This window comes from Haliotis cracherodii, unplaced genomic scaffold (genome assembly GCF_022045235.1).
Source record: "Haliotis cracherodii isolate W230 unplaced genomic scaffold, xgHalCrac1.p SCAF_4, whole genome shotgun sequence".
In the NCBI taxonomy this organism is placed as follows: Eukaryota; Metazoa; Mollusca; class Gastropoda; order Lepetellida; family Haliotidae; genus Haliotis; species Haliotis cracherodii.
Window position 1 is genome coordinate 14,690,001 of NW_027266297.1, and position 67,290 is coordinate 14,757,290.

General features: G+C 39.0%; 6 protein-coding genes across 6 annotated transcripts in view; 5 read left to right on the forward strand and 1 right to left on the reverse strand.

The window, feature by feature from the left end:
- The window catches only part of LOC139480390 (uncharacterized), a 1,768-nt gene extending 1,546 nt beyond the window's left edge, over window positions 1-222 (forward strand). The window contains exon 3 of the mRNA XM_071263455.1: window positions 1-222. This exon is cut by the window's left edge and continues 39 nt beyond it. Within this exon, the coding sequence (XP_071119556.1) occupies window positions 1-222 (222 nt within the window).
- A 3,155-nt stretch (window positions 223-3,377) lies between these two features.
- On the forward strand, window positions 3,378-5,169 carry LOC139479294 (uncharacterized). Its single transcript, XM_071262155.1, has 3 exons — window positions 3,378-3,402; window positions 4,222-4,283; window positions 4,885-5,169. The coding sequence occupies exons 1-3, from the start codon at window positions 3,378-3,380 to the stop codon at window positions 5,167-5,169; spliced, it is 372 nt and encodes a 123-aa protein (XP_071118256.1).
- A 3,311-nt stretch (window positions 5,170-8,480) lies between these two features.
- LOC139479833 (protein toll-like) lies at window positions 8,481-11,033 on the forward strand. Its single transcript, XM_071262727.1, has one exon. It carries the CDS (start codon window positions 8,625-8,627, stop codon window positions 10,710-10,712), a length of 2,088 nt encoding a protein of 695 aa, XP_071118828.1. The 5' UTR covers window positions 8,481-8,624; the 3' UTR covers window positions 10,713-11,033.
- A 7,913-nt stretch (window positions 11,034-18,946) lies between these two features.
- Window positions 18,947-21,412, forward strand: LOC139480380 (uncharacterized). The gene is made up of 3 exons (XM_071263444.1): window positions 18,947-18,971; window positions 20,328-20,389; window positions 21,152-21,412. Exons 1-3 carry the CDS (start codon window positions 18,947-18,949, stop codon window positions 21,410-21,412), a joined length of 348 nt encoding a protein of 115 aa, XP_071119545.1.
- A 5,400-nt stretch (window positions 21,413-26,812) lies between these two features.
- On the forward strand, window positions 26,813-51,903 carry LOC139478173 (protein shortage in chiasmata 1 ortholog-like). Its single transcript, XM_071260524.1, has 29 exons — window positions 26,813-26,848; window positions 27,466-27,607; window positions 28,586-28,697; window positions 28,941-29,119; window positions 29,791-29,947; window positions 30,534-30,636; window positions 31,183-31,321; window positions 31,593-31,706; window positions 32,213-32,360; window positions 32,594-32,688; window positions 34,022-34,276; window positions 34,697-34,777; window positions 35,114-35,335; window positions 35,785-35,913; window positions 37,831-38,001; window positions 38,912-39,049; window positions 39,440-39,585; window positions 39,815-39,936; window positions 40,607-40,791; window positions 41,140-41,251; window positions 42,109-42,327; window positions 43,030-43,129; window positions 43,460-43,591; window positions 44,897-44,940; window positions 45,140-45,242; window positions 45,624-46,803; window positions 47,723-47,838; window positions 48,274-48,325; window positions 51,794-51,903. The coding sequence occupies exons 1-29, from the start codon at window positions 26,813-26,815 to the stop codon at window positions 51,901-51,903; spliced, it is 4,842 nt and encodes a 1,613-aa protein (XP_071116625.1).
- A 482-nt stretch (window positions 51,904-52,385) lies between these two features.
- On the reverse strand, window positions 52,386-58,157 carry LOC139479705 (ribosome production factor 1-like). Its single transcript, XM_071262549.1, has 9 exons — window positions 57,977-58,157; window positions 57,696-57,752; window positions 56,860-56,940; window positions 56,305-56,400; window positions 55,820-55,973; window positions 55,097-55,179; window positions 54,181-54,359; window positions 52,853-52,979; window positions 52,386-52,573 (listed from the first exon to the last, which is right to left on the reverse strand). Exons 1-9 carry the CDS (start codon window positions 58,127-58,129, stop codon window positions 52,532-52,534), a joined length of 972 nt encoding a protein of 323 aa, XP_071118650.1. The 5' UTR covers window positions 58,130-58,157; the 3' UTR covers window positions 52,386-52,531.
- Between the last annotated feature and the right edge of the window lie 9,133 nt (window positions 58,158-67,290).

The window sequence follows — 67,290 nt, forward strand, 5'->3', positions numbered from 1 at the left end:
TCCCACCTGCCCGTCCCACAGACCCTTCGCCCCAGCACTGTCCCCTCTGTGTCCCTCACTATCGCTGGTCAGTACATCGTGGACGACACTGACTTTGTTGAAGTAGATCTCATGGATGAGGAGATCGTCCAGCCAACCCACTCCTTCCTGAAGGCCTTGCTATCCAGGGTGGCCAACTTCTTCAGAAGAGTCAAGAGTGTGTTTAAGAAGAAGGATGATTAGGCAGTGAATTCTGAACACAAAAATATATACTTATACAAAACATTTATGAACCATTTTTGGGAGTGTTGAGGCATTTGTTACAATATTTGGGAAATACATAAATTTTACCTTTATTTGTTTTATTGTTTTCTTTTTAGTAATAAAACACGTTATTTGTTACAAATTTTGGTTGTGTTTTCATTTGCTCATTTGGTCTGCTAGTTTATGGCGATGTTCTGGACTAAGTCATGGTGATCAAACATGTAGCTCATAAGCAGCTGCCACATTGGGGAAGACACGCTGGTGCACCATATAAACAAGTGTTCGATTAGGGTCAACCCACCTTATTCTGGAATGAAATTGGTGTTTTGTCCACACTGACAAACCTAGAAATATAAGTAGGGCGAATCCGGCATTCAAACACACGGTCTTTGGTTGCTGGCATGCTTAAGGGACGCAACTCTGCACAGTGACCTGAGGCGCCTAAGACTGGTCCCATGTAAAACCCGCTAAGGATTCTTGAAGAAGGATGATTAGGCAATGAACTATGAACACATATGTATATACTTACATACAAAACATTTATGAATCATTCTTGGACTGTTGAGGCATTTGTTATAATATACGGGTGGCTCAGTCGTGTACTTAGGCGCCGCGATTCGATGTGCAGAGTTGCGTCCCTTGGGAAATTAACATTCCAAACGTCACATCCACTCACATACTAAGTAGTTTACATGTACATTACTTAATCTTCACACAAGTGTTTTTAGGATAATAAATATGTGAAACTCATGAATATGTGAGTGAGTCCTCCTTTAGGACTCTTGACGCATTTGTAACAATATTTAGGAAATATATTACTTGCAAAATGTTTGGTAATAATCAAATCATTAAGTAGAAAGTTGTACCACGAACAATACATACCTTCTGACCACCATGGGAAATTAATGCATGGAGTGTGGCAGACGTTGTACCACAAATCATTTTGTCGAGTTCTTTCCGACACTGGAATAATGACATGGCACCACAGCATTGTGTTTTCAAGGCCCCAAACAATTTTTACACGCACGCACGCACGCACGCACGCACGCACGCACGCATGCACACACACACTGTACCATGAACAAACAGAGTGACGAAGATGTATACATCCTCTGGTTGCAACATTTCTTGTTGACGAAATGGTCTACATGTTGGTACAGTTGCAATGTTTCATCTTTGACAACCAGGCTGTTCCTGGTAGGCCCATGATACAAATCAAACATTTAAAATGAATTTAAAACGAATGAGTGAGTACGGTGCCGTTTTTAGCAATATTCCACGAATATCAGTGCGGGGGACACAAGAATTGCGCTTCACACATGTACTCATGTAGGCAATTGAACCTTGGTCTTCGGCATGAGCTAACCCTTTCACCAATAGGCTACCCACCGCCCCCCTGTTGAGAAGGAAAGTATCCATCTCTGGCGGTCTGGCTGGGTTCATGTTTCAGTGTGGACAATAATATTTTGGAGGCTTGGGAACATTTTGTCATAACATCATGACATTGATTGGAATAGATGCAAGTACTCGGCTAAATGGTTATGATGCAACGCCTATCATATTTCATCCATACATTTCAACATGGATATCACCTTGGTGAGGTGAGGTGAATGGGTTTAACGTCAAGCATAGAGCGATGTTCATGCACGTGTGTGTGTGCGTGCGTGGCTGAGGGGGCGGGGCCAAATAGGGGTAATTTGGCTATATTGCTTCAGACGACTTCCTCTCTGATACTAAGAGATAGTTATCAACCATATTTGGATGGAAGCATTCTCCAATGGTGGGGATTCATATTGGAGAAATGGAGGGGCTGACCCCAACCCCTACCCCCGGGGACTAAGGGGCGGGGCTAAAAAGAGTTTATAACTTGGACACAGTTAAGATCCCCATCGTATAACCATATGTACAATTGAGAGTATAATGAGAGGAATGCACATATGCTACAAGGACTGGCCCTTCTGTTCATCTGTCCGGCACTCCCAAAGGAGTTAGAATCTTGACCATAACTTGCAACCGATATTATCCCCACCCTATAATAAACAGATACATGTTATGTTTGTTTGTTTGTTATGAAGAGAATAATACCTTTAATATGATTTATCCTGGATCATAACATAGAAACGGTTCAGATCTTTATGCCACATTTGTATCTAGATAAATACACGTTCATTCTGTCAGATTTGCCATCCACCCATATTAAATGCTGACAGAATCCAAATGACGAAATATTTGGTGTATTATATACATGTACAATGCAAATGTATATTTTGTCATGATTGCGTCAATATCCAGGTGAGCGATACAGGCCCTCTGGGCCTCGTGTTCTAATTACAGTCCGTTTGACTCCAAATGAGAACGATGAATTGCAAAATAACTCGAAATCAAGAAAAGTGTATGAAACATCAATATGGTACTTGACCATGAATACCCTGTACCCAACAAAATCTGAATTTTAAGACCCATGACGGATGAAGTTCTTTAAGAAACTATCATGTAATTTTGTATAGAAATGTGTACATGACACGTGGGGGGACAAACCGTGGAAGGAACAGCACAAGCACGCATGCACTGCACGTTCTGTGGTAGAGGAAATGACAGAGCGTTAGAGGGGCCTTCTCATGATAATTTCAGTCGCAATCTGACTCGCTCATGCCATAGATCTCGTCGTCTGAACTGCTGGTGCCTGAAACTAGTGAACGAACCATGCAGGGTCTGCTGATTGCTGGTTGTGAAAATAGTCATAGTATGGTTATAGTCACTATCGTACCTTAAATTTGACGGACCCTTACAAGCTGCCGGTTGAATAGTAACTAGTAACACCCAGAATCGTGACTGAAGGAATTAATTCAGCTCATAATAAAATTTGCTCCATTTATATGATGGCGCGACTTAACTTCTCTCCTTAAAATACAGCCGAATTCCGTCTCTTACACCCCAGTGCAAGCGCAAATAAAGTCGGGAGCCAGTTTAACTTATTTTGTAATATCGCGTGATTTTACGAGACTTCATGATTTCCTTGACGACGGTTGTCACTTTGATGTTACATCGACGCCATTTTTGATGCTACATCTGCACTTTGCTGTTCTGAAAGCGTTGTTTTCCTATCATTTATTGCAATTTCGGAACCTGTCACCATGAATGCGAGCACTTATGTTCAAGGTACAATTCTAATTACGCTTCATTAGATTCCGTACCTACACGTTGGTATATATTAGTGTGATGAGGCAGTGTGTATCATCATGTTCATGATCTGTCATGGCTCCTGTACTGAACCACAAACACTTTGATACTTTGGGGGCTTAAGATGTTGAATGCAGGGCCCTTTGTGTACTTTGAACTTTATTTGAAAATGTGGGTTCTTGTGTCTTTTACATCTCAATGACATTCTTTATGCGCCTTTCCTACCATGGTAACATGTTGATTTGGTTGTAAAATGAATTCCGTAAATTTATTTACAGTGGTTTACATGAAGTGTTTGTGAGTCTTGGGAAGGGTTTTGGGTGAGAACTGCCCGTACTTGAGTTACAAATAGCCCAAGTGGAACACACCCCAGCCCCCAGGCCCTTTTTATAAACCTGGATCTGCCCATGATTTCTTATAAACTCTCAGAACTGACACAGCAGTCTGTTTGTATGGTTAGGCTGAATCCCTTGTATTGTATCAAATAGAATTAGTTTAGCAGTGAAAGGTAAACTGTAACTTATTATCCCATATTTTGTCTGAAGGGATCAAGTTGTAAAGTAACAAGGAGAAATACGTTGTAGTGTCTAGGCAACTTTATCCAACATAAAACTGGAACATTTTGGAAAAGGGGAACCCCTAAAAGCTTAGCGATATATGACCTATCTGTTAGCACAAATAATTTATTAACTGCAAAATGATATATTATTTACTAGTCACCAGCCAAAGGTTAGTGACCAGCAACATACATTCTGGGCGTTTAATACCCTGTATGTTTATTTTTCTGTTTCCCCACAGTTGATCGGATGATCTGGTTCCTCCAGCCTCTGTCCCAACTGACTTATCCTGCCCCTTGCCATGTAGGTGTCATAAAGGCTTGTCTATAGCAATGCCTGTTTAGCACTTCCATGAGTTTTCACCGATATGTGGAACACTTCTGTGTACTGGTCCCTGTTTTTATAAAGCTGTAACTGAATGTTTATACTGTTTTCCTACCTTAGAAACTAACAGTATGCAATTAACAAAGTCCTATTATGAATGTTGAGAGTACTTTGGTTCAAAGACTTCAGTAATTCTGTAAAGTTTTACATTTGTATTTCAAAGAATATCCTTCATATCATCATCTTTACGATCAATGCTCATGATGTCAATCACTGAATTGTCTGGTCAACTCGATTATTTACAGACAGCCATCATATAGCTGGAATATTGCTGAGTGAGGCATCAAACAGCAAGCAAACAAACAAACAATCTACCTTCCCTTTGCATCATCTACGTTTCAGTATTTACTATTCAATATATATCATCTTTATTTACCTTCTTTCTTGTTTCACACCTTTTCTGTCTTTACCACCATAATGTTTTATTTGCTACAATAAAATTCAAAGATTGAATAACTATTTCCCTCTAATAATATTCTTTCCTCACATTCCATTCTTTCCACTACCTCCCTATCTATAGCAACCCACTTCAAAGTCCCTGACCATCCCTGCCTACTTGTCCCACCTGCCCGTCCCACAGACCCTTCGCCCCAGCACTGTCCCCTCTGTGTCCCTCACTATCGCTGGTCAGTACATCGTGGACGACACTGACTTTGTTGAAGTAGATCTCATGGATGAGGAGATCGTCCAGCCAACCCACTCCTTCCTGAAGGCCTTGCTATCCAGGGTGGCCAACTTCTTCAGAAGAGTCAAGAGTGTGTTTAAGAAGAAGGATGATAAGGCAGTGAACTCTGAACACATATAAATACTTCTATACAAAACATTTATGAATCATTTTAGGACTGTTGAGGCATTTGTTACAATAAAGGAAATACATAAATTTTATCTTTATTTGTCTTATTGTTTTCTTTTTGGTAATAAAACACGTTACAAATTGTGGTTTTGTTTTCATTTGCTCATTTGGTCTGCTAGTTTATGGCGATGTACTGGACTAAGGCATGGTGATCAAACATGTAGTTCATAAGCAGCTGCCACATCTGGGAAGACACGCTGGTGCACCATATAAACAAGTGTTCGATTAGGGTCAACCCACCTTATTCTGGAATGGAATTAGGATTCCAAACAGGGTTATGGTAAGATAGACACAATTTTTTTTATGGATAACAACTTCTTTAATACTGTAAAAGGCGACGTTTCGGTATAGATCCTTATACCGTTGTCAAGCAATTACCGTTGTCAGTCTTGCTTGACAACGGTATAAGGATCTATACCGAAACGTCGCCTTTTACAGTATTAAAGAAGTTGTTATCCATAAAAAATTGTGTCTATCTTGTCATCCGTCAACTTCTAAGTAATGCCTATCAAACAGGGTTATGGTGTTTTGTCCACGCTGACAAACCTAGAAATATAAGAGCGAATCCAGCATTCAAACTCACGGTAATAGGATGCTGGCATGCCTATGTAAACTCGCGAAGGATTCTTGAGGGGATATGTTCTGATTTCACAGAAGGCTTGATCTGGTTCACACGTTGTATCAAATAGTATATTTAACTTTCTCATATGTTTTTTCTACACATTTACACTTTCCGCAAATGTTCTTTTTCTTAATCTTCTTCCTAAAACTTGTGTCTCAATTGCGTGGATCGATGCTCATGATATAAATAACTGTATTGTCTGGTCGAGACTTAATTATTTACAGACCGCCGTCATATAGCTTGGAATATTGCTGAGTGTGGCGTTAAACAACAAACCAAACAACTAACAAAACTAACATTTTGATTTTTTTTGGTATCTATTTTATCATTGACAGGGTGCTTTTCAAAATGTGTCACTAAATTACCTACTGTACCAAAACCTATGGCTGTAAAAAGTAGTTGTAAAGTTACATAAAGTTGTCTAATAAGGTACTGCCCTTGAAACTTGAAATCTAAAAAGTAATATTGTGCCTTTTCACTGGCATTACGCGAGTATATTTTTATAGAGCGAGTTATAGAGCTGTTACTATTTGTCAAGAGATAAATATCAAAGTTTTCAACTATTCTTTGAACACAAGTGTTAATATGTAGTAAAAATGGCATTTCCTTTGGTAATCTCATGTCAGTAAAAGAAAAATCAAATGCACAAATAATTTCTTTTGCTGTGAATCCCCGTCTTATGATATTATTTGTGTTATTATTTTTATGATAACACCTCCACCCCTTTTTACCTGATGACAAACGACAAGGTTTAGGTTGAGTTTCAGCAGGGAGTTTATAATCTTATATAAACTGCCGGGGAAAAGAAAGTATCCCACAATGTTTGATGAGTTTGTTTGATTTAAAATGAAACAAACACGAAATGGTTATTTGATGGTGATGTATGTTATACGTATCGTAGTTGTGTTTTTGGACGGTTACTTTGCTGTGTTTCGGTGAATGCCTTCAGCCTAATAACGTTTGGATAACGTTTGTAATGTTTTGGTCACATCCAATTTTCAAGTGTATACTTTCTTTTGTCCGGCAGTTTATATACCCTGGTTACATGGAAGTGACCCAACAACATTCAGTCAATGCCTCCCAAGGAGTGTGTGTGAGTGAGTTGGACTTGACACCGCTTTCAGCTATATTCCAGCAATATCACGTCGGAGGACATCAGAAATGGGCTTCACACATTGTACCCATGTGGGTGAGTGAGTTGGGTTTATCGCTGTTTTGAACAGTATTCCAGTTATATCACGGTGTGTCAGCTTAATGTGAGAGGAAAGCCCGAAGTGATACAAGTCTTAGACATTTACCACTTTGGTGAATCCCCAGAGCACGGGTATGGTACTGACAAACCTAGAAACATAATCGGGCGAACCGGAATTCGAACAACACGATCATAGGATCCTGGCGCGTCGTGTGTTGGAATCCTAGATTCGCACTGATTTCTAAGTATCTTAGCACCATACCTGTGATCGTGAGTTCCACCAAAATGGTAAACGGGTGAGACCTGCACAGAGGCTTACATACAGCTTGAATATTGCTCAGTGCGGCGTTAAACAACAAACAAACCAAACAAACATTGATGGAAGTTATGGTGTGTTTTTTTTAAAGCAACTGAAAACCTTCTCATCATATGAACCTTGACAATCATTGTCACGGTCATAATATACTCTCCGAAAACAAATAGAGTATCATGGAAGTATAAATGTTATGACCGTCAGAAGAAAGATCAGAAAGATTCGGAACCAAAACTTAACACACCCGATACTTTGCAAATGGAACATGCAATTCCTCCGTGCACGTGGATAGGATGTCGTTCTTGATTTCGACACACGTGTGTTTGTGTGGCTGGTTGTACTAGCTGGTTGTACTTCATTCTCCACGAACTGTGCACATGACATGAAAAAGAGTGAGTGAGTATGGTTTTACGCCGCTTTTAGCAATATTCCACGAATATCACTTCGGGTGACACCGGAAAATGGGCTTCACACATTGTACCCATGTCGGGAATCGAACACGAGTCTTCGGCGTGACGAGCCGACGCTTTAACCACTAGGCTACCACCGCCCTAAACATAGCTGCCAACCCCTGAATGTCTGAATGAGTGAGAAGTCAGGGTGCAGGGGCTGCGAGCCCCGCTGGGTCCAGGGCTGTTGGGGGTCGCAGGGGGAGTGTGTGTGTGGGGGGGGGGGGGGGTTTGCGTGAGAGTTGACAGGTATGTAGAACTGTTGCTGAATGCAATAAACAGGACGGTGTTATACATATAGTCTATAGTTGAATGGTTTCTTTGTTACATTCACTCATGTCAAATGCTATCGATCGCGACACATACAGCTGTTGGTAAGAATACACGTGACACAATGACATAATCAGCATGTGATCACGTTTCTGAACGCCAATCGTAGACTGCCTCACTGCTGTTGGAAATATTGTCTGTTTATGTGCGCAGTGAGGTGCGACTTTTGACCTTTGAACTTCTACATTACTACACTCAGCCAATGGACGCTGAGCATACGCACTGAAATGCTCTGACAAAGATTCGTGGAGTTAAAATATAAAAATCAGGAAGTGGGCGATTCAGAGTGTTTGTTTTGCGAGGTGAGTCAAATGATAATTCAGCGCCACTTTTAGCAGACGGCAGTATTATCGGAGTCGAGTTGGCCTTGATCAATGTCAGTATCTTCGAGCAGACGACACAGGTTTGAGAGAAACTCGTGTTCGTCTTTCAGCAGACAGATTTGAAAGACATACAAACGAGTGTCCATCTTTTAACAGACAATTTTGGAAGACACAAATAATGCTGTTTTCTCTGTCACTACGTTTGGTTTTCCTCATCGCGATTGTCTTGATCAGTGTCTCTGTCGGAACCAGTGTCACCGTGGAGGACGTCCTTCAGTGTTCTGTAGATGACATGATATGTTGCATTAACATGAGAGAGGACAGATTGCCGAACCTCATCTTGAATTACGACTGCAGTCAGCCTGATAACGTCACCCTTCTCCTACCACCCGGTACCAACAAAACATCCCCATTCCGACTCTTCTTCTCAAACCTGTGCATCACACGTCTCCCTGAGGATATATGTGATTATCCCAACATTGCAAGTATACGTGCGGTGACAGGTAAAATCGAAACAATTCCCAGGCTTAGCTGTCTGAAGAATTTGATAGCTCTCGTACTTTTCGACGAGGAAATTAAATCTGTTGAGACGGGTGTGTTCTTTGGTTTGGAAAGGTTGAGATACATCAACCTTGCTTATAACAAAATACATACTATTGAGCCAGGAGTGTTCAGTGAAGACTTACATGGATTGATGAGGGTTCATCTTGACTACAACGAGCTGACAGCGTCTGAGGCCTGGCCGATAAGGATTACCCATGAATTCTGTGTTTTCGGCCTTAGTCACAATAAGATATCCCATTTGTCAAACGAAGAAAACTGGTTAGTGGATGAATCCAAACACTATGGACCCGGTATGGTAGGCTTTTCTCACAATTTGTTTACGACATGGGTTTTAGAGGAATTGAAGATCTATGGAATTCGTGATCGGAAAATTAGTGGGACATTTGATAATTGGGGGTTTGACTTCAGACATAATAAGTGGATCTGTGATTGCAATTTTCATGAATTTCTCCACCTGTCATCGAATTTATATATGGTAATATGGAGGTACTACTTCAATGTTCTCTGCGACAGTCCAGCTCATCTGAAAGGAAAGCAAGCGCTACGTCTACCACTGGATGCGTTTGTGTGTAACGTCACGAACAAATGTCCTCAAGATTGTTTATGTCAGGATCAGCCGGAGAAAAAACAGATGTTGGTTGACTGCCGTGGTAGAAACTTGACACGTTTACCGTCCACGGTTCCCGACGGTAATTTAAAACTGCTGTTTGGCGATAATTCCATTACCTACTTGGAAGCAGTAGGTTATTTGCAAAGAACAAAATATCTTGACGTATCTAGAAATAATATCAAAATTATTGCACCTTCAGCAATTGACCTTTTGCAAAATGGGGTTGCATTTCTGGGCCTATCGGACAATCGTCTTGAGTTTTTACCGAAAAAAATCCAGAACATCCATTATTCTAAACTAGACATCAACAGAAACCCATTTGTGTGCTGCTGTTCCTCCACGTGGATGTCACTGTGGCTCAGATACCAACCTCGGAACTACAACGTCACCGACATCACTTGCTTGATGCCAGCGGGCAATACGGTACAGCTTGTACGAGCAGACAAAACGTTACTTAACTGTCAGATTCGCAGTCCTTTTCCTAAGATATTCAGCGCCCTGTTTGGAACATTTGCAGTCATATTTGTGCTTTTGGTGGCCCTTGTTGTGGTGTTTCGGTATGAATTGATGCACCTTCTTCATACGGGTGCAAAAAAGCTGAAGCGAACTAGCGATGACGACTCGGAGTACGATTTGTTTGTGTCGGTGGATGGAGAGAGTGAGTCTGACCGAGTCTGGTCCAAGAAACTGCTTAATGAACTGGAGCAGAATCACAACCTCAGACTGTACTTCCCGCTCCGGGACATGGACCCGGGGACAGTGATCACTGATGAAGTCATCAAGACGCTCCAGAGAAGCCGCGCAGCTGTCATTGTGCTGTCTAGTAGCTATGTGGACAATCCCTCCAAGATGTTCGAGTTCACGGAGACCTACAATATCATGGTCAAACAGCGTCGCGGCCGTGTGATTGTCGCCAGGCTCGACAACGTCACCAAAGCCACCAATGGCTACCTGAACGCTTTTCTAAGACTCAAGAAGTATATAGATGCTGACAACTGCGACTTGTTCGAAAAGATCGCGCATGAGGTTCAGGAGGGGAAATCTCAAAATTCTCGATCTCGATCTGTGAGCCAAGTTGAAATAATGGCTTAAAAGTAGTGCCTGTCTTGTGATACAAACTTGAGTTTCATCAATACATCAATGCCGGTTATAGTGATTCCTACTGATGTAGGTAATGGTTCAGTTGCACTCAACCAATAAACTACATCATGTCGTCAAATACATACTATACGTAATATATACATTCTTAAGTCCATTCCGTGAATCAGCGAAGATTCCAGAGCAGAATAAGCCCAAATATCCATGTTCCTCGCAAGAGACGATTAAGATATTGACCTGTGACTTCTGACTGGTTTCTTGGCTGCCATCGAACCGACGCCTTTGTCTGATCTAGGCTTCAATACTTACAGGTCATTGGGATGAAGATTCAATATTATTGGCCTAAAGCTTAAATACTTACAGGTCAATGGGATGAAGATTCAATATTATTGGCCTAAGGCTTCGATACTTACAGGTCATTGGGATGAAGCTTCAATATTATTGGCCTAAAGCTTCAATACTTACAGGTCATCGTTATGAGGATTCAATATCATTGGCCTAAAGCTTCAATACTTACAGGTCATCGTTATGAGGATTCAATATCATTGGCCTAAAGCTTCAATACTTACAGGTCATTGGGATGAAGCTTCAATATAATTGACTGTAGGCTTCAATAACTGTTTTAATTGTTATACATACATGTAGGGACACTGCTTGGCGTTAAGCGGCTATTAATTATACCCTGTCAGGCTTTGAATACTAATGTTGTTCCCATTTCTTGCCATAATAATTTCATCTTGGTACTCAGTATTCTGTATAATTATTCTGTTTTAAAGGTCTGTACTCCTTGTCAGATTATGTGTATAACCAATGAGAGATTTTGCTGTGTTGCAATATAAAAGACATTGACTAAAGTATTTAACCGGAGGACTCATTACACTTTCCACGTGGATGTGGTAAAATCGTCCATGACACTGGTGGTGTACGGTGCCGCATGTCGCTGTGTGGAGATACGTACCCTCACCCTACATGATCCATTAATCGAGTGCTCGAATTCCGCACGTAAACGTTGATCTGTCAAACCACCGCCATGTTCGCTGTACCAACATTCAGAAGACCCAGGGGATAAAACTGAAAGTCGTAACGCAGCAGTGTTACGTCAATTCGTTTGTCCAAGTCTACATTATTTGTTTGTTTGTTTGTTTGTTTAACGCCGCAGTCAACAATAATCCAGCAATATGACGGCGGTCTGTAAATAATCGAGTCTGAACCAGAAAATCCAGTGATTGGGATAGAATGGTATGCATCAGCAGGCCGGACTACCCGATCCAGTTAGTCGCCACTTACGACAAGCATAGGTTGCTGAAGACCTATATCCTAACCCGGATCTTCACGGGGCCCAAGTCTACTTGATGTTAGGATGCACCGAGGCACATATCCTTGTCAGAGGCATTGGAATTTTCTAGAATTTTGTAAGAGATATTTGTTTTCATGTTCATTATACAATTGTACTTGTTATTCTTGCCCCAATGTAGGTAGACGGTGGCCATGCTGCATGGCCTGATGAATATATATTGTCTGTGGAATTATGAAACAGTTTCAGTCGATGTTAAGTGTTTTTGTACACGTCGATAAATAAAATCATTAATAATAATGATTATGTTTTGTTGGTTTCGCCGTAGATTCTCTTGTTTGCTAGTCATATCAACCTTTCAAACGGCCAGTTTATGTGTTCGCATATTCCAGTGGCATGTCACTTTAGTGGGCGGCTAGCACTATGAAACCGGCATATAGTCACGCACGCACACAATGGCACACTCACAAATGCACACACACATGTACACAAACATGCACACACATACATACACACATGGTCACTGTTCAATAGACCGCCCCCGTGGTCTGGCCCGAGAGAGGAAAGTCGGTGCTTCGATCCCCGGCCGCGTTATACGAAAAAACTTCAAAAGATGGATCTTGTTGTTACCCTGCCTAAAGCTTGCATTAAGGGGGCTAAAACAAGGATTGGTTGACTTAAACTACGGCATGGTATCTCAGTGGCCAAGAACTATTCAACCGGCATTAGTCCGGACTAGTACAAGCAGCCACATACGCCTGCATGCATGTCGCTATTCAAGTACAATGATCTTGTATGCGACGTTAAACCCCATTTAACACCACTGCCCAACGCCGTAATGTTCCCGTACTGTGCTGCCTCTTGCATTCAGTACTGTGGTGTACTGTTCTGTCGATCTAAACACGAAATAATAATTATTTGATTTGAATGGTGTTATCCCATATGCTATATCATCCATATGCTTACTTCTCGGTATAGTTATAGTGTTGCCCTGCTTAAATTATTTACAAGTTCAACATGTATGCTAGACTAACAACATTTAGTCTATGAAATCTTATAATACACAATATCCTTCTTGACTCTAAATAAAAATTCCCTATGCTGATTTCATATGTGGAATAGAGCTTTTAGAGCTGGCTAGACTTGCTTTTGCATACATTTCTAGATTGTGTTTTTTTTTCCATAAAATAAATATATTCCACAGTCATGGTGCAGGACTACAGGTATGCGTTAAAATTGAATTGAACAACATGGCAGTTTGAATAACTATTTCCATGAACATGCATGTCATGGTTGTATTCAAATCACATCCTAAAACATCTTTACAGAGCCTAAACAGCTGAGGACAAGTTACTTGATGCTTGTACATTATTTAACAGTCGTGTAGGTCAAAGTGACCCCAAACAACGATGCATTGTCAACAGTCATCAAGAACATGAAATAGAGCCAATATCGCTGCACAACCCGGGTGTTTCATTTCATGTTTGTTTACGTGAGACGGGGAAGTGGGTCAGGGGGAGGGGATAATGAGGGTTGAGGTCTCCGCGGATGACGGATCCTTCAGTCGGCCGACACTTCCTTGTTACGACTCACGGGGATTTTCCTTCAATTCTATTTATCAGTCAAACCTTACTATGACTATGTTTTTTCGTCGTTGCTGGAGAGATATATATCCTTCCTTCAGTTTGTTTGTTTGTTTGTTTGTTGTTTAACGCCGCACTCAGCAATATTCCAGCTACATGACGTCGGTCTGTAAATAATCGAGTCTGGACCAGACAATCCAGTGGTTGACATCATGAGCATCGATCCACGCAATTGGGATACGATAACATACATCAACCAGTTCAGCGAGACTGACCACCCGATCCCGTTAGTCGCCTTTTACGACAAGCATAGTCGCCGTTTACGGCAAGCATGGGTTGCTGAAGACCTATTCTACCCCGGATCTTCACAGATCGCTTCCTTCAGTAGATACGAACATTGGAGTGTTCACGAATAACGTTTAGAGCGAGTCCTCGCTTATGAACATCACAGATATGTTGTTGTTTTATAGTTCTTTACCACTAAGATATCATGCCGCACCTTAACTCGTCCAGTTCTTGTTTTATCCCCTGAATGCCAACCTCCAGGCAGGGTAACAACAAGCACATATTTTGTAAAAAAAAATATTGGTATAACGCGGCCGGGGATGGAAGCACCGACTTTCCACTCTCCGGCCACGGCCTATTGAGCAGTGACTGTTGACTATGATGATTGCTATTATTTAAAGTCAAAACAGTATTCATAACATTAATCATTGTCATTGCGTGGTCGTGGCTCTGTGGTTCATAAACACATGCTCGGGACATAGTTGGAATTGAACAATCGACTCTTTTTTTGACAGAGATTTCTTATGAATATGGAAACTTAGGGGTTCGTCGCATTTATTTTCATAAACAACTGTAGTAAGTATTTTAAGGCAAAACAGTATTCATAACATTAAACATTGTCATTGCGTGGATCGTTATACATTTACCAAGATGGTCAACGGCTTCAATCTGCGTCTGGTAGGGCATACGTCCCACAGTATAGAGGGTAAGGTCGATGGTTGGATCCCGGCCGTGTTATACGGCATATGGGAAGTATCTGCTAGGAACATTAAAAAATTCATAACCTGCCTCTCTGGACTTAAACTGCCACATTATGTTGATTTAACAAATGTGTGTCTGTCTTCCGTGTCTCTTGAGAACTGATTGAGGTTACAAATAACAGAATAGCTAAAAGAAACGGCTAAAAGAAACTTTGTATGCAATAATGATCATGTTTTATAGTGTGAACCTCACATAGGCCCAAAAGCACATAGATCGCGTATGGCAGTCATCATGGACAGATCAACTGACAGCAACTGTATTCTTGTGCAACATTTGTTCAGAGATAGTTCACTGGTATCAGTCCCGTGAAGATCCGGGGTAGAATAGGTCTTAAGCAACCCATAGTATGTCATAGTATGTCAAGGATAACTTAAGGTGCAACCTAGACGTCCATTATGTCAAGGATAACCCACGGTGCAACCTAGACGTCCATTATGTCAAGGATAACCCACGGTGCAACCTAGACGTCCATTATGTCAAGGTTAACCCACGGTGCAACCTAGACGTCCATCATGTCAAGGATAACCCACGGTGCAACCTAGACGTCCATTGTGTCAAGGATAACCCACGGTGCAACCTAGGCGTGCAGTGTGCCAAAGATAACCCACGGTGCAACCTAGGCGTCCAGTGTATCAAGGATAACCTACGCTGCAACCTAGACGTTCATTATGTGTCAAAGATAACCCACGATGCAACCTAGACGTTCATATTGTGTCAAAGATAACCCAAGTTGCAACCTAGACTTTCATAATGTGTCAAGGATAACCCACGGTGCAACCTAGACTTTCAAAGTGTGTCAAGGATAACCCACGGTGCAACCTAGACCTTTACAGTGTGTCAAGGATAACCCACTGTGCAACCAACACTTTAATAGTGTGTCAAGGATAACCCACAGTGCAACCTAGACTTTCATAGTGTGTCAAAGATAACCCACTGTGCAACCTAGACTTTCATAGTGTGTCAAAGATAACCCACTGTGCAACCTAGACTTTCATAGTGTGTCAAAGATAACCGATGGTGTGCAACCAACACTTTAATAGTGTGTCAAGGTTAATATGTATTTAATGATCACATCACCGCAGAGAAAAAATGTATTTGAAAGCACTAGTTTTCTTTCAAAAGCGCGACCCTGTAGGCAACTTCAAACATTGAAGTATACTGAATACGATTGGAAATACCGTGTTGTGGATCCTAGACTAGTCCTTGAGATGTTCGACAGAAAACCAGACAAACAACGAAATTAATGTCATTCCTGACGACTCAGTTACGTCCTATGATAGAAGCCATCCACATCCTCCCCATAGCCGTTCCAAACAACAACCACCCATCCACTGCCTGACTCTAAGTTAGCCTTCCACGCTTGGAATCTCGATCGATCTTGTGTACGCGAAACAGAACCATACTCGAATGAATAAGAATAACTAGATTTGTTTTTTTCTTTCAATTATCAATTTTTGACGAAGTGATCGGTTATGGCGCACTGTGTTCTACGCTTAAAATACAAAGAATATTTCGTTAACGATATGGAATGAGCACTGAGAAATGTACTGCGCGGCTTCTGTCCCCACGACCCCGGTCTACTGCATATATTGTTGTAATCCTCATACGTTGACGCAGACATTCGACAGTGGTAGCGCTAAGATCGGTTTGTGAACGTGTTTCATGAAAAAATGTTACGTTTTTGTTGGCGGGCATGAAAAAATCATACATATAATTGGGGGCAGAAACATATGAAACAGTTTTAACACCTATCTCAACACCCCACACCCACACCCACAACCATAATAAATGACCGGTCCCTTAAAATTCTCTCTTACATCATGCTTCAAAAATGGGAGGCGAAAACTGGTTTTGAATGATTTTAAGACCACTTTAATGGCCTTAGAGAGCATGTATTTTGAAAAATTATATTTTTATCTACATTTTATATGAATGCGTGAGAATTTCCCAACCTTGCGTGTGGGCGTGACATAGGTGATAAATGCGTGAGACTCACGCGAGATGCGTGAGAGTTGACAGGTATGCTTACATCAAAAAGATTTATTGAATAACTGACGAGGTAGAAAATCCAAGGGACGTAACTCTAACCACGCAACCAAAGAGTCCATTGGCGAAGGGTTCACTACCAAGTAGAGCTGGCTGAGGTTTTTTAGTATGGTATCTACATAACTGCGCGACTTAAATCACGTTGCAGCATTAAAAAGTATATATTAAGTAGCCAGCTCTACATGGTAGTGAACCCTTTACACTTGAATTGCCATAAAAAAAACCTTTACAAACTTATTTGGTAGTACTTATTTTGAAGTTTTTAACATTGTAAATGTTAACATATGTAAACGACCCACTACCAAATTTAGCGCTAAAAGCTGCTGCATAGTGTTTTATGACGCGTAGTTTTGCTATTTATTACTTATTTCATCAATTGAATAATTCATTAAGGGAGCGATGACAAAATGGATAATTGATATCACAAGTTCGATTTTGTTAAATATCCAGAATTCACTTTATGATATCATATGTAATCGAATTTGTGATGTCATTGACTGGTAGCTTACTGTAGTGTGACATCAAGGAAGAATTCGTTCTTTCATGAACCAGGAAGTGAATTATTGATGTCACAAGTTAAGTTTTTAAATATCACAATTTCATTTATTGATATACAAACATACATATATTTTATCGATATCCGGAAGTCTATTTTGTGTTATCAATTAATGAATTACTGATATCAACAAATCAGGAATAAATATTAAACAGCGCCTCGTACAGTTTACATCCACATGACTGCACGAGTCAAGTCATATTGATGCACAGGAATTTGTTATTGGTCAATAAATATAATGTATACCCCCTATTTGTAAGTAGATAGGGTTTATATTTTTATTTACTGACCAATAACGAGTTCCTGTGTATTGATCTCACAGCATATAACGGACCCGTGAAGATCCGGGTTAGAATACATCTTCAGAAACCCATGCTTGCCGTAAGAGACGACTTTGCTTGTCGTAAAAGGCGACTGACGGGATCGGGTGGTCAGGCTCGCTGACTTGGTTGATGCTAGGACTGGGAAGAACCCAAATTTACTATCCGGATACCCGACCCCCTATTACCCGACCCTACCCAGATACCCACTGAAGGTCTCAAGAGACACACCCATTAAACGATCTGGTCATGCATACACTAAAGTTGACTGAAGCTGTATCATTACTCAAAACGTATTAAAGTCAGAAGAAATGTGCCTATAGTCAGAAAGATATCCAAACATTAACGATTTGTAGGTAACCATGGAGTTATAGTAGTGTGGGTACCCGGGTCCTCTACTCAGTACACACCCGACCCGAGTATCCGAGCTACCCGTCCCAGCCCTAGCTGATGCATGTCATCGTATCCCATTTGCGTAGATCCATGTTCATGATGTCCATCACTGGATTGTCTAGTCCAGACTTGATTATTTACAGACTGCGTCATATAGCTGGAACATTGCTGAGTGCGGCATTAAACAACAAACAAACAAAACATTTCTGGCATAAATTTCTAAACGCATATCAGAATACATATATACTTTCAATACCTAGTTAGTTATATCATAAAAGTGCTTTATTCACGACTGAATCAATAAATGAAACTTGGAGGCTACTAACCCGAGTTCCGCATATCATGGGGTTCAGTAAGTATGGGTCACTTTGGTCAAATTACCATGACCTTAGTGAATTAACATGTACTAACCTTGGTCAACAAACACAACTTGCGATTTCTACCCAACGTGGCTGCATACATAAATACGTAATGCCATATCTGTAAATGGCCTCTACTAGTATTATTGCGGTCACCCGATTATAATAGGGGCCTCAATGACTTTGAACTCAAAGGTAGATAGACCATTTCATGCACTTTGTTAATTACGATTTATATTTTTTCGAATAAAGTATGAAGCCTCTGTATGTGCTCCTCAAAATAAATCATATCCTTTTATAACTCTTAACAAATTCCAATAAAATATTCTTTGGTGTCTCCCACAAATTCATTTAAAAATAAATTTCCCCTCTGACTTGACGTTTTTTCGCAACATCATTTTTATATACAAACTGAGCTCAGTCTTTATAGAATTATTGAAAGCGCAAAGGAAGCCGGGAACCAGTTAACACTTTTTTTTAATCTCGCGTGACTGTTACTTTGAGTGTCGTCCTTGACGACCGTTGTCACTTTGATATCACATCGACGCCATTGTTGTTGTTACATCTGCACTTTGCTGTTCTGAAAGCGTTATCTTGCTATCCTTGTTTGCATTTCTTGAACCTGTCACCATGAATGCGAGCACGTATGTTCAAGGTACAATTCTGACTTTGTTTCCATGTCTTTATGATCCTGTAACATTATTAGACAATGTGAAGTGACAGTATCTAATTTTGCCAATCTTAGGTACATTTCTGTATACGTAAATATACCTGGGGTACAGTTGTCCAGTACCTGTGCCGACAATGACCCCAACATCGACCGTAGACCTATAGGCCGAGCCTACCCCAGTGATTTCTTCCCCAGGGTTTCGATTTTGTATTGAAAAAAATACTTGGGAATAGCCCAAAAATTTCGAGCGAGTTTGAGAGATTAGCCGCCTGTCTTTTCAAGGCTTCATGTCTATTTAAATACATTTACATATTACATATAAAGGATGAGGCCTACCTCAACCCACACTGGAAATTAACTAGACCGATTTCTTTGATGTTAGCCATAAACTGATCCAAAAAACACACGTTTACAGCGATAGAAATTGGCACTAGTCCGTGCCAAACTGCCCAATAGTTAAGGTATCATAAGGACTAGTAGAAATTCGCCATTTTTAAGGGATTTGCTATGTGTTATCATTATAAGGACTAGTAGACTAAAACTGTTAGTTTCTACCGCTGGTTTAAAAAAACTTGGAGGTGCAAAGAAAGGAGCTCGTGCATATCTGTTACAAAATGGCCTAAGGTATCGGTTTATACTGCAATCTTGCCAATGACGTGTACGGAGACACACATGTAGTTTGTTTGTCCCTTCGCTTGACGAAGACCCTTTTAGACCCTCAACACAACACGTTACGGTCAGTCTCATATACATCTCGGCCATTGGTCAGTTGCCAAATTCCCAACAACTGGTGCCTTCAGTCCATAATCATACAGCATAGGGTAGACTTTTAAAAAAATACATTTGGCCTCACATTCTACCCCATGTTTTACATGAACTCACCTGTGCCTGTTTGTGTCGAAATGGTAACATAGTCACATGACCAGCTGGACTGCAATGTGTCTTAAGCATGAGTCCAGTCTCCTAAATAAGCATCCCTGAGTTTGAAATGAAATTAGACATTTTACAATGATAGACATTATGTTCTCATAGGTTAGTATATGTACGAGGGTAAATCGAAACGTTCTGGTCACATAGATATTACTTTGTCTAATGGGAGGTTTCACAGAAGGTGTATGAAGATCCTCTCTTAGACTATGACACATCAAGCTACAAACAAATAATTGTATCTGGTTTCAAGAAAGCATCATTGGACCAAGTGTATTAAAGGAAATTTACATTGGAAAAATACTGTGTGGACAATTTTAATTCTGAACGATTTTCTATGTGAGGCAACAAACATTTCGATTTACCCACTGAAGTGGCTTGTACTCAGTGTCTTACCCTTCCATTCCCTCACAGTTGATCGGATGATCTGGTTCCCCCTGCCTCTGTCCCCCCTGCCTTTTCCTGCCCCTTCTCCAGTAGGTGTTACAGGAGCCTGTTATTATGTATATACTTAGTGTTTAGCACTGCATATAATATGATATTGGGTTTTCAGTATTACTTACATGTGGAAAACATTAATATACTGGTTGAAAGTTAACATCCTAAATATTACACTAAATATGACATACTTCCCAAACGAAAATAAAACCAACAAACATTATTATATATTCTTGTCCTAAACAAACGGTTAAAGACAAATTCTACCAACTGGATGTATGACTATGAACAGCTTACCAGTATACTTGGCCTGGCATATACTTTGTTATTTGGTATTTCCTAGAAAATCCTTCATATTGTCTATTTTTGATTATGTAATCTCCACCTCTCTTTATTGAATGTGTACTTGAAACAATACAAGTCTTCTGTTTGGATCACATTGTCTATGGTTTCTCATAGAAAGAATCTCAGCTCTCAATATACATATTTCCAATACTGCAATAGACCATTCGGTCATTCACGTCATATCTGCTTTACCTTTGTCTGTACCTCACATCAGCTTTTTACCGTCATTCATTATCTACTATATAAAATAATATCATTTTTGTTCACTTCATGTACAGATTAAATTCTTAATTGTAACTACCAATAGACTTTTCACTCATACCTTCATCACTTTTCTGGCTCTACCGACAAAATTTCATATTTGCTACAATAAAATTCAATAATTGAATAACTTTTTCTTCAACATAATATTCTTTCCTCACGTCCCATTCTTTCCACTAACTCCCTCTCTATAGCAACCCACTTCAAAGTCCCTGACCATCCCTGCCTACTTGTCTCACCTGCCCGTCCCACAGACCCTTCGCCCCAGCACTGTCCCTTCTGTGTCCCTCACTATCGCTGGTCAGTACATCGTGGACGACACTGACTTTGTTGAAGTAGATCTCATGGATGAGGAGATCGTCCAGCCAACCCACTCCTTCCTGAAGGCCTTGCTATCCAGGGTGGCCAACTTCTTCAGAAGAGTCAAGAGTGTGTTTAAGAAGAAGGATGATTAGGCAGTGAACTCTGAACACATATGTATATACTTATATACAAAACATTTATGAACCATTTTTTGGACTCTTGAGGCATTTGTTACAATATTTGGGAAATACATAAATTTTACCTTTATTTGTTTTATTGTTTTCTTTTTAGTAATAAAACACGTTATTTGTTACAAATTGTGGTTGTGTTTTCATTTGCTCATTTGGTCTGCTAGTTTATGGCGATGTTCTGGACTAAGGCATGGTGATCAAACATGTAGTTCATAAGCAGCTGCCACATCTGGGAAGACACGCTGGTGCACCATATAAACAAGTGTTCGATTAGGGTCAGCCCACCTTATTCTGGAATGGAATTAGGATTCCAAACAGGGTTATGGTGTTTTGTCACGCTGACGAACCTAGAAACATAATTAGGGCAAATCCGGCATTCAAACCCACGGTCACAGGTTGCTGGCATGCCTAAGGGACGCAACTGAGCACAGTGACCTGAGGCGCCTAAGACTGATGTAAACTCGCGAGGGATTCTTGATGTGATGTGTTCTGATTTCACAGAAGACTTGATCTGATTCACACGTTGTATCAAATGGTTTATATTCAACTTTCTCATATGTTTTTTCTACACATTTACACTTTCCGCAAATGTTCTTTTTCTTAATCTTCTTCCTAAAACTTTTGTCCAAATTTTGTGGATCGATGCTCATGATATTAATCACTGTATTGTCTGGTCCAGACATGATTATTTACAGACCGCAGTCATATAGCTTGAAATATTGCTGAGTGTGGCGTTAAACAACAAACCAACCAACTAACCAACCTAAAACTTTTGATTTTATTTTGGTACCTATTTTATCATTGACAAGGTGCTGTACAAAATGTGTTACTACATTACCTACTGTACCAAAACCTATGGCTGTAAAAAGTAGTTGTAAAGTCACATAAAGCTGTATAATAAGGTACTGCCCTTAAATCTTGTAATCTAAAAGTATTATTGTGCCTTTTCACTGGCATTGCGCGAGTATATAGTTATAGAGCGAGTTATAGAGCTGTTAATATTTGTCAAGAGATAAATATCAAAGTTTTTAACTATTCTTTGAACACAAGTGTTAATATGTAGTAAAAAATGGAATTTCCCTTGGTAATCTGATGTCAGTAAAAGAAAAATCAAATGCACAAATAATTTGTTTAAGGCTGCAGAAATATTTTCTTTCCCTGTAAATCCCCGTCTTATGATATTATTTGTGTTATTATTTTAATGATAACACCTCTACCCCTTTTTAGCTGATGACAAACGACAAGGTTTAGGTTGAGTTTCAGCAGGGAGTTATATAAACTGCCGGGGGAAAAGAAAGTGTACACCCATGTTTGATGGGTTTGTTTGGTTTAAAATGAAACAACAAGAAATGGTTATTGGATGGTGATGTATGTAATACGGGTATCGTAGTTGTGTTTTGGACCGTATGTTTGCAGTGTTTAGGTGATTGCCTTCAGCCTAATAACGTTTGGATAACGTTTGTAATGTTTTGGTCACATCCAATTTTCAAGTGTATACTTTCTTTTGTCCGGCAGTTTATATACCCTGGTTACATGGAAGTGACCCAACAACATTCAGTCAATGCCTCCCAAGGAGTGTGTGTGAGTGAGTTGGACTTGACACCGCTTTCAGCTATATTCCAGCAATATCACGTCGGAGGACACCAGAAATGGGCTTCACACATTGCACCCATGTGGGTGAGTGAGTGAGTTGGGTTTATCGCCATTTTGAGAAGTATTCCAGTTAATATGTGTCAGCTTAATATGAGAGAAAGCCCCAAGTGGTGCAGGTTTTAGACGTTTACCACTTTGGTGAAACCCCCGAGCACGGGTATGATACTGACAAAACTAGAAACCCTGCACCCATGTGGGGGAATCGAAACCAGGCGCTTTAACACTAGCATACCCCACGTCGCTATATCTAAGTGGTATAATGCGACGTTAAACCCCATTTAACCTCACCTCGAATGGCACGGATGACTAATTGTCAGAGGCGCCGAAAGTCGCTGTACAGAGCTGTGTCCCTCGGGCGTGCCAGGAACTTTATGATCGTGTGTTGGAATCCTAGATTCGCACTGATTTATTTCTAAGTATCTTAGAGTCCTGACCCTCAGGCGTGCCAGGAACCTTTGATCGTGGGTTTGCACTGATTTCTAAAATTCTTAACACCATACATGTGATCGCGAGTTCCATCAAAGAGGTAAACGGGTAAGACCTGCACAGGGGCTTCCCCCCCCCCCCCCCCCCCCCCCCCCCTTACACTAAGCTGACACGCCGTCATATAGATGGAATATTGCTGAGTGCGGCGTTAAAAACAAGCAAACCAAAACATACATTGATGGAAGTTATGGTGGAATACTTATCATCACATGCACCTTGACAATCATTGTCACGGTCATAATAAATGTTTTACCGTCAGAAGAAAGATCATCTATTTGTCTGCTTTTTTTTTTAGAGTATATTTATGACCGTGACAATGATTGTCTGATTGTCAAGGAGCCATGTGATGGATAAGTATTACCACCATAACTTCCATCAATGTATGGTATTTGGTTTGCTTGTTTTTAACGCCGCACTCAGCAATATTCCATCTATATGACGCGCGTGTCAGCTTGTCTAAGGTGGCGGGGGGGGGGGGGGGGGGGGGAAGGCACCGGAAAATGGGCTTCACACATTGTACCCATGTCGGGAATCAAACCCGGGTCTTTGGCGTGACGAGCGAACGCTTTAACCACTAGGCTACCCTACCGCCCCACATGAAAAAGAAAGTAAGCCTGCTGGTTGACACAGGTGAATATTAGGCAAACATTTGAATCTGTGACGGGTGGTGGGTGCACGTGGTGCTGCATTTATTAAATAACTAACGAGGTACAAGTGATAAGGGGGAAATATGTAACGAGTGAAATTTATGATGATGAGTGACACATTTCCCGTAATGACGAGTGACAAACGGACTTTTCCAATCACATAGATGTGAAGATACTAAGCTGACCTCGTCGTACATTAATTTTCTTCCTTTTCTCCCGCCGAGATCTGGCGTTATCATTTATAATATGACGTCATTACATTACAAAGTGACCTCAGAGAGGTCATATTTGTTCAGATCTGACCAACCTACTTTGAAGGCTTCAAAATCCTTTTGTGAAGGGTGTTATAGTAATTATTTTCTCTATGTTGGGGACAATGGATTCATTGCTAAGACGTTGTAAAAGAAGAGCATAATTTGCTTGACTCGTTAGCTTTCTAAAAGGATCTCATCGTATAGGTAGTATTGTGATGCAATATTATGCCACCCACTTCCAAAGACTCGTACGCCTATGGCATATATGGAACTGTCATAAAAAACATTCACTTTTTAAGGAAGAGAATTTATGAATGTCAACTTCTGTATTATAAGGAACACAACGTTTCGGAGTATATACTTACTCCTTCACAGGTGAATAAATGCTATGAGGCAGAGAACATATATATGTACCTGGTTCATTTCTGGCAACGGTAACGTATTTGTGAATTAGACGTGTCTTTGCTCTTGAAACAAAAGAGAGTTTCACAGAGGAAAGCCGAAATGATGACAGCAGACACCATACATCGGCATAGGGCCTTTGATGTCAGTAAAGTTAACACATATATCAAATTTTACACTGAATCATGTGGTTTACAACTTTTACACAAAGGCGTATCTGGATGATGCACAGAGACCAGTTATACAAACTACGTGCAGGTCTGTTATTGTAATTCCCGATCGTCATCTGTAGAACATCGGTGCTTTGGTGATTGCTCTAAACAGATGGAGTGAGTGAGTGACCGCCGATTTGAACAGTGTTTCGGGCATACCCCGGGGTGGCAACATGTCGGAGGAGAGATGGTTGTTGCTTTGTTTCACGCCGCATTCAACAGCAGTTCTGCTGTATATATCACGGAACCTGTAGACAATTGAGTCTGGAACACAACTTGTGATTTATATCACGGAACCTGTAGACAATTTGGTCTGGAACACAACTTGTGATTTATATCACGGAACCTGTAGACAAATGCGCCTGGAACACAACTAGTGATTGATATCACGGAACCTGTAGACAAATGCGCCTGGAACACAGCCAGTGTTTTTTATCACGGAACCTGTTGACTTTCAAGCCTGGAACACAACTAATGATTGATAACACTGAACCTGTTGATAATTGAGCCTTGAATACAACCAGTGATTCAATATCACGGAACCTGTTGACTATCAAGCCTGGAACACAACCAGTGATTTATATCACAGGAACTGTTGACTATTAAGCCTGGAACACAATATTATGAACAACATCCCACGAAGGTTGAGGTACGATAACACGCAAACCACCAAGTCACCGAGCCTGACCATCAGGGAAATTTTGGATTAGAACACATGACCACCGGATCATGGCAGCTAAGGGGAATAACTCAAGAAGCAGGTAAATGGCACCATCATATGACTTCATCGGGCAATTCTGTTTGGGGACTCCAACATACCCCTGACATGTAAACTAATTCCAAATCACTAACTGATGTGCTACCCTACTACTCTTTTCTAATATAAAATAATATAAAGGTGTTTCAATAAGTAATATGGACACACAAAATCACCATGGACCTCCCATTAGAAATATCATTTGTAAAACAAGAAATTATGGAAATTGGAAACACTCTGTCGCTTTGACTTTCTGGTATTTCTTTTTTTTTATTTATCCCCAACGTGGCTAAGTTATTTTAGCTTTTACAATAACCTGTTGATACATATTTTCAAACTTAGAAAAACTCGCACATTACAAAAATCAAGATATCAACAAAGTTTTAAGTCTATAATTCCTTTTGGGCACCGCACTACAGCTAGTACAGGGAGCTCCGCGAACGGAATATCGGTGTGAGGAGCTTGTCCAGCTTTACAGGGGAAGTAACTCTCATCGTCATTTATTAGTGCAGACGATTGCGAAGTTGTGGAGATGATTATCATACTACTGTATCATGGACGTCGTAGAGACAAGAATGAAGTTAGTTGTATCATTTGGAAATCAAAATACCATTAAATGCATTGACATTTTCGTAGTGTAATTATGTTCATGTTCACCCATTTATTGTTATTGGAGCAGGGATATTTTTCTGTCACAGGTAAACTTACTAAAAAGATCCTGGATAATCCCTGGATAGGCATATCTTTGACCTAGCGCCTCCAGATGTGATTAGTATCTTACAGTCATTGACCATCTACTAATTTTACGTAAGATTCTATGATACGTTAGATAAGCTATCGAAAATAAACGTTTAAGTTAATGATTTCGTCCTGCTTTGATTTTCTATTTCTCAGGTTTTGAAGACATCCAGACAGATTAGGTAGATCAATTACTACCACCACTGACGAAGATGCCTCGCTACCTTGGTATTAACTATTGGCAGAGTGTAAGGAAATGTGTTTAATCAAGTAGGAAATGCTAAAACCTAAAGCAAAGGATTTCATGTTTATGAGTCAGCGATAGACTTAATTTATGATAAGTCTTTAATACAGAAAAGATATTGCTTGTTTAAAATTACCTCAGGATTTCTGGAGTATAATAGGAACCCAGTACCCTATGCTTTTTGAAAGAGCCGACAATTGAGGATTTAATTCTTTACTCATGTTGTCAGCCACTGGTTTGCCCGACCTAGAATCGACTACTTGCAGATCACAATAACATAGCTGAAGTATTGCTGAATGAGGTGTAAAACAATATTCACTAATTTATTATATTCTTCATGTTGACTAACTATTTTTTCTTTCATTTATTCTCTTACACACCCCAGACCATATGTATACCCCATCAGCCCCATTCCATCTCTCATCCACTTCTCAACTCTGTCAGGATATACTCGGCTCTGGACCTGATATTTAGAGAATTAAGGGCCCCTTTGTTCTCGAGGGTTTCCTTGTGCAATTTATTTTATTTAACCAAATAAATAACTTTTTTTCTGGAACTATATGTTTGTCCAAATTTCTGGTAATATTTTAAGCAAAATTGGTCAAAATGTATGACTTGCAGAAAATAGAAGAAAGACGAGAATTCTATTCTCGTGCACTGCTGCTTGTTCCACATCATCTGCATGAGGAGGATTCTGCCCAAAGATTCAAATCAGATCAGCAAGTATTAAATGAAGATCAGTGGAAGGTCTGCAGAGATGCTGGTGAAAATATATTCTTCATATTTTTCTATATTAGAAACTTAATGGAACGTTGTTTGTAACATTTAATTGAGGAATGAATTTTTAAAAAAATGAAGTAACTGTTCTTATAATTTTGCACATTGCACCCATGTGAGTGAGTGAGTGAGTTGGGTTTATCGCCGTTTTGAGAAGTATTCCAGTTATATCACGGTGTGTCAGCTTAATATGAGAGAAAGCCCCAAGTGATGCAGGTTTTAGACGTTTACCACTTTGGTGAAACCCCCGAGCATGGGTATGATACTGACAAAACTAGAAACCCTGCACCCATGTGGGGGAATCGAAACCAGGCGCTTTAACACTAGCATACCCCACGTCGCTATATCTAAGTGGTATAATGCGACGTTAAACCCCATTTAACCTCACCTCACCTCGAATGGCACGGATGGCTAATCGTTAGAGTCGCCGAAAGTCACTGTTCAGAGTTCTGACCCTCAGGCGTGCCAGGAACCTTTGATCGTGGGTTTGCACTGATTTCTAAATTTCTTAGCACCATACATGTGATCGCGAGTTCCATCAAAGAGGTAAACGGGTAAGACCTGCACAGGGGCTCTCTCTCTCTCCCCCCCACCCTACACTAAGCTGACATGCCGTCATATAGATGGGATATTGCTGAGTGCGGCAAGCAAACCAAAACAGACATGCTGGTGAAAATATATTCTTCATATTTTTCTTTATTAGAAACTTAATGGAACGTTGTTTGTAACATTTAATTGAGGAATGAATTTTTTAAAAAAATAAGTAACTGTTCTTATAATTTTGCACAAGTTTAAGTTTTAAATACTTTTTAAAATGTTTTTCTTTTTCCCAAACATCTGAATCCATAAATGTATCTATGCACATATGTCACTACGAAAAACATATTTGCTAATATTTTCTCAAAAACCTACTGTGTCTATGTGATTGAGGTTATGATTCATTAGAACTTCAACTCTTGTACAGGTCCTTTTGCGGATATCACTGTTACTGAGGGTCTTGATATACTCAGACAGCTAAAAAATGTCACTGGAAGTATTTCAGAAACAGCAGGAAGGATTCCTGAAATGTATGACAGGTTAGTGAAGAAAATTGTTCAGATTTAGAAAAACTGTTCTGTAATTATATTTCCATTGTCTGACATTTGTCAGCTTAGATTATGTGTAAGTCAGTTATTTCTAGATGTAATGTGAAGAAAGTATGATGTTTATAAAAATACAAGTCATGCTGAAGAGTTCACAGTCTTATAGGCTCTGATAAAATGTCTTCAACTGAGGACAAATAATCATTTCAAGATTACCGTACATCATATATCTATCAGGACAACAGAGTTCCATCTCATTGATGACCATGAGGCAGAGGTAGTGCCCAGCTCCAACTCAGAGTCACTTGACAGTGTCCTCTCTGATGAACTCTTTGAACCCTTTGACACATTTGATGATACACAAGAAGTGTTTGAGAAGGAGGACTTATCTAAATATGGAGATAAAAAAGAGAAAGGTATGTGATTAGTGATTTAATAATCAATATACATTTTCGTAGAAATTGACATGATAATGTGTTCTCCAGTTTGAAGAATGCTGTTGAACTATTGCGGCTTGGCTTATTCTGTCCAAGTTTTTAGAAGTATGTACACAGTCAGTGCCAAGTATATTTGAATCTTCCAGTCTGAACTTGTATTTCGGCATTATTTTCGGTTGATATCACTATTAGTCGTTGTATATGGATTATCACAAGCTGATCTTATTAGACCATGAGAAAATGTTGCTAGACACAGGCTTCGGACAAGTTGCTTAAGATACAGATTGTGTTCATATTCAATACTGTTATTATTTGCATTGAATACAATTGTTTTGGTCTCCTCAAGACGTTGATGTCTGATAATTTAAAGTCAGATAATCAGATAACAGGGTTAAAAATTTATTTTTATTTTCACTTGTCTGCCAAAATGATAAGTAAAGGTGGTAGTCCACAAGGAAATCTCACCAATCCTTCCTGAATTTCACTAGTCTCAGACTTAATAAGCAGACTTCTGTTAATTTCAAAACTGAGATTGGTGGCCTCCAGAGATATCCAGAGATATTTGCTTTAAATGTAGCCATTTAAAAAGTCATGGTATGTTGTGTGCATATTTCTGATAAAATTGATTATGTCCTCTCACCTCATTTCAGACAAACTGGAGAATGTACTTTTGTCAGATGGACTGAAGGACACATGTAGCAATTTTCCCAAGCTGTCTTCTCTAATCCATTGTCTACAGTCAAGATCAGTGAAGGACCCACTGGCTGACAACGATGGCAAAATGTATTCTGAAGTTCTTATCTTTAAGTAAGTTACCAGTCCAAACAAACACCAGAAGCTTTAAGAAACAAATTTCTTGATATTGCTATATGACAAGGTGTAGAGTTTTAAAGACAAACTAGGTCAAGGCAATGTTCAAATCTATCCACAATACAGTGGGAAATGAAAATAGATAACACTTTAAGTATCTTCATTTTGATATCAGTTGGTGGCTATTGGCTGCATTAACCATCAACCATTTTTCCTGGTGATGATACTTTTCATATTGAAACTGTAATGTCCCCACTTTCATGCATCATTACATAGACACTTCTGCAGGGTCGGATGCTTGTAGCAATGTCTGCAAGCGTCCATGCAGCAGGGGACTCTGAAAAATCACTCACCCAAAGGGAATTTACTAGTTTATTGTTTAATAATATGGATATCATTGATATGATGTAAAAAGAAAGCCTCCTCTAATTGTGGAATTGTACTTGTCCAAAAGTAAAACTACTCTCCGGCCTGCACAATATTGCTGTAGTTTCATGTTTGGAGGATAGTGTGAGTTTCAAATTATGCTCATTTGAGCTTCTTACCTCTTTCTTTCTTTTTTTATATATGTCCATCTAATCAGAGAGCATTTCAAGGTGGAAGGAGAGGAGAGTGTTCTACAGTCGAGTGAGGAGATGCCCATCCACCTGGAAGCATTCGACAAATGCACATATTCAGATTATAAAGTAAGAATGCATACATATAGTGTGTAAAAGAAAGAATTATTTACATACAACTTTGATTGAAAGAATATAGTTAAACACCATTAGTCTGAACCTATTATCTGATTGACATGGATTAATCTAGGATTCTGACACACACACACATATCACTATGTTTACAGAATGAGAGTATGGGTGTATGAACATAAGATCTCGCAATGAGCCCAAAAAGTCCATACAAAAATAACTACAGTACATGTTGAGTTCAATATAGACTTAGGGGCCAACCACTTGATATTCTGAGGGGTGCCTGGGGTTTTATGGCAAAAAATAATTTCTTCCACAAGAACATACATTGCCAACAGGTTTTACTAAAAAAATATTGTTCGCTGGACATGCAGGATCTCTGAAAAACATATGTTGTGAAGTTTCGTTTCAGTTGTTCAACTCCTCATTTCATCAAAACAAATTTGTGTTTTGAAGAAGTGCCCGAAAATATATCCTGTCTCTGGCAAATATCAAGCCCCTCCTGTCCGTGAATATTAAGTGGTGGGTGCCTTATGTTACCAGGCAGGTGAACTGGAAGATGTCATACTGCCTCTCTGCAAACCAGGAGGGGAAGACAGAGTGAACAGCATGCTTGACATACACTCCCATGTGAAGACATGTGTCAGCAGGGAAGCTGAGGAGCAGTGTGAAGACAAACATGGTGACTCATGACATATTGATGTGTATTTCATGTATGTTCATGATACAATACATGATATATAGAGTTTGATACTTGTAATGTTATGGTTGTGTATTCTCCAAAACAAAGGAGATTTTATCTCACTGAATGGAAAATGTCCTGGCAGCTCAGAGGAAGAATTTCCTAAAATATATACCGGTACCAGTACACTCTCTGCTTTAATGACCGTGTGTATCATATAGCAATGTAATGTGATGTATCAATATGTAGATGACAATCTTTTATTTCACAGATGATGTGCATTTAGTTTCTGATGCATTTACCCCTGCTTCTGAAGTTGAGGAGCCTGAAGTTACAGGCATTTCTTCGCTGCACAGTGTAGACTTTCTCACTCTCAGTGATCTAGGTGAGATGTGAAAACCATTTTATGGTGCGGTGAAATAGGAATATGAAACTCCTTATGTGGCAGGGCAGAGTTGCACCCTTTTGTCATACCAGGATTCACTGACCTTGGGTCTGAATCCCAGATTCATCCTTATTATGATCCTTTGTTTGTCGTGCTTGTGGGTTTGACAAGAGAGTTAAAGGTATAGCTTTGCATCATTTGGCTTGTAATGATACATCTAAAACAATGACATTAAACCTCATCTTAATGTTACTCTTTATGTAGATAAAGTCATGATAAAGATATCATCTTTTGAAACTTACTAACTATATTAATTACCATAATCAATGTTTATTAGAAAAGGAAATGAATAAATATACTCTTTGTTTCTCTTGGGCCTGGTAACATTTGAAAGACTTATTAAACTTTTCTTTTCATTTAAACTTTTAGTAACTTGTCTTTGACTGCATTTTCAAATCAGTTTCATACAGTTAAACTATATGACATCAACATAATCTCCCAATAAGGTGTTGACAGTAAGGATGGCAGGCTGGAGAGTAGAGCCATGCTGGAATCCCCCATACTGCCATGTGGGCCACCAGAGATGCATGCCTGGAACCTCTCTGATCAGCTCCAGGAACTCAAGCCAGCATCACCTGGCATCGACACAACTCAGTTTGTATACCAGTCTTATAGAGTAAGAGAGACAATCCTTGTAAACGTTTTCTTGGTTTTCAAACACAACCCACTTCATCAAGTGATTCAGCGATAAATACATTAAAATTTTATCATTTCGTCACATTTGCATTTTATAATAGTCCTTATATGTTGTTTTCATATACATTATTCAATTAAAAATAAAAGTGTGTAGATTCATGAACTGTGAATGCAATGTCTGTTTGCTCTAGAACTTTCCTGCGTCAGTTTGAAAAAGAAGCCCTGCTAACAAAAGTGTGGGAACATGAGAAATTCTTTGATGAAGTCCTAGCCCTGCGACTCCCTGGTATGTGTTGGACACAAGTTGACTTCAAGTTGTGGTTAAGGTATTAATACATAAAGACAGATTTCACACAGGAGAGAAGGAAACTGAGTGTTAGAAGCTTTCTGTTTTGCAATTAACGTAGGGGACGGTCATATATATACTGAACTGCAAAAGAAACTTCACCATGGATAGATAAATGAGAAACCTTATTTGTCCAAACACTGTAAACATACTTTGAGACATATTAAAAAGATGAAACTTGGCAAAACTGATCATCAAGGTTGAAATTAAAGTGTCAAATGTTCTTAAAGGGAAACACAACACTAGTCTCTGAGAAAATGGCATCACAAGTATCTCGTGTGTTCGCCATGTGCAGTGATGACTGCCGTGCAGTGTTAATACGTGGAAGGGATGAGGCGGTTGATGAAGGCCATAGGCACATGAAACTCACTCTGAGGAACGTCTGACGCAGTTCTGAGAAGAGGACTCTTCTCCACTGCTGGTGGCGCCAATGCTGGTGCTGTGTTGCCACTGAGGACAGTCCCTGTGATGATGTGGTGTCAGAATGGGTCCTCGGTGTGGCCAGTGACAGTGGAGCTGTCACACAATCTGACGATCCTGACAGCGGGTGTAGACCCTTGGTCTTCCACTACGTGGTCGGTCATCTGTAATATTGGTGGTCTGGTACCGTTGCTGGAGCCTGAATATGGTGCTTACGTGGACTTGAAAGGGCTTGGTGTCACTGATTTCAAGTCAGTCTTGGCATGTGGTAGCAATTCAATAACGAATGAATGTTATCCGATCTGGGTGGATTTTTATAGGGCAAGAAATGGGGGAGCGCATGTGCAATTCAATTTGCACGGAACTCACGTGCATCGGGTTACCATGGCTGTTGCTGTGATGCATTTGGGCGATCGGTTTTATTGTCATCTGCTTTGTTTTTCATCATCACATTTAAAAAATTACCCAGATATTTAGATGACAACTTTTCATGCAATGTTACTTGGGGTGACGTTTCTTTTGCATTTCAGTATATTATAGGGGTGTGGGGCTAGTGGTATTGGTCACAGGACTGTATCATTTTGTGTCAACCCCGACACCCCCCACCACCCCATTTTATGTAACATTTTTTCAACATCTCTTTCATTGTGTTTGGAGATGATCTTGAGCACAAGGACACACCATTTCAAATTTCAAGCTGATTATACATTTTTATTGTGATTCAGTATATGTTTTTGAAAAGGTCTAGAATTCTTTAATACCCCAGTATAAGGAAACTTCAACTTGTCTATACATCAGTTTTATTTTATTGCATGCCTACAAGATGAGCAAGGTTCCAATGATTCAATTTCAGAACCTGATGTAGGAGAGGAGCATTTCCCTGATCACACTTCTATCACAGACCTGGTGAGCCAGCTGCAGCTAGTGGAGGAGTCTGGCCTGGGCAGTGTGGAGTTACAGCTGAGATGGGATCCGTGGCTGTCCTGCAGACCTCTCATGACCAGGGTGCTACAGGTGGAACATGCAGACTTTGGGAGTGTCATTGTTGCCACATCAGTCCTGAATGTGGCTGAAGAATTTGTCAAGTACACCAACAGTCAGTTGTTTGGTAAATATAAAATGTCCCTTTTTGTTATCACTATTCGGGCTAGTAAATGTTCGAAGTTAAATTGCATCACTGTGCAAAGTATGTAAAATGTAGTTATGTTGGTGTTTCCACATATGAACATGTCTATTATCGGGAAGTCATTTGTTGTGTTTTCTTTGTTTGTTGTTTAACGCCAAACTGAACATTATTCCAACAATATGATGATGGTCTGTAAATGATCAAGTCTGGACCAGACAATCCAGTGATCGACATCTTGAGCATCGATCTATGCAATTGAGACATGATGACATGCATCAACCAAGTCAGCAAGCCTGACCGCGCGATCCCGTTAGTCGCCTCTTACGACAAGCACAGTGGCCATTTTCGGGTTGCTTTTCTAACCTGCATCTTCACGGGTCAAATTTGTTGTGTTTTTGCCAGTAGATGCAGACAATCATGCTGACATACCAAATGTGACTCTTCAAGAAGATGGTTTGGGAAATACACCTACCCATGACAAAGGTAAGTAAACCCACAAAGACAGGTCAGGTCAGTACTTTCCTGCATAGATTCTTGTGAAATATTCAGCAGGCAATTCCAAAAACTCCAAGGTAGAATTATCTAATGGCATTAAGAAAATCTTTTGATTAATTTGAGAAGGTCTTAGTATTGATGAACATGCTGTGTAAAGTTTGAAGATTCTTTGGATCCAGAAGTGAAATATATGGCGCACCAAGATGTGTTGTGTGAAGGAGAACCCTCACTGAACATGACATTATGTGACATTGACTGGTTATCATTTCAGTGGAAAAAGTTTTCTGTAACTTATAAATGAAGTCCCTTTCATTATGCCTACAGCGTCTAATCCACCAGAAATTACAGAGGGCAAAGCTAACATAGACATGATGAAGGCATCATTGATCACCAGAGCAGATGGACAAAATCTTAGCAAAGTCAAGCCTGCTGCCAAAATTCACCAGATTTCCAGACCAGCAGTAACAAATGACCACAGTTTCACTGGGTTCAGTCCACTTGATGAATTTTTGATGATGAGAACTTCAACAATTACAAAGCACTTTGGTAAATCAGTTTTTAATTCCTATTCTCATGTGTTATAACATGGTTTGGATGTATGTGTCAGTGTTTGTTTGTTGTTTAACACCACACTCAGCAATATTCAAGCTATATGACAGTGGTCTGTAAATAATACAGTCTGGACCAGACAATTCAGTGACTGACATCATGAGCATTAATCTGTGTATTTGGGATACCATGACATCAACCAAATCAGCGAGCTTGACCACCTCATCCTGTTAGTCGCCTCTTATGACAAGCTAGGGTTGCTGAATTTAACCTGGATCTTCACGGGGAATGTATCAGTCAATAGTGTTACATATTCAAGAGTTTGTTGCGTTTCTAATTATAGAAAAAGAGGTTCACATAAATCCCATGTTTGTAGCAATAACCCTCTTTTTAAAGACAAACATGTCTCGGGTTTAACAAGCGATGCCAATTTGCTTCCATAAAAGAAAACGTGCATACAGACAAGGCTTCAGCATCCAAACAGGCCGGTGAAGACCACAAGGAAATTGTACAGAGGGTTGAGGAAGCAGTGCCTCGAAAAGCTCTCTGCAAAACAGTTGATGTCAAGTTGTCAGGTTAGATTTTTGCTTTAGTTTGTATAGGTTGTTTTAACAGATTAGGAAGTGGAAAGAGGTTTTGTTTTACACCTTAGTCTACAATGTTTTCTTGCAGTATTACATATAGAGAATCTCACCCTAGTGTCTTTTGATATCAAATATATCAACACAAGGTTTGTCGAGGATTTTTGCCACTTTTATCAACGAGTGTTGATATATTTGATATCAAAAGACACGAGGGTGAGATTTTATTTATCATCCAACATCATTTTTTCAACTTTTTCAATTTGTAGACAGTAATTAGCAGTGTCTTCAGTGTAAAAAGTACTGCAAACAGCTTCAGTAGCAGAGCCATTAGTGATGTCATTTGATTGTGACGTCATGGTAACCAGTGACGTTACAATGGTCTGCAAAGCATTGTGATGTCATTTCATTGCTGCGATAGATATCACTTGATCTCATCCAAGCGATATCTCCTGTGGGAGCCAGTTTTGGTGATATAAATGAGTGTCATGAGATCTGGAGCAAACAAACCAAAGCAACATAATTCATGCTCCTCAGTGACACTACCAGGGCATTGTTCTGCAATGTAATCTTGGTTTCCCCTTTATTGGAGGTCTGTGTTAACATGTAGGTGCTACAGAAGTTGAGATTGAGATTCATATTGCTTTATGGAACAATGTCCGGAACACTGTTCCACAAAATAATCACTGTTGGAAGTAAGAGTTGGGACACTTATGGTGCTGTTGTCTTTTCGTTGAACTGGCCAAAAGCTACTAATTTTTCCTATGTGATGACCTGTTCAACTAACTGTTTTGCATGTCATATATGGTGCATCAAGCAACTATATGTGTGAGTTGGGTTTTTTACTGCTCTTAGTGTTATTATGTTATTATATGCACATTTTATAAGGACTAAAAAATATGTATCATACATTAAACACCAGGAACCAACATCTTCCTGAAATGCCCACAGTGAATCCCAGGTTAGATGGTTTCAACCACTAGTTGTTGATTTCCCAACTACTTTGTTCACCTGATTGTGTACCTTGTCGGTGTAAGTTTCAGGACCATACAGGTGTCTTCCTTGTCGGTGTAAGTTTCAGGACCATACAGGTGTCTGTCTACCTTGTCGGTGTAAGTTTCAGGACCATACAGGTGTCTACCTGGTCGGTGTATGTTTCAGGACCATACAGGTGTTTACCTGGTCGGTGTATGTTTCAGGACCATACAGGTGTCTACCTGATCGGCGTATGTTTCAGGACCATACAGGTGTCGACCTGGTTGGTGTATGTTTCAGGACCATACAGGTGTCTACCTGGTCGGTGTATGTTTCAGGACCATACAGGTGTTTACCTGATGTTTCAGGACCATACAGGTGTCTACCTGGTCGGTGTATGTTTCAGGACCATACAGGTGTCTACCTGGGCCCAATTGCACAAAGCGATCTTAGCGCTAAGATGATCGTAATTCCCATACTTTAGCATAGGCTTACAATAGTCTTAGCGCTAAGATCGCTTTGTGCAAGTGGGCCCTTGTCGGTGTATGTTTCAGGACCATACAGGTGTCTACCTGGTCGGTGTATGTTTCAGGACCGTACAGGTGTTTACCTGATGTTTCAGGACCATACAGGTGTGTACCTGGTCGGTGTATAGATGAGGACCATACAGGTGTCTACCTGGTCGGTGTATGTTTCAGGGCCATACAGGTGTTTACCTGATGTTTCAGGACCATACAGGTGTCTACCTGGTCCGTGTATGTTTCAGGACCATACAGGTGTTTACCTGATGTTTCAGGACCATACAGGTGTCTACCTTGTCGGTGTATATTTCAGGACCATACAGGTGTCTCTCTGATTGGGACCATACAGGTGTTTATCTAATTGGTGTATGTTTCAGGGCCATACAGGTTTTTTCCTGATTGGTGTATGTTTCAGGACCGTACAAACAGGTGTTTCATGCTTTGCATTCATTTGGCCGCCCTTATGTGGATGTTCTGAAGCAGGCAGGAGAGATTCCCCACCATGCCTCCATGTTCAGTCTCAACCTGGACTCAACTCACTTCCTGGTGAAGCAGCAGGAGAAGGAACAGCAAGATAAACAAACAGGTATTGAAGAAATATACGATGAGGAAAACACTGCAGGGAGAATAAACCATGAGGGGCATACAATAAAACCCTGCAGGGAGAATAAGATTAATATTTCTCCCTGCAGTGTTTCATTGTTGGACAAACAACGAACACAAATCGTTGGTTTCTTATTTGACATATCAACATTATTTACAGCCTCTCTAAGGATGTTAATAAAATTTACAAGCTTTAAAAATATTTTCCTGTATTTAAATATTGATGTGTCCTTGAATACAATCCGATTTTGGCAATGTCGGACAAATCAATTTTATAAGTTTAGCATTTCCTGATTATTCTTACAAATTGAAATATTAAAACAATGACAAATGAGCACATACATTTTGTTCTCAAACGTAATTCATGAAGCAATTCAGCAAATGGTGATATGTATAACATTTCCAAAGTCAACAACTTGGTGCGTTTATCTGAAAACCGGATTAAGATACGGATTCAACTTTTTATTCTCTCCGACAACACTTTTGGTACACTTGCAAGTATGTTCATCTTAAAGACTTGCTTGATAAAGTCACCAGTAACACTGAATAGATGCATCCATAATTCAGTCCTGTTTCCATTACCACAATTACTTTTGCATTGTGTTGAGTAACTTAGTTCTTTACCACAGAAACATGGGATGTATTTCTAACTGTATAGAGTGAGTGAGTTGGGTTTTATGCTGCTTTTAGCAATATTCCATCAATATCATGGCGGGGTACCAAAAATGGGCTTCACACATTGTACCTATGTGGGGAATCGAACCTGGGCCTTTGACATGCAAGCGAACGATTTAACCACTAGGCTACCCCATCGTCCCCCAACTGTATAGAGGGTAAGGTGGAATAAGGATGTAACAGAAAAGATTTCCTCTCCTTGCATGTTGTATTTTCAGAGAGTGGTGATGTGTACAAGTCTATGGTGGTCATCTATGCTGTGGTTGGAGCTGTAGACCTTTTGGTTCACTGCTGTCTGGAGTCTGCCATCAGTCACCTCAGTGCTGTACAAGAGAAGTACCACTCCACTCTAGGAGGTAGAGCTCAGCAGCAGTCTAGGTTCCAGTGTAGTATAGCCTAGGACTTGGTTATGTTTGTAAAATCTTAACAGTGTAAACATAAGTTTGAAAAATCATCATAAAGACCCACAGTCTGTGTGTTTGAGTCCAATAGCCCAAACTTGTGTTTTGGCATTATGAATACTCTATTTTAGTCTTAGATTATGGCATAGGAAAAGCTGCTCTTGCATGAGTGGAAATTTCTTTACTTGACTTTGGAATTGTGGCAAGGTCACAGACTAGACTCAGCTGATCAAACCAAACAGTTGAATTGAGAAACTAAATCACAGGATATTTATGTGGTTATTTATAAAATCCTGATACATATTTTTGTTTGTTTATACTGGTATAAGTATTTCTGCGTTGCAGGCTCCTTGGAAAGTATCAGGAAGGAGTTATTTCAGTTCAAGGTTTCATTTGACCAAGACAATGTACTTCATCCCAAAGTGGGCATCCTTTGTAAGAACATAGAGGAAACTGTGAAGCGTTCCCCAGGAGACAGTAAAGGAAACAAGGTGAAGTATAAATGATGCAACCACTGGTTATAACTTGAATTAATCTAATAACTCTGTAAACAAAGATATGGATTTCAATATGGAAACAAGGCAGTTTGTAATGGAATTCTTTTCCAAGATGTTTGTTGGGATATTTCTCATAAACAGCCCTGAAAAGTGATCATATAGTTTTTTCACTTGTGTCCTAGTGTTATGTTGTGTCTGTAATAGACTTGTCTCCAATTTGCAGGTGCTTGTTGTCACAAAGCATAATCTTCCCAGCCTGATGTGTTACCTGGAGAAAGCTTTATCTGTGTGTGGAGATACGTGCCCTTATTTCGTAAAGACCTTAGAGGGAGACACATACACAGAGTAGGTACAATGTGGATACTGAGACATAAAAATATAATGTACCAGTCTGAGACTTTAGGCACTAGTCTGAAGCCTGAATCTAGTAAATTTTGTCCGTTCCAGTAAGTTCAGCTAATTGATGTCACAAGGAAAGTTTGGTCAAGTAGTTTCAAACAGCTTTGGCACAGAATTGATGTATGCTGAGGATACAGTTACATAAGATTAATGCTGTCTCTGAAAATATATAATTTTGATAGAAACAAGCAGCTACGTTTATACTGAAAAGGAGCCCTGGTGAGGTGGAGCTTGTGGAGAATGTAGACTTGCTTCATTAAGGATTACAGCATTTCAGCAAGGGCTGGGCATAAAGGAAATAATATGGTTCATGGACTGTGAGACCGACTAAGTTACATACGCAATGTGTTAACACTAGAATGTGCAGTGAACTTGTTGTCCAAGTTTCAAGACACATGCATCATTGAACATGCATCAACTTTGCAAATTTGCACATAGAATTGGAAGCAAGGGTTATGGCTGATATTCAAATATTTCTTTTAAAAAAAAACCCATTGCTGTTCATACTAATAACTAAATGTATTAATGTTCCCTACATAGTTTACATGAGGTGACTTAATATTTTAGTGTTACATGTATTGTTATAGTTTAAGGGTTATTAGCAGAGCTGTTTCAGAGTGGAAAATCACAACTGTGTCATCATAAGTGAACCTGCCTTAAACAAGGATACCAAATGGGACATGTTTGGTCTTGTGATTGAGTTTGAAACAGACTCCAACTCATCAGCATGTAGGAAGTGTCAGGACGTCAATGTCAACTACCTAGGGTTAAAGGGGGATCTGCTGGACCTGAGGGCTCAAGGTGAGTTGCTTGTAATGTCCAATAATGTAGATAAATTGAGAATGTGAGTGGAGTGTCCCAGATAAGCTCAAAGCCAGATAATGGTGCTTTAGGTACTAGATGTATTCAGGATCATTGTCGATGGTTGTAACAAAGATTCACACTATGGGGTTTGATTCTACACTAATGCAGACAGACAATGACTGATCAAAGATGGCTTCTTGCTGCCATCACAGGGCTAAAGAAATCAAAAACATTTTTAGCCGTTTACTTTTGAAAAGATATCAGATGTTGTCCATAAGAATCTTTTGTTAGTTTTAACTTTGTATGTCTTTTTTTAGGTCATTTATGTTTCTGTTTGGCTTTCAGAGACACAGAAAGTACATTCCATGCAAATGAAGAAATCTAGTATTAAAGTGACAGTGATTGGCTCTGTGAATGTTACAAGTCAGAAGAATTTACTTCAGCTTTTAGAATCAAGGTTCAGTGAATTTGTTATGCATGATCACTGTTTCTTAATTAGAGGTGTGTTCTTGAAAGTTTAAAATAAGGATGATTTGATAATGCATACTTGTACCAGTCAGTAGACTGACTACCTGCTGTCCCTTGAGACAGTTTTCAGAGAACTACTCATATTCATGATGTTAGACAGAGTGTGGTGACTTGTGCTAGAAGCAGGATAATTGCATAGGCAGTAGACTAACATTTAGTCCCAGAAATATAGTTGTCTTATTTAACAAGACATATCTAAAAAATAATACACTTTAAATGAAGCCCAGAACAATGCTTAATTTGATCTAGACTTTCCAAATTATTCCAGACTTCACTGGGATTCACTATTTAATTTCTTTTCTTGGGTTTGGGAGGCAGACTTATTCGAGAGGGGCATGTCTATGACTACTGGATTTGACACAAGAAATCAGCTTTACAGTAAATTACACCTATACTAAATGATAATATTATGATGAGGTGCTGAATTATACTGTCACTTATGGAAGGAAACATAAGAGCCAGTTGAGGGGCCACGGGTGGCCCAGTCGTCTAAGTTGCTGCTGTGCAGAGCTGCATCCCTTGGGCATGACAGAAACCTATTATTGTGGGTTCAAATCCTGGCTCACCCTGATTATGTTTCTTGGTTTGTCAGCACCATACCCATGCTCGTGGGTTTCACAAAAGTGGCATTAAACCCAACTCACTCACTCACTCACTCACTCACTCACCCACCCACCCACCCACCCACCCACCCACCCACTCACTCACTCACTCACTCACTCACTCACTCACTCACTCACTCACCACTTGAACTCCTTAATTGCTAACACTGCTGTTCCACTGCAGACACAACATTGCTGTCATAGAGAGAGACAACTCGGACAGTGACAGCAGGGTCTCTGTGGATGTGATTGTGGATGAGAGACACTGTGTTGTGCTGCACTCTCTGTTTCACATCAGTGATGAGTGGCAGGTGGAACGCCTGTCCAGGAAGCTGGTGGTCCTAGGCTTGCAGTTCACCTACTGCTGGGTCATCTTCTACTCAACAGCTGCAACATCAACAGGGTAACTCCAACCGCTTTGTTTTCCCAACTGGGTACATACATATGACAGATCAAGGCTTCAGGGTAAGATGGGTGGGTGATGTGAGGTTCAGAGATTTTCAACACCCCCTTCCAATTTTGAAGCTACAAATTGATAAGTGAACTCCACACCTACCCACCACCTCCCCACCCCCACCCCCACCCCCTTTAAAATATCCATCCTTGATCTGCATCTCTATGCATGTTCAATGGAGACTATATAGCTATTTTGTCTTCCTATTCTGAAGGGAAAAAAAACCCATGTTCACCCTTCTATAAATATAACCACAGGCAAACTGTTAGAATAAGAGAGTTGTTCTAACCCAGATGATACCTTTTTCCTGGGGAAAATTGCCAAATTTATTTTACCCAGAGACCATATACTCTGTTGGTCATATTTCATTGTATTATGGGCAAATGTTTTTAGCTTGTGTCACAGACATCTAGTAAGGGCTTCCCTCTGACTGTATTGGGTTTTGAGCAGCTATCCTGCATGACAAGAAAATGCATCAAGCATGGGCTACTCCACTACTGTTTGACCACAGGAGCCTTTCGCAAAATTCATGCATATTCATGGACCAAACCATCCTTTGGCCTCGATGGGTAGTTTGGTTCATGAATATGCATGAAGTTCGCGAAAGGGTCCTATGGTTTGACTTTCGTTTCTGTGCTTATTCTTTCACAGTTACCTGCTGCCAAATGCTGTGGTTGCAAATATCTGTAAGCTGGAGGCAGCACTGGCAAATCTGAACAGCAACACTGAGAGGTTTCAAGTGACATACAAAGTGAGGCTTTCAAATTTGTCGATTCAGTAAATATAGTAGATGACAAAATGCTTGTAAAAGCCACCAAAATCATGCTCACGGATCACTTCTGGCTTTGCTCCCACAACAAGCTAACACGCCATAATATTACTGGAATACTGGTCATTGCAGTGTTGAACCCAACTCACTCACTCACTCACTCAATTGTAAAAGCCAAGTAACTGATCCATCATCCCATTTTTGAGATCTTACTTATAGAGAGCATGTTTTAGCTACATATGTATTAAAACTATAGCAGATAACGCTATTTAACTGAGGTATTGTTAAAGAATGTTCTTGTATTTCCCACAGCTGCTGATAGCATACAACCTGGCACAGCTGGCAGCCACAGTGAGAACGTGCTGTGACAAGTGTGTTGAGATGTCCACGGTGTGGACCAAACAACAGTGGGCAAGACCCTGGATCTCAGGGGAGGCCTCAAGGGTCAGTGTATACAGTTATCTCTTAAGAGATGACTTCAATATTTTTGTGTTTAAGTATAAAGTGTGGAAGTATAAACATTAAAGCTGGTGTGCACAATGTTTATGTTTATACTTCCATCAACGCACAAAACATATTGAAATCAATTCTTATAAAAAAATATTTCAACAATAATAACTTCAGAGACTGATAATTAAATTATTAACACAAAAACTGTAGACAACAGTACGAAATGGGTGACATCCTTCAGCCCCATAATGCAACACAAGCCCCTCCCATTCTATTATCAGCCAATCTGTAAGCAGTAGTCATGAATGTGACCTAATTTTGTTTTGTATTTATGGAGACAATAACACAAAAACAATTGCTTGGTTAGGCAATCAAATGCCACAAGATCACTTGCAATGTATTTTTGAAGTAATAAGAGCAAGGCTAAGAAGGGTTGCAGTGTAATTATCAGCAATTTCAAATGATGCCATCTGAGTATCTATGTTTGGACTGATCAGCTAGGGTTAAACTGTGTACAAGGTTGACAATATTATCGGAACTGTGTGATTTGAAGATGCTGAGGTAGAGATATCAGAGGATAGAATTAGACTGCCTCTGTGGTTTGGTAGATAGAGTGTCTGCCCAGAGAGAGGGATGTCAGTGGTTCACTCCCCAGCCGCGTCATACCAAATAACATTCAAAGATTGTACTTGTTGTTATCCTGCCTTGCGCTCGGTATTAAGGGGATAAAACAAGGACTGGTCAGCTTGGTGTCAGTGTAATGTGTCTGAGTGGGGTATCCATGTTAAACTGTGGCAAGGTGACTCAGTGGTCTAGCATTATAAAACTGGCATAAGTCCGGACTAATACAAACAGACAACCCTCACTCCCACCCCATCACACAACATGTGCATGCACACCGCGATGTAAATGCAATAATCATTAACACAACATTAAACCCCATTTCACCTCACACTATGAAACAAGGTATCTGATGCTAAAATGTTGCATAGAGGGTTCGGGCAATTTGTCATTTGCTCATTGTTAGTACTAGACAGAGATGTTAAACTGTTTCATATTTTGAGGTTGGACCATTATATGGCCTGTGTGATTTAGAGATGAATGACAAAGTTTGATCTAAAGTGTTGCAAATAGCAAAAAGTTGAAATTGTTCTTTCTCATTCTTCTCTTTACTCGGTGTAATGGAATATGTAGTTTATATTTGCATACAAGTATCCTTTAAGTCCTTGACTTTACATATTAGATCTTTTTTTGTCAATTCGTGACAATGTCTACATAAGAAATTGTACATTGTTGCAGGATGAGAAGTTTCTTACCAGTCTTCAATGTTTGAACTCTTTCAGGTATGTTAGTCGTACTTGTTTCATGTTTTGTTAAGCATTGTTAAAATATTTCACTGACAAATAGTAATTAAGAACATATTAAAGTTTGTAATATGTTATACGAGCAGAATTTGTATTACACAAACATTATTTGTTTTTAATTTATCTCATTGCTCAGTACTGAAATACAGATGTATGAAAGTGTCAGTCTGTGTTTCAGTGCCCAGCTGTTGTTGTCTAGAACAAGCATTGGCTCTCTCCTCTCGTGCACACTGCCACAACTCCAGCAGATAGCTCCTGAACTCCCAGAGAAAGTTCATCTGGTATGGAATAACTTACGCAAAGTTTTCAATGTTAAATGAGAAATTCTAAAACAGTGTGTGTCATTTAGCTTGTAGAAATATAAAGAGGAAGCTATAGTCTTCTGTAGAGTTTGTGTTCACCCTATTGTCGTCCCACAACTTAACATATGTTAAATGTCTTTAAAATAAGTGTAATGCAGGGTTAGACATGACCACTAGTTCGATCTTCTACTCAAGCCAAGGGGAATATGAAAAAGTGCACCGAGTAAAGTGAAGTACTTCCTTTGAAATTGTAAATCATCATGGTATCAAAATCTGTTATTTTACATAAACCACCACAAACTATGACAATAGTCAAGGATTGTGTCGTTTCTGCGTTTCTCATAATGATATATTTTCCAGATGTTTCACAAAATGGTCAACTGTGACACAGGATTACACCTGAGATCGGACGACACAGTAAACGTGGAATCGCAACCAAGAGCAAACCCAACCCAGGCACCAAACAGGCAAACTGACACGAGCTGTCAGGTTTCCACAGACCATGATCATCTCCATCAGGGTTCAAACATGACTTCAAGAAACAGTTACCAAAGCTTGAAGGAGATACAGATTCCGGGGTTCTCTGATGTGGAGTTCCTTACAACCCAGCCACATCCACAGGGTTGTTCCACACAAGCCATACCCTGTTTTCGACAAAAGGGTTTGTCAGAAGACCCATTTTTCAGACTGGTAGAGCAATCTCCGACCAAGTCATCTCTCAGCCAAGACACAAATGATAGCCCTGGAAATTCACAGGGGTACAGTAAACCCAATGAATATGTTCTAGCCAAGATTGAAGGTATGTCTGAAAATGAAGCAAGGCAGTTTGAAGAAATCGTAACTCCTGATTTTAATCTTTTAGGAGATGCAGACATACAGAGATTAACAGAAGCTAGGTCTTCAGAAGAGCTTCATATGATTAACCAAACAAGTCTGTCCAATGCCTTAAGGCCCAGAAAGATGCTGTCCCGGGCTAACATGTATGTAAATGGAGATCAAGATATCCTGTCTGGATGTTACGTACCAGTACCAAACAAGAAGCCAAGTTTTAGTTCAGTCTTGCGTGCGAAAGTTAATTCAAAGAATAGATTCATGCATGAGTTCAGTCAAAGTAATTCATTTGATGAAGTTTGCCAATCCTCCACACAGATCTCAGAGAGTCATCAAAGTAGTTTCTTTCCAGAAAAGTCCATTAGGGAAAGCTATCAGGGTCCTAGTTTTGTTGATGGTTCCCTCTTGGATATACCTAAAACACCTGGGTTGCCTGGAACTGATGTAGGAGTGAGTCACACCTGTGTTGATCTTGGAAGGTCTATGCTGCCAAGGTGTCATGAACGCCGCCCTCCACTGCATTCAGCTAGTGATGGCCGATGGCCTGACTTCACAAACAGGTTGTCCACAGTGACAAAATCCCTCTTTGGCCGACCAGAATTCAGTGAACACTTCCAGAGTTCTCTGCTAAAGCCACCAGTTCAGAGAGTCAGCATTGGACTTGCTCAGCCGTTGCGGAGAGATACTCAACAAGAAGAAGTACAGAGAGGCAAGTAGATGTAGAAATATCCTTGACTAGAAGCTGGGATCATATATAATGAATAAGGAAGAATATCCTATGTTTTAAATATGTTACACACTCAATAAGCCTGCTCATAGTTCTCTCTTTTAGATATGATCATTGTTGAGAGTCACTTATGCAAGTTGTCATCAATCAAAGCCAAACCCTTGTCAAACTGATCTATACTACTCAAAAGAAGTTAAGGATCACCTGATTCTTTCATATTACAATAGTTAATCTCTCGTGCCATGACAGATTAACTTTACCAATATGAAAGAATCGGGTGATCCTTAATTTCTTTTGAGTAGTATAAGTACTGACTTCATAATTCTTATAGGTTTGATTTCATAGGGTAATTCAAAAAGCCCAACAGGTAGGTAGATTTCTTTGTTAGTATTTGTTGGTGTGAGTGTGAAAACTATTTAATGCTACATAAGCAATTTTGCAGATATCCAAGTTACCGTACTTGTTTGAAATCAATACTATTCCAACCTAGTCTTGTTTCTAGGGTGCTGATTGATGATAATCCATATCAAGTGTTTGATGCCTGTAGGGTTACTGTTGAATAGTGCTTGTTTTATGCCGCAGTCAGCAATATTCTATTTCTTTTCATGTTAAAACTAATCAGGGACTGGCAAACTAGGGTCTGAAAGAATCAGCCATCTCCAGTGACAATGGCACAATGACACACAATCTGCAAAGTCACAGAGTCTGAACACTCTATTTATTTCAGTCGCCTCCTAAAAACAGCCAAAGGTTGCTCAAGTCCTAATCTAACCTGGGTCACCAATTTTGTTGCTTTGACAAGCAAAGGTGGTTGGGACCTATTCCACCCGAGGTCCACTAGCAGGTGTTACTGTTCAAGTGGATAGTGTCATGTATAATACAGAACATTGAACTGTTTCAGCAGCACAAGCTTCTTCAGGATGGATGAACTATGACTCTCCTCCAATGGACATGGAACCAGATTCTCCATACCAAGGGGCCTCCATTTGCAAGGAACATCCTTACTCTTACAGACAGGTACTGCAATTCATTTCAATGATGAAATCAGTAAAGATTTAGATATGTGGCTTCACCCTGAAATCAATATGTTCAAAACTATTCCTGTTAACCAGTGGGATTCTGCAACAGAATAGGTCCCAAGTACCCAAAGCTTGCTGGAAGAGCCAACTGAGCATGCCAAGGATGTAGTTATGTGGTAAGACCTGGTTGCTTGTGTATGATAATGCCACTGTGGATCATTGTACATGATACTAACCCCTTGTTTGCAAGGCCTAGACTATTATTTACAGGCCACAGTGATATTCCAGCAGCACCATGCAGGAGAAACCAAGATTAGGCTTTACACTTTGCACCCTCTGTGGGAAGCAAACCCAGGTCCTTGCCAACCTAATGTTGACCATTGTACATTATATCTTACATTATTGGCTGATGTCTGAAATATTTTTATTCCAGAAGTATCAGAATCAAGATCCCTCCAGAATGTTCCAAGCAGAAAAAGAACAAGGTATTAGATGCCATAACAAATGTCCGAATACTGGACATGAACTGATATAGCTTCCTGAGGTAAGAGTGTCCACTAGCCTATATCGAAGTGTAGTTTTCATAGACTTTGATAGAGGCCAATGGACACTCTTGCCTCAGGAAGATGTAATAAGGATCTGAACATCTTCCCATCGTGTGACTAAACCCATTAAATCATCTGCATGTAAACTACCCATGTTGACATTTAAACCCAACACACTCAGCAATATTTCACCTATATGAAGGCAGCTTGTAAAAACTTGAGTCTGGATAATACCATCCCGTAATTGACATTGTAAGCAACACTGCATGCTGTGGTATGAGGACACACTATCAACCATGTCACTGAGTGACCAACCAAACCATTTGGTCTTGTCTTACGAAAAGCATAGTTTGCTGGGGAAATATTCTAACCCAGGATCCCCATGAGGATCCCATGTGGTGTTTCTGTAGTAGAAAAGTCCCCAAGTGACGTGCTTATGATAAGAGCTAACTAATAACGACCATGTGGTTATGTGGTACCTGAATGGTGTTGACTTCTTGCTGCCAACCACTGGTTCTACCCAGACTTAATTGTTTACCAACCATCGTCACATAGCTGGAATATTGCTGTGGCATAAAACGTTCACTCCCACACTGTTTACTTTTACTTAAAGGGGAAGTGTACACGCAAAAATCACTTTTTCTTTTTCTAAACAAAACGCAATTTTAGAATTAGTTAGTATCTGTGTTTGAAAATATACACTCATTTTTTTTCACAGTGAAAGTAGGAAGCTCACAATAGTGTGAAAGTGATATGCCGTTATGAGGCCTTCGTTTTACGAGCGAAATAGGCCTGAGTTATCCCCCTTAGATTATGACGTAATTGGTGCCAATTCAACTGGGTCCCTGTCTATTCTCAACGCAAAAGATATCAAGGACCAGTTTGCGGTAAAACAACATGGTCTACGACACACTCCGGCACAGTGGTGACTCAGCATAACACAATTCTGGCTGGCATCTGAGATGCTAGAATCACAAAACTGTACAGGGGTGAAAATCTCAACACCGTAACAATTTCCCACTTGACCTGTACATCAGTAGTTTGTTTGCAGAAATGTATTTTAAAATATTTGATTTCCTTTTCAAGACTATTCACAAGTAGATTACCTTTCTTCAAATGTAAAATGCTAAAAAAATGTACTTTCAAGTTAATATTTGTTTGTTTATAAGCAAATATTTTCTGGATTTTCTAAAAACATGGCTGTCCCTCAGCTGGACCAGAATAAAAAATAATACCTTATCTATATCTAAACATTCTAAAAATGTAACAAATTTTGTTTTTCACACTCTCAAATGAACATTAATTACACGTATCCTATCATTATTATCTAAAACCTAATTGAAAAAAAATAAATTAGGAAAAAAAAGATGTCCCTCAAAAGGCACTCAACTCCGTTACAACGTACCAATACTAAAAAAATAACTGTGCTATGGGAGATAACTCTCATACGCTTCCTCTTTTGGCAACATGTGTATGAAGATCACCTGCTGGTGATAGATAGATGCCACATTTAGGTACAATGTTCAAGCCAATGACATCAAGATATGTCTGTTAGGTACAGTATGTTTTCTGAGCCTCAACTCTGTTACACTGTCTATAGATCTATATCTCATTCTAATTTCCTTCACTTTTCCAAGAGAAATTGGTTAGCAAGACCATGTTAGCAGTGAGTATTTTAATTTCCATAAAAAGCAAAGCATGCTGGGATATGAGCCATTTATAGTAAGGTTTCTCAACTCTGTTACACTCAACTCTGTAATGCTGTACAGCGTAACGGAGAGGAAAAATTTGTGCATCTGCACAATTTCGATAGTTATTGTCAGTACATAGCTTTGTTCTTCAAGAATATTTTATTTTATTTTAACCCTATACCTGGCAAATAATTTTCCCACAGTCTGTAGTAAGAACTTTTTCTAAAAATAGTCACTCTAGACTGCTCTGATGTTTCGGATGAACAAGATGTTAGGACCTGTGCAAAATGTGGATTTGATACTATTGATAACACTCTTTCAGACAGTGGACTAATTATTGAAGACAGAACTGTTGTCTTTTACATTGATGGGAGTGCCTGGCTATTGTGTTTTGGCTGCAGAAAGCAATTTCATTATGCATGTATAAACAACATATTTTCTGACAGTGTAGATGATATGATTGATCTGAGATTTGATCTTGAAGTTTTGTAACTATATTAAAGTGATCTAAAATAGCATTTTAAGCAACTTTGTGCTTATTTATTTCAACGTTATACAAAGGGTTAAACATTAGTAATTTAGTAGACCCACTTTTGTATGCCATTACTGCAGAAACTGGCTCATAAACCATGAGTACCAAAGTCCTGACAAGTAACACAACACAGTGCATGTATTTTCACATTTCATCTCAAAAGGGATGAAAAGGTTGTTATTTTATGCTAGAGAGCAATAACAAAATATATGAGTTACAACTCTGTTACAACAAACTCAACTCTGTTACGTCAGAATTTTTTTAATAGATGACTTCTTTTGACAACTGACGAAAAACTTTGTTGTTTTTATGAGTTTTAACTTTAGATTAGGATTAATGATAATATATGTTGTGACAAAAGATGAAAAATACTATATTTTGGATACCGTCTTTCATGTAAATGACTTTGTTGTCTAGGCAAACTTTTGAAATATGGAGCGAGCACTTACAAATGTCCAATCATACATTTTATTTAGCCAGTTTCCATTTGTTTAACACTGAATTGTATTCACACTTAATGTTAATTGCTGAATATGATTTTATATTTCAAAGCAACCTAGCGCTATTAAAATTACTTTCCATTTTGTGATCCGTAACGGAGTTGAATGTCCTAGCAGATTAGGCTAATTCATTAATTATTTTCTAATTAATTAAACACATCACTGCACTGCACTGAACTAGAAAGTACTTCTCAAGTATCATATTCTCTAATATCAAGAGAAAAATTATATAAGGGACACTTTTTTTTTTGCAAGTTGATATCAGAAAATTTGTCGGTTTTGAGATTTTTACCCACCTACACCACGTGAAGCGGCTCTAACAAAGCATGATGACGTCATAATGTTTATCAATTGGCACCAATGACGTCATATTGCAAGGGACATAAGCCATGGTGTTTTTGTTATGGAAATAGAACACTTGGTAAATGTGAAAAATATAAATCGTTTTAGTGCAAAAAATATGATAATTAAATATGATGTTTTTATATTTTTGTCAATGACACTTCTATGTTAACACTTTTAATGTGGAAAAAGTACAAGAAAAAAAGGTTCATTTCCGTGTGAACTTGCCCTTTAAGAGGCAATACAACATGTATTAACTTTCATTCTTTCTTGTAATGTTAAATGACCTTTTACATGATACAAGCTGTAACCAAAAGGAAAAGAATTTTGCAATATATTTCAGGTGAAGATGTCAACTATCTCTTAGAAGATTTTCCAAACAAGAGAAAAAAGCTGACCTACAAACCCCTGCCTGGTAGAAACCGAGGACAAACTGTTCTGGCATTTCGATGACGTGTTGTACAAACTGATTGGATATTGAAAGATTGCAATTATTCCAACATACTTATATAGTGAATAGTGATATTGCGAAAATTAGATGTTATGAATACAAAACATAAATATCTTTTTAATGCAACATCTCCAACATCCAAAAAGATTTCATGCAATCTAAATTTTGGCATAATGTTCTTGTGTATATACAAAAAACACTACATCCCTTAAGGTATTGCAGGACAGAATGGGTCCCCAGAACAAAACCACTTGTATGATCTGAACATCAGCGTGGTGACGATGTATGACCTGGTTGCCTGTGTTATCCTACCCTGATGGCATGGACCTTTTCTCATCACTGATTTGTGTGATATTGCCAACTGTTGAGTGAAATAATATTCAATCATTTATATGCTTCATTAATGACAATTATCACCAAACATTTGAAAAGAATGACAACAAACAAATCATCATGAGCAACACAGGTGACAGTTTGAGAGACATTTATTTACAGACTGTACATGTAAGGACGCATCTGTTCGCACTTCATCCAGGAGTTATGATATTCTACTGATCGATTTATGAATGTTATCAGTGATGTCCATTGTTCACATGACAAGTGATTAACACCAATCATACTACAGTGTCCTCACAAGAAGAACTTCCTCCTGCTGGTGTCCATTTCATGACGCTGAAATAATAGAAAGAAAAATATTCATCTACCATGAACTGAAACAATATAATGTTTATACATGACATGTTATTTTTAGATCTACATGATCTAAACTGGTAATAAACAGGCATATCCATGCTCCTTTTAAACATGTTAAATATATTTAAGTACATTTCAATCTCTCTTAGTACTGTTTTTAGTGCTGGTTAATAAATTTGGACCATAAACTTTGTCATCAACAAAACAATTATTAAGTAATCATGGTAATGGTGCTTAATATTTTGTATTCAAAAGTACCTTATGTATCCATTCATATTCCCCATATTTTGTGTCAAAAGTTCCTTTCTGAAGTGATCTCAGCTTTAGGGTGAATCTTGGACCTAATTCACGAAGTCCAACTTTCTTTGAATCTCTGAATTCATATCTGAAAGTACAAGAACACCATTACAGCATGTATGGAATCAAAAACTCAGAACTAATCATAAATACTGGTACATATTCACACTGCAATACAGTTATTGCAGCAGTCTGCAATATTACAAATACTGGTGATTGATGGTGTGAACATCTATGTTGTATGTTAAGATGGTTTTTTATGATAATGATAGCCAGATTTATGATTTACATTCAGTGTTTGTTGTTTAACACAGCACTCAGCAATATCCCAGCTACATAACAGTGGTCTGTAAATAATCAAGTCTGGACCAGACAACCCAGTGATTGATGTCATGTGCATCGACCTACACCCAAGTCAGTAAGTCTTACCACCCGATACCATTATCAGTCGCCTCGTCTGACAAACATGGGTTGCTAAAGACCTATTTCCTCCTCTCCCCACACTGCTGATCCCCATCTATAAGAATGACCCAGTCTTATTAAGTTTTAGAAGTAAGGGCTGGGAAAGGAACAGCAACATAATGATTGAAGAACACACAAATCATGAACATTAATGCTCTCAATCATGTCAATCATGATTCACGGAAGTGGTAATTGTGTCAGACCTGCATCACCTTGGGATTTCCTTCCACATGAAAGCTGACACGCTGTGATAAAACTGGAATACTATTTAAACTGTCACTGCCTCCTTGTTCTAGTGGACAGAATGTTTGCCCAGAAAGCGGAAGGTCGGTAGTTATATCCCCGCTTCATACCAAAAGACAGGTATGATAAAACAAGGACTGGTTGGCTTGAAGTCAGTATAATATGCGGTATCCCTGTAAAAACTCTGGCATGGTATCTCAGTGGGCTAGCACTATAAAACCAGCATTAGTCCTGACTGGTGCAAGCAGCAACACAAACATGTGCATGCATGTCGCTTTATAAGTGCAATAATCTTGATTATGACGTTAAACCCCATCTCACCTTACCTGTTCAAACTCAATCATTTAGATATAAAAACCTCAAACTGACGAATATTAATGGAAGCAAAACATACAGGCACAGAAGTTATATCAGGGTTTCAACACATTTAACCTTACATTATCCTAACAAACCCGGCAATTCTCAGTAAACACAGCCACGGCGTGCATTCAGTATGAGTTCTAAACATAAGGCAATGCTAGGCAAAAGCATATAGTCTTGTCAGTAGATCATATCATTAAGTATAGGATAAGTAAGATCATCACCTGTGATGTCTGAAAAATATAAAGTCTCTCTGGTTGTGGAAGGTGGCTACACGCCGCCCCTGGAACTCTGGGTCATGGGGGAAGAGGGAAGCCAGGAGACGACCAATGGTGTGGCCGAGCCGGGTGTTGAAGTTGTTCAGCATCACCTCGGGGTGGTGGTCGGTCACACGACCTACTTTCTGAAAATAAGGATGACACCCATGATGTAATGATGGATAATTAGCAGACTATAGAATGCAAATATAGGTGTATACAACAAGTTCATGAAGTCGTACAAATTTTCTATATATTCACTTACAGTATACATGGTATATGTGGATGAGATATACTTCCATTTGCTGGTAGCCAGTGAAAGTTTGCATCAGGCCAAAACAGTAAGGCCAAGATATTTTATGGATGACAACTTCTTTATTCTATTATGAGACATTTCAGTATACATCCTTATACCGTTGTCAACAAAAGTGATCTATACCAAAACGTCACCTCCTAATCATAATAATAGAATACAGAAGTTGTCATACATAAAATATCTTTACTGTCACTTACCAACTTTTGAATGCCTCTCAAACAGGCCATGACATTTTCAAAGAAACTGTTTCTCATTATCATCCTGGTCAATGTAACAATACCACGGGAAGAATTTTTTCAGTGTAATCAATTAAAGTCTGGTTACAAAAATGTTGTTAATATTAGTTCAGTGAATGCCCATATTGTCTGCATGAAACGGGGGAAATCTCTCCCCTTGCTTAAACTATGCTGCCATTGATACAAATAAGAATGAGTCTGAATTAGTTTTCTGACTTCTGTGAACAATGGTGAAAATGGGGCCAAAAAGGCAGCCTAGTCATTGTGTAGCTTCAGATGACTAAACATGTTATTGTGAGAAAAATACATGCTTCTCCTCAACATGACTGACCTTGATGTCTGTTGTCAGTCTAACATTAGACATCTTGAAGTGTGCTGTGGGTCCATCAGGGAGATGAGAGATTACTAAACCATCTCACAGTGTTAAGGATAAAATGTCAAATACCAATATCAACAGGCAATACATGTAAAAAACCATGATTATTAGTAGGAATTATGGTAAGGGTGTTTTTGTTAGAAAGCATGTCAGAAAATATGATGGTTGGTTGGTTTGTTGTTAATGCCGCAAATAATCGAGTCTGGACCAGACAATCCAGTGATTGATATCATGAGCATCAATCCATGCAATCGGAATCGATGACATGCATCAACCAAGTCATCAAGCAGAAAATGTGTGACTCAGTTACATTCCATTTCTCTGTGACATTACCATGATTACCAATGGTCAAACACATCAATTTGTTATCAATAAGAAATAGGTCATACAGCACACACAATGATAAATAATCCTAATATTCTTGTAAAAATAAATAACCTGAGCACTGTTTCTCAGTCCAACTGTAGTACTACAACCATCACAACTTTTACAAGTCTGTGATAGCTATGATATGCCAAGTGCAACAATCGTAGACTTATTGATTTGTGAGATGAAGCCGAGTCATTCCTTACCCAGGACATCATTTAAATGAATAACAAAATGCTCATTCATAAGGATTTATGATGACAAAGTGTTCTCCTTCTCAACATGCTCAACATGTCCTAAGATCAAGGATACTGGGTTCTTTTCTGTCTTCATTAATGACCAGAAGATCTGTGAAATCTTTGGCAATAGCTTGTGGTATCACTTTCTTCAGATCTAGAGCCCGTCTTTTGTAAACCTCAATGTTCGGAATAACTTTCTTCAGCTCTTTGCACAGCTTTCTTGTTCTCTGGAAACAAACATTATACCTTTTTGATTTCTTGATAAATGAAACATAATACAATGATGGCAACACAAAACAATGCAATATTCAATTTGATCTGTGTGAACAACCTATCAAGTGCTATGGTTTTGTCTGAAATGATATTTATACTTTGTTGACCATGCTGACAAGCCATGAACATATGATATCGATAGCAAAATAAGATGATATTTGAGAAATTATACACAATTTTACATAAACATGATAATAGTCAAAAACAACATGTTCTGAATTCATGAATGAATTTCTTTGACTATATCATGATGGGGGCTGAACTGATCGTAAAATGGCAACTTACAGTGGTGGGTCTGTCTGTTGTTGTGAGGAGAATCTTGGGGGTTGTCTTTCTATTGAAGTATGTCGACATCTCATCTTGAGATTCATCTTTCATGATCTACAAGGATTACAATGATCAAGTAACCTTTAATATTGTATTGGACCCTTCAAAATTATACTTAAATTAAGTCTTTTAAAACGAAAAACTGATGCCAGAACACGAGAGCATTTCCTTTGACCACTAAAAAATTAAACTTAAAGGCTGGTAATACAATGAATAAGATTTACTACAAAGTATATTAACATGATAACTAAGTTCAAAAAAAGGAGAAAAGAACACACTCCAATAACATTACTAAACAGTAAACTTTATCATGTTGACCAAGATAAGTTATACAAAAGTTAACAAAACTATGAAATAATGTGACAACATAACCATGTTAAGCATTAATATCAAAATAAATAGTTATAATAAAATAGTGTTAAGCTTAAACATAATATGGTAAAACCTTGCCTACCTAGAAAATACAAACATATTTACATACTTAAACTTGGCTTGGACAATATATAAACTAACCTCTTCATCCTGGGTGTTGACCATGGTCTCATCAAATACACGCATACTCTCTATCGTCTTTGGCACCTTTTTGGGAGGAGCCTAGTTGAATATCAAAGAAAGTAAATGAATACATCATCCACAATAGGTAACTTGGTTCAGCAGGTTCAGGGGAGTGGTTAGCTATTTCATGATTACATTGTGAATAAGCATAATAATGAACTCTTATTCTGATAAAAGTCTACCACTTGTTGATACCCATGTATGTTGCTGACATAACTGAGGGCAAATTAAATTTGGGATGCAAACCAATGATCAGTGGTTGGCTCTTGTAGCAAAATGATTCAAACTGCAGCACCACATCAATATCCACTAGGCCTTCCTTTTCCCCTCCTCATTTAGCACATTACTTTGTCTTTAGTTCATAACAATAGACCTAAGTCGGCATGCTTTGTTGCAATATGACCATGTGATAGCATTCCAGCAATGACCATCAATCATACTTGACAGATACTCTTAAAACATTATACCAATAACCATGTTAATTATTGTCATAAATATTAGTGGATTCTACTTTACAATATGGTATTAGTGTCTGTAATGTTATGGATTTTGAGTAAACATTTGGGGGAATGTTTCTTTTGTTAACATCTTAATAAGTTGGACAAGATGGATAAGTGTAACAGATCCCAAATTAGAATATTTTAATAACACTGGGTTTAACATGTTTGAAGACAATTACTTTGAGGAAAACTGAGTAAAAAAGCTATTGCAGTTTCATTCGGAAAGTGGATCCCATCCAATATCATATCATTTTTAATTGACGTTTTCCTTGGTCCAACTGTTACTAGTCTCACCTCTTCACCCATTGCTTCAGCCTCTTGTTTTTCTCGCTTCTTCTCTTTAAGCTTTGCCTGAAACAATAAAAACCGGATTTGACGAATGTTAGCATAAATATTTCAGTCGATTCCTCTGCTATATGTTATCATGATTATTTGTCTCTGCATGATCTGAAGTTTTGGGATACGGTCTAATATTTCAGTCGCATATGGTGTTACCAATCGTAACCTGTGATTGTGAAAACGTGAGTTACTCTAGATCGTTTTATACAAATAAGACGGAAAATCGGAAGACATACTTTTCGTTTCTCTGATTTCATTTTACGATATAACTCGGATCGTATCTGTTTGTTTTTAACACGTGAGATGTTGGGCCGAGGAATCGTCTGTATTTCTTCTTGTTCATCTTTCCCCTCTTCAGCACGAGTCACGTTTTTCTTTCTCGACGCCATCTTTGAAAAATGATTGTAAATGATGGACTCAGGGTGTTTCCGGTGTTCACTGAAACGAAAAACGATTCACGATATGAAATCAAATCTAGACTATCCGTATTATACCAAAAATGTCTATGATTGAATTTCCATACTAGTTACTGATATTAGCGATAGACGAAATAATCAGGTGTAACTGAAGGCACATTGTAGATGAAGCTTACGCCAAATGTGTGATGGAATCATTGATCCAATCGGATCTAGTTTTGTAACAAAATGCATGCCGAGAACGTCCGTTTAGTCACTGTCTTATTATAAACTGTTCATATTTATACAACAAGTAATGCTACATATTCCCCCAAATGCCATTCGTGATCAACTCGTGTCATTCCCGAGCAAGCCCAGCGGAATGAGACGAGTTGTGACAAATGCTCAAAAGCTTGACAGCATGATATTTCTGATAAACAGTTACGCGTGCTAAAACTATTTGAAACACTCGTAAAATATTAACCTTTTCATCACAGTCGTCTGGGCGTCACGCCTGTCGTCTCAGTGGGGACATAAAATGGACAAGAAATAGTGAACATGATAACTGTGACATCCCCATTCTTCTAAAATTCACCAAATTCTCAATAAAACGTTGGAAACGGTAAACTCCCCGACATGAAACTCTCCCGTGCAATACTAAGCCCCTTCACCACGAACCTTTTCAGTTTCTCCCCACTAATATTATTTCGAATCATGGTGATTTTACAGTGGAACTGCATTGGTCTCCGCTCATATGAGCATGAGATTAAGGCAATTACAGCCCCAAACAAACTTCAACACCTCATAATAATAGTACAGGAAACCAGGACCCACTTGCACAAAACGATGTTAGCGATAAGACTATTGTAAGCTTATGTTAAAGTATGGGAGTTACGATCATCTTAGCGCTAAAATCTCTTTGTGCAAGTGGGTCCTGGAAACCAATCGTGCGATCCACATCTATAAAGAAACTAGATGCCTCCCAATCTCACTAGAGTTAGATATTTTACCCCGATTCCATACTTAAATATCTGGGTATCATGATAATGATATATCCGGCACCATGGTTTAAACACGTTAGTAATGAAGACTGACGATATCAACCGGTGATGGTTTGAAATTCCCTTGAACAGGAAATACATGTTTTACATTAAAATTAATTTCGTATTTAAAGGTGAATAGATTGGTTTTTTAAAAGCAATAAACGATCGTTTTACTAATTTTGTAAAATATTAAAGCAGGTAAGAAGACGTGGAAGACACGGTACATGGTACATGGTACACGTGATTTCCTTCACGTACATATTTTCCGTGAGAATATGCTCATGCTGTCCGTCAACAACACGTTAACAATAGCCTATAGACAGCCACAACATCAGTAAATGGGCATTTTGTAGTCAATACTACTGCATGTATACATCATTGTGATAAACACATTTTGATAAATATGCTCTTACGTGGATATAAATATACCTTTATTAACTCTAACGAATGATCGAATGTTCGCTTCAGTGATTATATATCCCGATAATCATCCAGAAATGACATCCAAGCTTAATGTGTTCAGAAATGATCAAAGCAGTTGACGCATAATTTCTGCATTTGTCGAGTTACTATGAGAATATCGCTATCCAGTTCATAACGTATTCAATTCTAAACACTTCGCTGGGTTGCTTTGTCATATTTCTCAAGGACGTGTATATGCTGTGAAAAGAAATAAGGGAACAGATAACATTGCAGGAGAGTGACGGAGCTTGGTTTAACGCCCCTTTGAGCAGTATTGTTGTTATAAAACTGCGTTTCGGCTTGATGTGGGAGGAAAGCCCGAAGTGATGCAGGGTTTAGACGTATACCACCACCAGGGGTATGGTGCTGCCAAAGCTGGATCAATCAATCAAGCCAAATCTTGGATTCGAACCCACGTTTCTGGTATAAGGATAGGCAATAAGGAAGGCAAATGCACAGCCATTTGCGGCGCTTTAGACGACTGGATCTGCGAACCAAAAGCGATTTTATTTGTGTCCTATGTACCACACTGATGAGTCCCAAATACCCTTAACACAGACCCCGACTCCAGCGTACCAGAAGGGGGTTGGCAGCTTCACGCACGCACGCACGCACGCACACACTACTTACAGTGGCTCGGAGTATCGAGGGGTTGAATCGAAAGTATGGGCGGTATTTCTAAAATATAACGGAAGAGGAATTCCGTGCCGTGACACGCCTTATTGTTGGAAGTCTTGTGGAATGTTTTGTTGTGTCTCAGTCGTCTTGGGGATTGTATGCACGCCCGCAGAGCGTCAGCTGCAAACACAGGAGCTGTACAACGACGTCGATTAGCCGATGGCCATCACAAAAATTCAGTTCTCCAAATATGAAATACAATACAAATTGATAGAAATATTTCAGTAGAAATACGAAGGAAGTGCTTCTAATATTTAAAATTGTTGAATTTGCAAACATTTCCTGTCAGGACTTGACTTAGCAAACATGAAATACGATCTTTTCGCGAAATTGGTCCCTGAAAATAGCATGGAGTGTTTGTAATCCAACCGTTGGCTAAACCTTTAATGTCAGTTTTATGTCGTCACGTGTGTAGTCTGGTATTACCACATGTGTTCAAGGCCGTTCATAATATATACTACTCAAAAGGAACTAAGGAATACCGATTATATCATGGCATGACAAATTAACTATAGTATCATGTAAAAATCAGGACAGATTAACTATAACAATATGAAAGAATCTAGTGATCCTTTAACTTCTTTTCAGAGGCATACATGTGTTTTCTGTAACATACCGAACAAATAGCGTTCCATCAATCAGCATCAGTAAGAGGCGACGAACGGGATCGATAGGGCGGGGGGAAGGGGGGGGGGGGGGGGGGGGGGGGGTCAGGCTCGCTGCCATGGTTGATGCTCATGATGTCAATCACTGGATTGTCTGGTCCAGACTCGATTATTATTTTTCAGACCGACGTCATACAGCTGGAATATTGCTGAGTGTGGCGTAAAAAACAAACAAACAAACTAACAAACCAATATCTACCAGTTAATGAAGGAACCTATAACATGAAACCAGACCATATCACACCTGCCTCAGACGTTGCAAGAATTATAATTTCTCCCTGGAGTTATGTCGGTAATGCTAGAAGGGATGGTAAATTGACAAACGTATAGATATGACATACCTGTGCATCAATCAGCATCAATTTACATTGAAAATGAACATCGACGCTTATGAATATTGAATCTCGCAATTATAAATGTCTGAAGGACATATAAGTATGGATGTACACGTGACTTTAAAATTTATTGATGTGTATTAATAGAAATCAACTACACTTTAACAAAAACGTTCGTGCGTCGGGCACCTATCATTATGTACTTGTGGAAAGAAAGGAAAAATATTTAAATCTTTGCAAGTGTATAAAACGTATCGACTTTCAATAGGAACACAGACATCGCTCGAAACTTACAATTGGCGAGGCGGAACTAACTACGACAGCCTAAAACATGTCACGCCTGAACTGGCCGATATCAATTTGCGTGTCTTGGTCCAGCGCGAGAGAGTGTGAGACTGAAGAGGCTCTCGAGGAGTGGGATGAAGTACCAAAAATGAAATATGATAAACGCCCTTTCATAGAGATGTAATGCAAATAGACAATTTTGGTCAAAAATGGACTTACACCTGTTAACAAAATTAAATTGCACTCTAAATATATAATAAACTGACCCTTTTCACACATTGTAGGACATAGGTTGCCATATCAGTCACAAATTAACGTCAATGATTGTTATAAAAAACACACACACACACACAAACAGTCAATGCATTGTTCGTTAATGCAATGGGATAACTTTGTTCACATTTTTTTGACGGATTGACGTTGATAAATTTAAATTAAAAAAAACCGTATATTCACCCGTTATAAGTTTTTACCCTTTTTAATTAAGAAATAAACGACTCGTGGTCGTTGTTTATCGTACAATAAAACACTGCAGGGAGCATAAACCATGTGGGCGCAGCCCCGAGAGGTTTATTCTACCTGCAGTATTTTATTTCTTTTGTTAGATATCAACGTTATGTACAGCCCCTTTAAGGATGATGATTAAATGTACAAGCTTTACAAAACATTACCCGTATTTAAAAAATGATGACTCCCTTAATAGAATCCGACCTCGGCAATGTCGGACAAGTCCATTTTATGCACAGGTGGTTATTTCCCGCATATTCTCACAATCCAAGTAATCGAGTATCTGTACCTTTCTCCCAATACCGTCTGTCATATCTCTCACGCTTTGGGATGTGATCGGTCGGGCATCGCCTTTATCTGCGTTGCCAAGCTACATCTATTAGGAACAATTCACAAGACAGTATCCTCTCAAAAATAACGTTGTCATATATACGACGTCATCAAGTTGCGAGAGCATGTTCAAATCTCCAGAAATGACGCCATGCAGGAACAATGTCTTATCGTGAAATAAACCACGCTTCATTCGTCATTGTTCTTTGCGAGTTATCGCGTAGCTATCTTATATTATATGTTGAAAAACAGAAAGGAAAAAAAGTGTACGTTGAGCGGTCGGACTGAGTGTAATAATGCCTCTGACGTCATTGCGGGTGAGTCAATGACGTTATCAACACAATGACGTCACGATTAAATTACGCCAACAATGAAAAGTCACTGCCCTTGGATGAACAGAGAATATTACCCGAGTATCTTATGATATCAAATATATCAACATGAGTTGATAAAAGTAGAAACACTCCGAAGCTTGCCGATATATTTGATATCAAAAGAAACGAGGGTAAGATTTTATTTATTATCCAACATCATTCCTCCAACTTTTTCATTTTGTAGACAGTAATAAACAGTGTCTTTAAGTCTTAAGAGTATTGCTGACAGCTTCAGTAGCAGAGCCATTAGTGATGTCATTTGATTGTGACGTCAGGGTTACCAATAACATCACAACCCAGCAGGCATTACAACGTTGGAACAACGTTGAAACAACGTCACTCTTCAACGTTGAAACAACGTTGCAAATTGGTTTCATATGAAAATTGAACTGACGTTGACACTTCAACGTTGTTTCAACGTCAGATGTCAACGTTATTTCAACGACAGATGTCAACGTTGTTTCAACGTCAGATGTCAACGTTATTTCAACGTTGATGTATCAGAGGACCCCTTGTAAACCTTGAAAAAGTTGTTGTTTTTCAGTACAGCCTCAGCTCAAGAAGTGGTGGCCTCCCTGATATTTGAGATCAGTGAAATATTCTAGACGGTCATAATACACACCAAAAAACGAACCATCATGTTTTAGTTAAACAACAAATAAGCTGAGCTATAGCTAGCTTAATTAGGGTGTTAACCAATTTCACTAACCTCAAAGAAGTGGGGGAAAAAACTAATACTGTAAATCTGGTAATTGATGCGTCTCCAAATTAATACGACTGCTGACCCCTAACCAGAAATGCCACTCAATATCAATGCCAAGGTCACTGATTGGTATGAGACGGCCTCAGCAGTGATAACTCACAAGCTGCCCATTGTGTAATTCCCTTCCTTTGAATGGTATGGGTTTCCAGCTATATGATGGCGGTTTGTAAATAATCGAATCTGGAACAGACAATCCAGTGATTGACAACATAAACATCGATCCATGCAGTTCGGACTGATGACATGCATCAACTTAGTCAGCGACTCTGACCACCCGATCCCGTTAGTCGCCTTTTATGACAAGCATGGGTTGCTTAAGACCTATTCTACCCCCAATCTTCACGTGCCTATTCTTTGAATGACATTGTTAAAAACTTATGTCTGATGCAGGTGATGAATGAACAACAAAGATACATTGTTTACAAAAATTGTATTCAAAGAAAATTAAAAAGACCAACTTAATTTCAACTATATACAACATAAGCTCTTCTTTTTTCTGGGTGACAAAGAGGTCCTGGTGCTTAGGCCTTCCATCTCCCACCTGTTCTGCCAGGGGCATATTTAAGAAATCAACTGATCATATACTGAAGTTCCGTTTCCGTTGTCTTTGGAAAGATCAGGAGGACTGCATCTGAAATAATATTAACATGCAATTTAATACTATTATTAAGTTATTCAAAACGTGTGTGTATAACATTAAAACTAAAATGACAGATATTGTGTTATTATATATAAAAGAATCTTAATTATGAATATCCCCTAAGCTTACTCACTGAATGAAATAGTACCACAGATACATTTCCTTTTAGATTTCATTTCATGTGTACACAGTATCCTCAGATCTATATATATATGTGTGTAGTGGTAGCAAACACAAAGATATGATTTTAGTTTGAACAAAAGGTGTTATGTATACAGATCGCTTTATATGAGTGATGGTTTAATTTCTCTCATATCTGTTCTTGATGTACATATATAATCATTGATCAACTGATTAATGATTCGTGTGTGGATTAACACCACTTCCTTATTATAAACATTCCACTTATCTTACAAGAGGCAATAAAAGTATTTACCTTACCACATTTTCAAAACAAAAAGAAACTTGATCCCTACCGCTACTTGTACCAGTCTATATGGATCCATGGATCTGAGTTCTACCTACTGAGCTACTGTAACCTTTCACCAATTTCATTCTATTTTACCTTAGCATAGCCTTTTCCACGTCGTCATCGGCATTCGCCCCGCCAATCCTTCTTAAGTAATTTTCTGTAAAAAGAACATTTGAACATTATATGTGGTATGAAAATCATTATATTAGTATATTACCATTCAACCAAAACTTATGGCATGTTACTGTTTACTTTTGTTTCCAAGCAATTCATAACAAACAACATTCTAATCTTACAATGTAATAACAGTACCGTAACTTCAACTTGACTTACCAAGCTGGCCTGATATTCATCCTCTCTCAGTCTCCCCTCGAGAGTATTCAACTCATCCAGTGTATTGAGTTGCTCAATAGAGCTTACTGATACTGTGTCTGCCACTGAGTCTTGATTCTGTTTCATTAGGTTCCTAATATCCGTCAAAAGATAGAGAACCCTTCTCTGGAATCCTGTGAAAAAGAAATAAATACATAACAATAAAAGATAGTTTGTTGTAGACATAGATTGTAACAGGTATAGATTCCTTTAGTGTAACTCAGAAAGTAGCACAATATTTAAAGCAAATGGCAATGCCATAAATACCCTAATTATTATAAGTTAATCTGAGCGAGTATGTCTGTAGGCGCATGGTTTTAACATCAAAGTTGCCTTGACAACATTTCTAAAAAGGTATAATTAAACAATCAAGCAACTTAATTAAAACAAAAACAAATCACATTTAAGGTGCTAACAGAACAAACTGGAAATGATAATACGTATTGGTAAATTAAATCTTTACTTCTATTGGAATGTAAATAATTTATCTTTTTTGCCAACAAACTGAAACACCATTTACAACAGTCGCTATTTCATGTCTTAAGACCTGCATGCCAATGAAATGAACAGCTGATGATGCTAGACATGCATCCTAAACGATCTATAATTGACCTTGCAATTAATTGTCCTAAAGTCAACAATGAACATATATATAAATAGAAATCAACTAATTATTTTTGGACACTATTGCTAATATTTTAAAATATTCATCGGAATAATAATGTTCAAAACTATCGGAGGATATATTTGTATAATCTAGTTACATAATTTGAGTCAAATACCGAATATCAAATAGTTTCCACACTGACAGCCAATCAACCAAATCTGACAACACAGAAATTCGATAATGGCGCGCGGCAACCTCGATCAACATGGCTACACCCGCTCCGTGCATCGGGTCCACATTTCAACAACTAGCCCCATGTAGATCTGGTATTTTTCAGTAACTTAACTCAAACATATACGGATATAAAAAAAATAACAACACGTCAGTAAAAGTCAATTCATATATTCGCGCGTGCCGACTGAGCCATGTCGTAGCCCACTTACACAGCCTGCCCAGCCTATCAATGGACCGATTGGATGGGTTATTTATAATCTGTTCGTCAAAGGTGTGTGCGAAAATGCAACTTTACAGATCTACGTGTCATAACTAAATGACCATTGAACTACAACTCATTTTCAACATAAGAATGGAAACAAACATGCAAAGAATGCCAAATGTTACTTGAACTTACCTTCTCGATCGAGTATCCGCCAAGTTTTGAATTTTCTGCGCAGTCGCAAATCCACTTCCTGTCCTCGCTGATGCTAAATATCCAACAATCATTAGCTGCAAGTACTGAGTTCAAGTCCACGCGTCAAGATATTTATTTTTCAGGTTAAACCCTTTTCAACTTTTTTTTCCAACTTCTCCCTGAAGATAACACTGAAACACGTCGGGGAATCATCCGTGTTGTGTACTTATTTTGTGAATTACTTTGCATATGTGCACGTATATATATAAAAATATACATATATAATTTAATATACCTGGCTTGTCCAAATTTGAATTAGCAGCCTAACTGATCATGCTTGGGTTTTAACAGGTGAAACGGAGTGGAAAAGTATGGTGATTTGTCGATTTTCCAATAGGCGTACATCAAATTGAAATGAGGTACGTACGTCTTAAATTCAACGTTGTTGTGACGTCAGTATCACAACCAAGGCTCAACGTTTAAGATTTAACGTTGATACAACGTTGCATTTTGGTTGATCAACGTCACAACCTAAAAGCAACCAATTTTAAACGTTGATCCAACGTTGCGTGCCTGCTGGGAATGGTCTGCAAAGCATTGTGAAGCAATTTCATTGCAGTGATATCTACACTGTAGATATCGCTTAATGTCACCTCTCATGTGGGAGCCAGTTTGGGATGATGAACCGAAAGTTGACATAGAGAATGTGAACATTTATTATGTACTTCAGTGTGAAAGAGTGTTCTGAAGTTGACATAACACTTGATATGTCACTGCAGTGAACAAAACACTTTGACGGAACTATTGTCATACAAGAGTTACCTCCCCTCAAATGTCTCCCTTCATCGTAAGTGTCTGGCCCGTATACTAACTGTTGACGTCCTCCTTACGTTAGTTCATTGACAAAGCATGCATTTGCTAAGAATTGTTTGTTGTTTAACGGCACACTCATCAATATTCTAGCAATATGACGGTGTAGTTGCTAAGAATA

Coding starts and splice junctions, on each gene's coding strand:
- LOC139478173 (XM_071260524.1), top strand. CDS start 26,813: ATGCCTCGCTACCTTGGTATTAACTATTGGCAGAGT. Junction 32,689..34,021: donor CCTAGCCCTGCGACTCCCTG/GTATGTGTTGGA, acceptor ATTCAATTTCAG/AACCTGATGTAGGAGAGGAG. Junction 34,778..35,113: donor TACACCTACCCATGACAAAG/GTAAGTAAACCC, acceptor TTATGCCTACAG/CGTCTAATCCACCAGAAATT.
- LOC139479705 (XM_071262549.1), bottom strand. CDS start 58,129: ATGGCGTCGAGAAAGAAAAACGTGACTCGTGCTGAAGAGGGGAAAGAT. Junction 56,401..56,859: donor TCAACACCCAGGATGAAGAG/GTTAGTTTATAT, acceptor TAATCCTTGTAG/ATCATGAAAGATGAATCTCA. Junction 52,574..52,852: donor AATATGAATGGATACATAAG/GTACTTTTGAAT, acceptor CTATTATTTCAG/CGTCATGAAATGGACACCAG.
- LOC139479294 (XM_071262155.1), top strand. CDS start 3,378: ATGAATGCGAGCACTTATGTTCAAG. Junction 3,403..4,221: donor TGCGAGCACTTATGTTCAAG/GTACAATTCTAA, acceptor GTTTCCCCACAG/TTGATCGGATGATCTGGTTC. Junction 4,284..4,884: donor CTTATCCTGCCCCTTGCCAT/GTAGGTGTCATA, acceptor CCCTATCTATAG/CAACCCACTTCAAAGTCCCT.
- LOC139479833 (XM_071262727.1), top strand. CDS start 8,625: ATGCTGTTTTCTCTGTCACTACGTTTGGTTTTCCTCATCGCGATTGTC.
- LOC139480380 (XM_071263444.1), top strand. CDS start 18,947: ATGAATGCGAGCACGTATGTTCAAG. Junction 18,972..20,327: donor TGCGAGCACGTATGTTCAAG/GTACAATTCTGA, acceptor ATTCCCTCACAG/TTGATCGGATGATCTGGTTC. Junction 20,390..21,151: donor CTTTTCCTGCCCCTTCTCCA/GTAGGTGTTACA, acceptor CCCTCTCTATAG/CAACCCACTTCAAAGTCCCT.